A 71,675-nucleotide genomic window follows, 5' to 3' on the forward strand; every position below is an offset into this window, starting at 1 on the left:
AGAAAGATTTGCATTTGTAATAGAAAATTTCTTTGAAACTAATTTTGAACAAAGGGAAAAAAAAGTGCTGTGATCATTTTTTATCTATTCTTTTAATTTATGCTCTGCCATTAATCAGTTCCATACTGTGAATGCATATGCTACGTTCCATTCAAGGATTACAAAGTATAACACAATGATTCTTGAAGATTCACAACACTTGGTGAGTTGGGTAAGTATTTATGTAAATGTCATACAGATTGGCAAACTGAGTCACAGGGAAGTGGTGTTTGTAATAAAATTCCGCTAAGTTTGGATGCATCTTTTTTTTCTTTTTACCTATTGAGTTGAAAAACTTACAACTTCTATTTTTCAGATGTGTTGAGTGTGCATACAGATCTAAAGAAGTCAATGAAAACTGGATTACAAGAGCAGCAAGTGGGGTGATCCAAGTAACTGACCATGTTTTCATGTACAAAATTTTAACTTACGGTTGCACAGCTATTCTTCTTCCAAATTAAGGTGAATCTATAGCACAAGCAAAGCTAATGAGACCTCCTGAAAGGGGCTGAAAGGATAGAGTCCCAGTCTAAGGAACACATTGCAATATTCTCTCCAGTCTCACTGGAGGAACTGAGCATCTCATGATGGAAATGTAATATTTAGTTCTCTGTATGTAACAAATACGATGCCTTAAAAAGTAGTTTGCAGATTGTGTCCAGGCTCCAAGCACTGTATCCTTAAAAATGTATTGATTGATGAAGTAGACAAATTCATTGCCTGATATTCCATGATTGTCCTTATGATACATTTATGCCCTGAAGTTGTAACTGTTAGAAATGATGGTTTCCAAGGATATGCAGGAAAGCAGACTGCCTGCCTAGTGTAGATATCAGGGAGGATCCCTGTGTAGAGTTGAATTGCTTTCTGAATGCCTACTAAATCCTAATTGCTTGTGACACAACTGGGTTTTGCCAGGTTAGTGTAAGATTTTGACTGTAGGGCCAGAAGAGAATAATATAATTCAATAAGTAATTAAAAAAAAAAAAAATTTCCTATATCATCATGGAAAACAGGCATAAAGAGCAAGAAAAGAATGTGAAGTACATGCAGGCTTGGAAGAAGAGATGATAATTTTCAGCCTTTGTGCTGGAAAAAACAGAAATATTTTTGAATCTTTCTAACAACATTGCTTTCAAGTTTAAACAAAACTATGTGTTGATGGGTTCAGTGATTTGGAGGGAAATCAGTATTTTATATGGTTCTTTCAGCACTTTGTATTACTTTTCTGACACCCTGGGAAGTGTATTAGACTGGGACAAGACCTTCCCTAGACTTTGCCTGAAGTGCAGAGAGTCACCTGGGCAGTGAAAGCACCAGTTCCTGATCAGCAGAGGATTACCGTCTCTTCTTCAAAGCCTGCACAGCTTTGGAAAGATTTAAAGCCCTAAGTCTCCAAGATTGCTTACGGTCAGAAAAAATTTAGAAAATTAAAACTGAGGGCAAAATAATTGCCTGCAATGTATGATTTGCTTAGTATTGGTGCATGTGGGACTTTGAAGGCTGGGAACCATTCATTGAGAGGGTTAATGTGAGCAGAAAAAGCTGACAGAAGATGCACTGGGGGATTTTAGTTGATCTTCATGGATATTATGCTTTCCAGTGATTGTGCCTAGGGTATTTACATCTCTTAGATTCTTTCTTAATCAAATGAGGAACCTCTCTGTTTAGTGACATCTGTGTGCACATGTTGCAGGAACCTTGCAAGAGCTGAAGCTTTGGACTGGCAGTACCAATAATGAAAGGTCTTCAGACTTGCAGTATGCACATCATAATTACAGTAATTTCTGTCTTGTGCCTGAAAGTTCACAGGAATTTTCTGAGGACTCTCCAGGAAAGGATCAAAAATTTCCTGTTTATTGAAGCCTACAGAATTGTGCTCCTAGTTCCCAGATACTAATGGTGACCCAGCAACGTAGGCACACCTTTGCAGTGTGTCTGACAACAGAAGTTAAATCTGTTCCTCCCCACCTCTGATAACACAGGCTTGCATTTCATTAATGCAATCTCATGGCATAGCAGAAGTGCCCAATTTAGCTAACCTCTGCCCAATCCTAAACATTCACTGACCAGTTTGGTTCTTTGGATGACAAGATCTGTACCTGTCCCAATACAGAACTGAAATCTCTGCTCAGAAAAAATTGTGTTGTCATACTAAAGAAACTTGCTCCAGAAGAGGATCGTACCTTCCAACGATGGAAGTGAACCTGCCAATAATCACGCATTTGTGCCACAAAACCAGTGTTGCCAAACCTTACAATTTTATCATGAGATTTATGCTATTTAATGGATTTCTTAAAGTTCTCCGCGTCCAGAGATTTCAAGAAAAATTCAGCTTTTATTAAAGGAAAAGAAAGGGGGAAAAAAAAAAAGTACTCCAAAGTCTTATGGTTGTGGGAAAAAAGCTTGTAGGTATGAAGAGAGTGTAGCCTAAAGCTTAGAAATCAGAAAGCATACTGATATTACTTGACATTTTAAGTCTCTTGAGAATAAAAGATTTTTGTTTGCTAGTATTTGAAAATCCCATTGATTTTACCAGGGCCCAGGTTTCTCACATTTCTTTTTGGTCTTATGCAATTGCTAAAAAATTCTTAAAGTTGTTTTTTTGGCTATTTTTCTTTTTTAGAAAGAAGTATGAAATCTAGCATTGAGCAGCACAAATACAGAATCAAAATGACATGCAGCACAAAGCCCGCCTTGCTATCTTCCTGAAAAATATACGCCTTTGGCATTGCAGAGTTTTTTTATGGAGAATTTTACTATCGCAAGCAGCAGCAGTAGCACATTTTGAATTTAGGTCAACAGATATTTGTCAAAGTCCTTAACTATTACAGGAATGCTCTCGTAAACCAATTCATCTTGTGTCTCATCATTTACTACAGTACTCCTTCACAGTACTAGTTGTGGGTGATTTTGAGCTGGTTTTTGTGCTAAGAGGTTTCTTCTTATTTCTGTAGCAAACTGCTGTCCTGAAACATATCCTATTTGTCATGATTCTTAAATGGCAGTTTCTTAAATCAAGAGATTTGATACAGCAAATCCTACTATCTTCCTGCGATTGTCTTTTAATTGGGTTTGAAAGTGATGGAAATCCAGTGTGAACACATTAGGCTAAAGCATGGCTTGGCTTGCTTTGGTATAAAAGGGAGTAAGATTGTCTTTCCATGTTATGGACCAGTAACCTCTAGTTTGTTGAAGGAAACAGAAGTGTTTACTTACTATCGTAGGAAGTGGATTCCCAGGGATTGACAAATGCCTTGACTGTCCCTGGGAATTTGACAAAGACAAAATAGCTAACAGCACAGGAAGAATTGTAATTTGCTCCTGGGAAAAATGAGCAGCATTTAATTTCTCACCCATGAGTAAATGGGAGCATGACATTCTGCTTTAGAAAACACCTTTCCTGGTTATCAGTTAAAAGAAAATAGACTCAGAGCCAAGATTTTATGATATAAACATTTTTTTTTGCTTAAGAAAACTTAATTTCAAACTAGAATATTTGCTGAATTTTAAAACCAAAATGTTATCATTATAAAAATTGGAATTTTTTTAAGATTTTTTTTTTTCGCCAAAGCACTTTGAATCAGAGATTACATTAACATCAAATGTAACTGTATTCAAAACTCCACTTCCGTGAACTATTTTGTGGGTTAGTCAGTGATAATGTTGTTAACCATATGGAGATGTATTTTCACTTGTGGTCAATAAGCACTATGGTATCTGTAGGAGGAGTCTGTACCCATGTTATCTAGCATGAAAGGGACTGCACAGTGCTTCAGGGCTTAAATTATACAGGGAAGAACAGTTCTGGTTTGACCGAAATAAGCTTGTATTAAAAACCCCATAACCAGCCTTTAACTGTTTTCCTTTTAATTGGTAAAATTTTCCTATGTGAGAATGTTGTTTATAGAAGTAAAACCTTGATGCACTTACAGAGGAAATTGTATTGCAATATGCATCACAAATTCTTGACCAATGCTAATCATACAGAGATATTTCAAGAAAAAAAAATGCACAGTGAGTCTGTTCTTCCTCCAGAAAGTAATTTCCAAAATAATAAAGCAGAATAAACCCAAACAATAACTGGCAAACACAGGCTTAGGTAGCTGCTGGAACTTTGTGGTTTGTGCTCTAACATGCAATATTCCACTACGTCTATGTTCTACTTTTTATCTACCAACAGTGCATCCCAGTGGGATAAACCACACACGGACAGCCAAGTGGAAGAATGGAGAGCCCACACAATCAGGGCTTTGAACCAGAATGCGGGTACTTAACAGAAACAACCTTTGGGCAGGTATTTTCCACTTGTCAGAACAAATTGGTAATGAATTACAAACTGATTTCATTAGGATCGTCCTTTCAGTTGCTTTCAGGTGTGGTGGTTTCCAGGGCTGAGGGCCTGAGAGAACATTTTAATACACAGCAGCTGTTGACATTGCTGGTTGTTCTTTCCCCCCATTCATTCTAGCTTACAAAAAGACCAGATGATGCTAATGCTTAGCGTTTGCAAAGGTTCACAAGCTGCCTGCTATACTCTTACTAGGTAGGCAGTTAACATTCACCCTTTACGTGTGAGGAAACTTAAGCAAAAGATCTGTGCTACCCGCTGTGTCTGTAATGCCACAGACTGTGGTGGGAGGACAGAGGTGGGACTACCTTTCTGACAAATACTGCCTTCACAGGCTGGTGGATGTGCCCTATCAGCCTCGCATCCTCAGTGTGCTTGTACCTCCTGCACAGTGGATAGCTGTGTCCCTGCCACAGGGTATAGTATATGCTCCAAGAGAAAGATGTTTTTTAACCTGGGTAAGCACAGCCATATGTAACAGCATGGGTAGACTCCTCCAGAGTGTGGATCTGGGACAAAATCGAGGAGCTGCCTTTTGACTACAGGTTTACAGGCTCATCAGTCATCTTACATACCACTCACTCAGGAATCCCACACCTAATTGATCTTGAGAAAGGTTAAATACCCATGGGAGGTTGAAGGAGGAAAAAAAAATCAGCTTGTTTATTTAAATAGAGAAAAAAAAGATAGTTTGCAGTTAATAAGCTACAGTGAGAAGTAGAATATTTATCAGGTAAAGACAGAAAAAGTAGGTAATCCTGAACATTAGTATTTTGGATAAAGAAGAGGGAAAGGGCTATGTCTAGGGGCGTAGTATGAAGCTCAGTTAGTCTATGATGGCAGAGAAAAATAGTGAAGACTTACACGCTCTATCTGATTTAAGGGATCACGTTCTCACACAGGGAGTCAGTGAGCTGTAGAAATGCTTCATTTCAGCAAGGCAGGTTGCTCTGTAGCATGGATTTACTAAGCAGCCTTAGTAGGGTTGACAGCAAGCTGAAGAGCTCCATGGAAAATATGTATGTATGACTAGAGGGGTGGTCTTCATGTGGCCCTGGCTGCGTCAGCATGGTTTTGTCTTCCTCTGTCCCTAGTGTGCGTGTGTGACAGGCAAGGTGATCTGTGGTGGTGGTCTGTCTAGGTGACGCTCTTTTGGGATGAGTGCCTTGGTCTGGGGGAAGCTGTCTTTAATCCACTGTGCGGATGTGGCTCCCATTAACTGTTTTTGGATCTCCTGTACTGGAGGAGGCTCTGCCCCAAATTGCTCTCAGTGAGGGAGCAAGAGCCTGGTGTGGGGCCAAGGGACGGTGCCCCACTGCGAGCAGAGTTCAGACATCACTTTCTGTCTGTAGCAAACTCAGAGGTACTGACGGGAAGGAGTATGACAAGTAGTTCTACTTGGAGAGAAAAGGTGGCCAGAGGAGGGCCTGTGCGTAAGCAAAGCTGGGCAGCACAGAGCGAGCAGAAATAAGGAGACGGAACAGTACAATAAGCCTGTGTACAATAACCAAGGCAGGAGGCTGAAGACGGCCGCTTTCCCTCACTTCCCCTCGCTACCCTGGCACTTTCCCCCAGCGCCTCGGGTACAGGGCCCGGACGTGCCTCCTCCGAGCAACTGCCTGACCGCGGCCGCACGCCTCGGGGAAATCCCTCTCTGGTCATCAGGAAAACTTGGCGCAGAGCACCAACTGGTGTCGGAGAGATTGGACGTCCTTCACCGTGCGATAACGGGGCAGATGATTTGTCTCGATAGATCCTCAGGGGACTCGCATCCCGACTGGCACCAGGGACCCGCCCGCCGGGGGCGGGGCGCCGCCATGACGGAGCGGCGGAGGCGGTGGCGCTCTGTGTGCCTGCCCCAACATGGCCGCCTCTAGCCAGGTAACGTGCTGCTCCGGCCGGGCTCGGGGCTGCAGCGCCCATCCCGTCCCGCCCGACTCCCGGCGGGGCGCTGGGAGAGGGGGAGCAGGCAGAGCACCGCGGGGGCGGCGGGAGCGCGGGCGGCCCTTGTCGTGGGCTTCCCTCTCCGCCACGTGCGGGAGAGCTGAGCCCGCGGCGGCCTGGTGTGGGGGGGGGCAAGACCAGGTCAACCCTAGCGGCTGCCTCGCAGCTTTTACCCCCCACCCCCGCGTTAGTGAGGGCAAAACAGCATGCGCACATATCTGCTGTTATTCCTATTATCGTTGTTATTTTTAACGCGTGCCTGGAGCCCGTGAATTTGAGGGGTGTTGGTTGGAGGTTTTAAGTGCTGGCTGTCAGCGGCAGAGATGCCCTGGGGATAACTGCAGGGATGTACTGGTATCTTCAGGTGTATTTGGCCAATGCTGGTACTCTTAAATTTCCCACCAGGACTCCTGACTTTTATTTTTTTCCACGAGTTTTGATGTGTGTGTGTATACAGCGTCTCTATACATTTCTGTTTACGTGTCTGCGGTACAAGACCAAGCCAAAGCCGCATAGTGAACTGCCAAACTTCGTAGCTGAGCCTGGCGCTCCCTCTGCTGACAGCTGCCGTTTAGCTCCACTCCAGTAACGACGCACTTGCATTTTCAGAAATGGCTTCTACAGCAAATAAGGTTCCCCCGTTACATTAAAGCTTGACATTAACCTTTGCAGTCATTTTACTGCATGCTTTTTCTTCTATAGTCACGTTGGCTTTTGTAAAGGGGGTGTGAGATGCTACCAAATAAAGTTTTTCACTTCGATACGGTTGAGTGTGTTTCCTTAACTCAGAAATCAAGGCAGACTGTTGGTTTCTGTGCCTGGAGAATTGAGCCTCGGGTAATGGTGCAACAGACAAGGCAGAGAGTTTAGGTCTGGTTCAGACAGAGACCAGGGGAAGGTTCTACTGTCTCAGCAATGCAGGTAATACTGTTTGAGATACCTTCAGGGGCAGGAGGCACCTGGGTGAAGCTGACAAGCATGATACAGCAGGTAGGGAAGGTCTTCAGCTTCTTGAGCAGCAGGTGAAAGGCCTGGCAGTGTGGGGTAGGGCATCTCTGCCAGCTTTAAATGTCGTTGTTTAGGCAGCTGAATCACATCTCATCTCTCCCTTGTTCTGCTCTTTAGTTCAGAGGTTATCAAAGGATGGAAAGTAGTCTTTCAACTTCAGTTTCTGTGCTCGTTTGCCAAATATTGGGCCACGACTTCTTGGCTTTTGCCTGGAGAATGTGGAGGTAGGCCTGACTAAACTCAGAGCTTCTTTCCCCTGAGATCAGATGGAGTTTTCCAGTGCGCAGAGGTGTAGATGTTACGGGAGAGGCCTGAGCCTTTTAGTGTGATATACTTTTCTTCTGGCTGGGTCTATTCTGTAGAGGCTGCATGACAGTGGTCTAACTGGTATGGGTCATATACATAGCCTCCATGCTTTTCCTTCTGAACCAAATTTGCATGGTTCCCATCCCATATTTTTACTCTCTTCCTGTAACCCCACCTCACCAAATCAAAGATGTGTGTCTCCTATACTTTCCTGTGAAGTAGTTTGAGACTGCTTGTCCTCCTCTGCAAATGATGAGAACCTGTGCATGGACGGTCTGTAAAGCCATTGGCCGCTGTTCACCTGTGTATGGCAAATAAAGTTGGGCAGGCCAAGCCTTTTGAACCAAATCTGTTAAGTGGACAGTTTAGTCCTGGTAAGCTTGCTGAACAAGCCTGCAAATCAGATTAATTCTGGTAAGGGTGTAATCCATTAGATGCACTTAGGGGAATGTACTCGATATGAACTTTTCATGCCTCTCTTCATGAGACTTTTTTTTTCCCCTCTCAGGTACCTTTACTTCTTTTTTTTTTTTTTCTTTTTTCTGCCTCACTGTGCTTTTTTGGCTAAGCAAGTTTGAGATTTCTTGATCATTTTTTAGCCAATGAAGGTTAAGTGGACTGTTGCTCTCTGTGTGTTTAACCTGGTTGGAGATAGAATCCTCAATAAGAAAATTATTTTGAACTATTTGTCTTTAGAAGCAAGTGTGGTTTTGTGAAAGAATGAATTGCAGACTGTGTGCTGGGCTGCCATCAAGAAGGGAAAATGATTATTTAGGAGAGTAAGAGATTTGGGAAGGGAGAAAATCAGAGTCAAAAATCTACAAAAAGCCCTTAGTGAGCACTGTTGCTTTGAAGGGAAATGGGAGACAGTTGCTAACAAATCTGTAATAATAATAATTTTGCAGAAGGGAAGATTGGCTCTATAACCCCCTTGATCTCTTCAGCCTCTATATTTCTGAAGTCACACGAAATAATTAGTTCAGTAGTCTCCTCCTTTTTATGAAACTGTGCCCTGTTAGAGTTTTGTCATAGTGAGATTTCCTTATACATTTTGCCTCAGTTACATGTTAGCATGGTTATACTTGAATTAGCTCTGAGTAAGAGACCCTAGGAACTGGCAAGAGTCTAGTGGTGGTAGAATGGATCTTAGTGCTGAATAATTAGGGTTGTTGTTTTTTGTCAGGCTATGTGATCTATATGTGGTCAGGATATGTGTAAAAAAAATTGAATAATGCTTTTTGGCAGGTCAAAAAAGCTGACCAGGAGGTCAGGGTTCAAACTGTTATGGCAATGCATGTACCATCTCAAAGTTGGTAAGCTTTGTCATAGTCTTAAGTGAGGTCTGGACTCTTCCCTTGGGTTTGAAGGAAGTGGGAAGGGAGAAAGGAAAAGAAAGTAGGCTCAGAGGGATGTAGGAAGGTACTGCATGATCTCAATATAGTGGTAGACCAGAAGTGGCAAAAGATGCAACAAAACCTGGAGAAGGCTGGTGACCCTTAAGTAACTCACTGGTAGGTAAAGCTGTATTGCCACTAAATTCAGTAGTTAATCTATGTACACAGTTTTCTATTCCTTCTCATGACAGGAATGTGAGCTGTGTGAAGTTTGGCCTTGGTAGAGGGGCTAAATGAGTTGTGGAGCATCCTGGTTGCTAGTTCTTGGACATCTACGCATTGAACACACTTTTCTACTCTCAAAAAAAAGCAATTTTTGCTAAATGTCATATTCACTTAAAAGTGGCAATTAGGAAAAAGGAGCCAAATGGGAGCAGTTCACCTCCAACTCAAACATTTGGTGAGGCATGAATAACTTAGAAGCTAAGACGATACAAATCTCATGACAGTTCCATGGAGAGACTGTAGAGAGAAGGAAATTAACTGAAACTACTGTGTGAAAACAGGAGGGGAAGGCAGGTTAAAAACTGCAAATGGAGGTAGTGATATTGTGAATAAAGGAGTGAAGAGGAAGAGGAAAAACTGGAAAATGAAATCTAGCATTGTGGCAGTCTTTATAAAACTATTTTTGGGAGGGTTCCTCTTAATGAAAGAGAGTTTAATAACAAAACTTCAGAGATGGGGAAAACCTCAGTCTGAGGAAGAACGTCCTTTGCAGACTCAGTTTTGTCAGCTCCAAATAATTCATAAAATCTGAAATTATTGAAAGTCCTATTACCATCGTAGAAATGACATATGAGATGGGGAGGCTATCTCTCTAGGGCAGACTGAAGTATTTAATTTTTCAGGCAGGACACTTACTGTGTGTTATTATTTCTTCTTCCCAGATCACCAGCATGGAAGTTCAAACCATGGAAGATCATTTGAAAGTCCATAAAATGAAGAAGAAGGTATTGAGGAAGCAGGTCAGAGCTCAGCATACATTGATGAGACATGAGGGCATTGAGTGCATCTCCCATGCCACGCAGGTGACTGGCAGTTTTGATTTTGTTGGTAGTGTGAAAATGCTGCTTCTTTCTGTTCTAGTCTCACATACACTTTGTCTAAAATGAAGTTCTCCTCCAAAATGCGCTTCCTCAGATTGAGGATTTTCTGTGCCTTTTTGATTTCAAAGCAGAGTTGTACTTCAGCAGTTTAGCGTCTGTGGAGAGACTTTTATGGCTTTTGGATAAGTTTGTTTTTTTCTTTTTAATCTGAAGCAGTAGTTCCTTGGGTTGGGGAAGAGGAGAAAGCCTGGGAAACATTACCATGTTGAAGTAGATAAACTTAAGTTTTCTTTTTCTGTGTGATTTTTCTTGTCTGGCTTTTAGCTTTTGTATCTTTCTTTCCTCTATATTTCTCTATCAAGTATGATTTGTCTTGTTTAAACTCCCTGTTAAAAACACGTCTGTCTTAGAAATCTTTCCCACGTTGCTTTCTTCACCTAAATTGATTTAGGCTGTGGTTCTGTGGGAGTTGAACTGAGTGACTGACTTGCAGCTGTTGAAAAGGGGACAAGTTTCTCTTCCCTTACACAAAGGGGGACAGGATAGGAGGGAATTCTGTTTTCTTATGTTGCTCAATGAACTTTATCGTAAGCCACTTTATTCCCTAATCTAACAAAACTACTCGGCTTTTTGATTTGTCATTTTCTGCCACAGTAGAGAGTTACAGCAGATCAGAGGGTGACCTCACAGGTACTGGTATAGCAGAAAGTGATGAACTGGCAGAGAGGAAAGGGAAGTTAGAGAGTTCATAGTTTCCCTCCATCAGTTGTGAGGAGATGCTAATGGCTTGTAACACTGTAGAGCAGTACCATTTACTCTACCCTTGTTCATCTTGATCCTGCCAATTCTCTGCATTCAAATATGGAAGTATCAGTTAGATATTTATACTTTGTTGTAACAAAATTTGGCTTAGTCTTCACTCAGATTTCACACCATGTGGGCATATGCTAAAATGACCCAGCAATCTTGTGTATATTGTAAGCTCTTTGGAGCAGGGACTGTGTTTTTCTAGTGTTGCTTGGAAATGGGTCCATAATCAGGGACTTGTTCCCCTCTACGCTGCCCTAGATACCAAATTATCCATCTAATCTATCCAAAGAGTAATTTTTGGGTCCAACAAGATGTTCACTGATGATGGAATATTTGAATAAGTGATGTATGAAACAAAATCATAGTGCTATTGATAAACCTGTGTCAAGAACACAGAAAATGCTTTCAGGCTTTGTGCAAGAGTCTGATTACATTGAAATCGCTCAGTCAGGAGAACATGATGAGTTGCCATACAAACTGCTGTTGCGTAGTGACAATCTTTGTAGATGAAGTGGCTATAGCCAGTGAAAGCACTGTTTTGAGTCTGAGTTTCCTCTACACACATAGGTTTCCCCATTAATAACACTTTAGAAAATAAAAATAACTAATAATGTGGTCAGCTTGGAAACATATGATCGGTAATGGACAGTCTGGTGCAGCACTAAGAGCAAGTGTTAACAGAGCCATCACAATAGGCATAATCACAGCAGTACCTCAGGCGTGCTCACTATATACAATTCTTTTTTTAATAATCCTCTTCAGTTTTAAATCTAATTTTCTGACTTTTAGAGAATTGAAATGCTATAATTTGAAACAATTGAACACTTTAGCAACTGCCTTCAGAAAAGGTCATAGAACATTTATAGGCTTTAAGGAAAAGATTGTCTGAAAGCTTTCTGGAAGGGTATTACATAGTGTCGGAGTAAATTGTTGCTGGCTGTTTGGAGTCACTATAGCTCAATCAAAACTTCAAGACTGCATCCTCATTTGGCCTTAAAAAGGGACTTAAACTTCTTTCAACCACCATGAGTAGATTGGATATCCAGTTATGGCATATAGCTATTTAGATGTCAAAAGAACTTGTTAATTTGTTTTGAAAAGGCCTATGTATTTTCAAATTATATTGCTTGAATAGTAGTCCTTTGAAAAGTTCTGTTTTGTTGTTTCTTGTAATATTTGGCAAACCAGCAACAGTCCTCGCAAACTGCATACTGCTTGATAATTTTGGACATAAATCGTTATGAAAGTGTAGAATTAAGCAGTTAGGCATTGTGCATGAAGTAATCTGTGTTAACTATGGATGGGACATAAATCCCTTTTGTTTATAAAAACGAGGGAGAATTTTCAGAGTACTTGAGCAGAGCTAGACGCTTTGTTTCTGGTTTTTTTTGGAGAACCTGATGTATGGAGGACTTGAAGTGGGACCAGGAATACCAATCTCTCTATGCTTGGAGAGACTCCTTGGCAAAGATGAGAAAACCTTTCTTTAAAAAAGAATCACAGTTTCCAAAGGTTTTTCTCTTTGTTTTTGTTAACAGGTCTCTGGAAAAATTCCATTTTAGAAACCTCCAAAATTATGTGTGCCAGTGTCACTATTTACCTGCAGCACATTGACGCACGCATGGTGGTTCGAAGCTTAAGTGCTCTTGTAACAGTAACTATATGCATTAACTGAGGAGGTGTCTCTGGTAGAGGTCGTAAGCCTTTCTGCCAGAATATATGCTGGGCAAACAAAGGTTGTCTTAGCCTCATATACCAAGCTCATTGAAGTGTACATATCTTGTGTGGAATACATAAAAGAATGCTCATGGGCTTCCTTAATTTTTCTTTATAGAGCTGCTCTCTTGATAGAGTGTTGGTTTTAGATGAACTAATAGTAATCCCTGATTCTCCATTTTTTCAAATTCTTCTTCAATTAGAGCCTGGTTATTGCCAATGCTGGTCTGGGTAATGGGATGAGTAGACACCAACTGCTGAGGATAGTAGAAGAGTATGGATTGGTGGAAACACTCTTAATGCCACCGAATAAACCATATTCATTTGTGAAATATGGGACAACAGAAGAAGCCAAGAAAGCCTTTGATGCCCTTAATGGAAAAGAAGTAACACTGGAAGACTTCAGCCAAAACGTTGTTCTATACATTAATTTTGTGGAAAAAGGTATAAGTTTTCTGCTTTCCTATATATCCAACTTCCTGCATACTACTTCCCTTTGCTTTTAACTTCCTGGGTTGTAAATATAGCTAAAATCACACTAGTCTTTGTAAGTAGATACAGAGAATGTGTCGTGGTTTTACCCCAGCCGGCAGCTGAGTACCACGCAGCCGCTCGTTCACTCCCCCCCATCGGGATGGGGGAGAGAATTGGAAGAGTTAAAGTGAGAAAACTCGTGGGTTGAGATAAAGACAGTTTAATAGGTAAAGCAAAAGCCGCGTGCACAAGCAAAGCAAGACAAGGAATTCATTCACCACTTCCCATGGACAGGCAGGTGTTCAGCCATCTCCAGGAAAGCAGGGCTCCGTCACGCGTAATGGTTACTTGGGAAGACGAACGCCATTGCTCCGAACGCCACCGCCCCCCCCCCCCCCCTCTTCCTCCAAGCTCCTTATAAACTGGGCATGACGTCATACAGTATGGAATACCCCTTTGGTCAGTTTGGGTCACCTGTCCTGTCTGTGTCTCCTCCCAACTTCTTGTCCACCCCCAGCCATCCCGCTGGCAGGGCAGTGCAAGAAGCAGAAAAGGCCTTGGCCTCGTGTAAACACTGCTCAACAATAAGTCCATAAAACAAAAACATCTCTATATTATCAATGCTGTCTCCACCACAAATCCAAAATGTATCCCCACACTAGCTACTATGAAGAAAAATCAATCCTCTCAGCTGAAACCAGGACAGAATGAAAGGCAGAATCTGAGATTCAGAACATAAAATAATCTTTGCTTCTTGTATTTCATGGTAGGATACTCTAATTTGAACTCCTTTACTTGGAGGCAAAAGGAAAAAGGACTTTAGGTAGTTTTCAGACCATTCAATACTGCACATGAAGGTTTTGTGGTTATGGAGCTAAACTGGAACCCAGGAGATCTCTGGACAGTTCATTGGATTTTTTTGTGTGACCTTGGTATTGCGATCTCTATCTCAACTCCAGGAAGGAAAACAGGCACAATGAGATTGCTGGGTTTTTTTCACATTTTCTCCAGGCTTTTTTAATAGCTGACTATAAGCAATTTAGTACAAGAACTGTTGCTCTTTCTATGAGCCTTTATAGTGTCTACTGGAAAAGGTTCCTGGTGTTGATCTGTACATTCTTCCAGCTAATAGCTTTTTTTAAGTTATCAGGATAGCAAACTAAATGTCCCTACATCACCAACATTTTATGTTCACCTGGGCATTGTATTATCCTCCTCCATATTTGATTATAGATTGCTTCTTTGTTCAGAAAATAATCTGGTGATTCAGTAAATCACCAAAGTTCTAGAAAATTAAAATGAAATGCAGGTAGAATCCTGAAGTGATTGGGAAATTCCTTTTACCATTATTTTGACAGGAAAATCACGTGTGGTTTTGCATTTGAATAGTGTGGAGTCTTGTTGGTCTTATGCAGTAAAACTTTTAGAAGTTGCTTTGCATGATACAAAATTTGGGCCTTATCCTGTTTTGTCATGCCAAAAAGAGATCATTTATTCATCCAATAAGACCCCAGTGAGGGCTCTATTATATCATTAAAGTAAGTATTTATGCAGCTATGGTATATTTTCATATATAGTAAGTATCCCTGTAGGGAACAGATGGTTTTATTTTTGCTAAATAGTGATAATATTCTCTTTTTCCATACACCCTAGTTTTCTGGCGGAATGCTGTTCCTACAAGCTTGCCTCCAGGCCTAATGGTCATTGAAAAGATTATTTCTCCAGAGGAAGAAAGGAGGATGTTGGAAAGTATTGACTGGATAGGAGATGAAGATACTCAAAATGGTGGGCAAAACCATAGAAACCCAGACCTTCCATATTTTATGCAATTTTTTCCTACAGTTTCAGTTTACAAGAAATCTACATATTGGTAAATGTATTGCTTGAAATTATTGTGTATTTGTTCTTAGTATTTTCGAAATTGGGTCTTTTATTGCAAGTGATAAACTCCTGAAGTTTGGTGGTCTGAATTGTTATTCTGGTACGGATTTACTTTCTGCATCCAGAAACAACTAAAGTCTATCTTTAGGCGTCTTATGTCAAATACAAGGCTGTTCTGTGAACGTTACCCTTATAATTTGATGTCCATCTGAGGAGCTGTGTCTTCTGTTAAATCAAAAAGAAGTCAGTGAGACACATTCTGGATGCTTTTGTGCTTTCACTTGAGCCCTGTGGAGTTAAATCTTTTAATAAATGAATTGTTCTTGGAATTTACTTCAAGATTTCTGTATAAATTTTGTTCCTTGGAACACAAAGGGTTATATTGACCTTAGCTAGCATGTAACTTGGTGACTGATGAAGGTGAAGGATCGTGCTGTATTATTAATCATGTGCAAGTTCAGAGATCAGGGCAAGAATAACGATGGCTTGAGAAGATTGGTGCTCTCTGCTTCTTGCATGTACAAAACCACCATCAGTTTGACTTCAAACAGCAGTGAATGTGATCTTGATGCAAATACAAAAGGTAATAAGGCAGAAGAAGTGTGTGCCATGAAGAACAAGGGCCACATACAATGTTTCAACTGTTAATTAAAGAATGTTTTGATTTAACAGATGAGATGGAATAGGGGAACACAGCAAATTGCTTATACTGTTTTATGTAGTCTAATCTTACTTGTGTGTTTTTGCAGCCCAGAAGACTTTAAAACATAGAAGAGTAAAACATTTTGGATATGAGTTTTGCTATGATAACAACAATGTTGATAAAGACAAACCTTTACCTGGAGGTGAGAACTTACCTATTAAATAATATTTATTTCTCACTGCTGTTGGAACCATTATCTAAAGCCTTTAAGCCTCACTTAGATATGGATGTGAGATTCTAATAAAAGGAGAGCCTTCACTGTATCTTAAGCACACATTGAACAGTGCTTTTGAATGGGATCCTTTCCAAATTACTGTGAGTGCATGAAGCTTGTTTTCCAATCACTTGCAGCCAAGGGTTGCTGCCCTTTGAGGTCCAATCAAATAAGGCTTTTGGGATTGTAACTGTCATACTATTTTTTTTAGCTTTTATTTCATAAAACAATTATATGTTACCAATTACTTATTCATTTGTTTAGGGGTTGTGATGTATATTGCTGTGTATATTTATCATGACTAGCTTGAGGCTTGCTGGATGCACACCAAAATAAAATTTCCTTTGGACTGAAAGCAATTTTGAAAAGGTTTGAATAACTCTTATTTGGAGTTGAGAGCTGTGAGTCAGAGCAAAGCAAGTGAGTCATCTTATAGTCTTAGATTTAAAAATAGTAAAATAGGGGAGTTAAATTCCTATAAAACTTGAAGATGTTTAAGGTGATGCCTGTGGCTGTAGCTTCTAACAGAAGGATTGTGGTTACATTGTGGTTTTAACAGTGAAGCTATACAATCATAAAAGCATTGATATTTCAATTATTTTCTAGTCTCGCAGCTAGAATATTTTATGTGTGAGAAAAGCATAAGCACTTAATTGTGGGAGAACAATTAAAAAATAAAAATCAATAGATACATTAAAGGGCTGTTATTAACATGTTTGTGGGTGTTACCTCCAACAGAATTTTACAGTGAAGTCTTCAGGTGGAATAGCAAACCAAAGATTCATTGTACTGTAACTTTCATTCCTGTTTCAAGACCAGTTTAACTTCAGCAGAATTTTTGGTGATATTTAATTCAGTAACAGATTTTTAGGGGGTAAATTGTTTAGAGAGCTTTCTGCTTCTGACTTCCTGTGTAACAATGTTGCTTCTCGACTGCAACTTTTGTATTGTAGTTGGTGGAAACTTTGCATCTGACTTGATATGCTTTTATTTATGTGCAGAGATAGTGCAGTTTGCATTTGTAAGGAGTAGGCCTGATCCACTTTTGAATGCGGAGGCCTTGGAGGAATGGCCTTTCGAATTGCAAGATGTTATAAATCTATTGAATTTGTAAATCAAGGCCCCAATTCTGATCTGTGCATGTCACAGCAGATGCAGAGTGATTGTTATTAAAGATGCCCATCTCTGAAGCTGTTTCTATGTGTTTTGCCCAGTTATTATATTTATTGTAAAAAGAAAGGATGAAAATGTAAAAAACTATCCTGTCTTGCTTACAGTTTTGTTTCTGTAACTAGGTCTTCCTGAAATTTGTGACCTGTTCTTGGAGAAGTGCTTGAAGCAGGGATATATAAAACACAAACCTGACCAACTGACTATAAATCAGTATGAACCTGGACAAGGTAAGTTTATTAGTCCTTCAAAAATTTTGAGCTCTTTACCTTACATTGTGGTTTAACCCTGGCAGGCAACTAAGCACCACACAGCCACTGGCTCACTCCACCTCATTGATCACCTCCACAGGGGAAAGAATTGGAACAATAAAAGTGAGAAAATTAATGGATTGAGATAAAGACAGGTTAATAAGTTAAAAAGGAAAGAAAAGAACAACAAAACAAAGAAAAACAAGTGATGCAAAAAAAAGCCCCAAACAATTGTTCACTACCAGCCGACTGATGCCCAGCCAGTCCCTGAGCAATGGCATCTCCGATAAACTTCACCTCTAGTTTTATTGCTGAACACAACATCACATGGTATGGAATATCCCTTTGGTCAGCTGTCTTGGCTGTGTCCCCTCTCAACTTCTTGTGCACCCCCAGCTGACTTGCTGGTAGGGAAGCATGAGAACCAAAAAGGACCTTGATGCTTTGTAAGTACTGTTCAGCAATAACTAAAATGCCCCTGTGTTATCAACACTGTTTTCATCACAAATCCAAAACATAGCCATACAAGCTACTGTGAAGAAAATTAAGTCTATCCCAGCCAAACCAGTACAACTTAACAGAAAATCAGAAGAGAATAGCATCTAAATGTGATGTGGTATAGGGACAGGATTTAAGCACCCACTTAGTGTATTTTTGTGACCACAGATGCTTTGAATCAAAACTAAAGCCTTCATACTGGTTTCTGAACCTGGGAGCTTCTGTTGAGAAGTACATTTTTTTGATACCACTGTTACAGAAATTGATGGTGTTTCAGAGTCCAAGGCCATAACTATGGAAACTAAAATGAAAAAGATACAGGAATAAATAGTCATTTTTGGTTTTGTACTCAAGTGATTGTTTTCACTCCAAACTCTTCTTGCTCCCTGTACTGTGCATACAATCTTCAGGAAGCAGCTCTTACTGTTAGTACATATGATATAATGTTAATATATATAGTATATGTACTCATAAGTATGATACAAGCAGTCTTCCCTTATCTGAGGAATAAGAAATTACTGTCTTTCTTTCCCGAACTGGAGACATCTGAAGAGACATTTGCTTCTAATCACACCTCTAGGGAATAGTAATTCACGTGCTGTGCTTTTTGCTAAGATCAGTTATCAAGGCTAAGTATTTGGCTTCCTTTCTACAGCGGATATCTTATTTGTCCTTAGGAAGAAAGGACAACAGCTTTTCTTTCAGAATTAATGTCTGACAGCTAATACAGTGTCTGCCAAACAGGGGCTTGAAAAGGTGATTCTGTTGGTTTATGTATCTGACAGTGTGTTAAATTGATACAGTCTTGTGTTTCTGGCTGGGACATCAGAGGAGGTGTTAGAATTGTAGATTTCTATCAAGAATAGAAGCAGTTTAAAAAAAAAGGGGGGGGGCAAAATACAGTTTCTTATGTGCAAATTGTTAGGATATGAATGAGCCAGAGGGAGTCAGATTAATACCTTTAGTATCTGTGTTCCAAACCAGATTGTCATTGGAAGTTACACTTGAGATTTTAAAAAGTGACTGATGACTTTGGGTATCTCAGCTGTAGGGACTATGCTTAAGACACATTAAATGAATTCCTTTTTGAGGACACTTTTCTTGAGGGTTGTAATGATCTTTAAAGTTGTAGATTTACACTTGAAAGTTACCATCCAGCAGGTACGTAGGTCAATGTGGTCTTGATTGAATTGTCTGGGTGATGCTGAAGGGAGCAGTTGATGTTCTCCTGTTGCACAGTGAATTGCATTGACTTCAGTGTGGATTTGAAGGCAGTTTCAGTGCTTTATACTGAGGCAAACTTAGGAGTGAACACAAACAGATATGTGTCCTTGGTTTTCAAGTCTCACTGATTTCCTATCAGATTAAATGTTGGCCTCATAAAACATATACAAACAAAAACATCAAAACAAACAATATTACTTTCACTGAGACTAACAGAATTCAGAATATTTACATCTGGAGGCAAAATCTGGCGCGTAATAAGGATGCTTTATAGGGCTGACTGACACTGTTAGAGAAAAAATGTTTTCAGCTCAGAAATTCTATAGTGTCCAAAATGAATGTGGGTAGAATTTTTATTAAGCAAATATAACTGGTTTGGATCACATAGGAGTTACTCTGTCTGGGCCTGCTGTGGTGTCAAAGGAAGGTGTAGTTGCAGTTCTCCTGAGCTGTATGCTGGCCTTGCTCCACTGCTGGCTACAGTTCCCCACCATGCGGTGAGATCTTGCTGTGGTGTGCACAGTGCTGTTTCAGCACTTGGTGTTAAAATGTGTGGCACGAGCTGTGTGAAATGGCAGTTTCTTTCCAACAGCAGATTTGAAATAAAAATAATAAAAAATTTAGAACTGTCCCTTTGGCAGTTCTTAACTCTGTGTGGTTACTCATACACACACCAACAGATGTACTACCCATGGATTAGCCTAGCAATGGTGTGTGGAGTTCTCCTGGGAACTGCAAAGCAGAGGCAGGGTTTGACCTTGAGATCATAGTGATTTCAGGTGCTCTCTGCAGGAAGGAGAACATTTGGGGTCTTTAGAGGGTGAATGAGGCCTTTGGATGCTCTGAAATGTCTTCTAGATATTTCCACTGAGGATACAGGACACTTGCATTAACTGTGCATCTAATCTGGGCATGTAAATCAGACAATTGTCCTGAATTCTTTTGGAAGGCAACTTGCTCCTTTATGGTAAGTTTTGTTTGTTCAACTGTACAGCCTACTGTACATTTTTTTTATGTGGACATCCATGGCAGTAGAGCCTGCTAACAGAGATAGCACTCATTATTATTATACTGACTTTTTTTGTTTTTTCGTACACAGGAATTCCTCCTCATATTGATACACATTCAGCTTTTGAGGATGAAATAATCTCTCTCAGTTTAGGAGCTGAGGTAAACTTCGTGTTTGTATGTGTTTTGATGATGCTTTACTGAGAAGTTTCATTTTTGTGTTGTTTAATACGAGTTAATTTGATTTTCCATGGTGTCTGCTCACACTCATCTGAGTTTAATATCAAGCGTGTAAGGTAATATGATATGCTAATTAAATAAGTAAGCGCAATAAGATGTTGTCACTGGAAGATTTGCCAGTGCTTTCAGTGTTACCCTATTTTCAAGTCTTAGCATCCAGTTCTCCATCAACCTTCCTTCATTTTGTATTCATCTTAGAAAGCATATCATTCCTGTTTATATTCCTACTTCAATCTTTTCCCTGTGTCATCCCCTGTTCCCTCTGGTCTCATAAGCCTCCTGTTATTTTTATATTGAGTACCTTATAGTAGACTGATCTAGATGTATTAACTGTAGAAGGGCCAGTCAAAGTCTGAACCCTACAGAGCGAGTCGTGGTGCAGACAGAAGTAGACTGATCTCATGAGCTTCCAATGTGCGCAGATGATGTAGATAAAAAGTGGGAAGTGAAATGGAACAACAGTGAAATACCATGAAGTCATGCAACATATCAAGAGTAGGGCTGAAAACAGTCCATATCATCTAGTCTCAGTGCTCTAATTAGTGTCTTTACTCTTACTCTAGTTGGATTCATCTGCTGCATTGGCAAATTTTGTGTTACCTTCTCTGCCTTAAGCACACCTGCAGCAAGTCTTTGCTACTTGGTGTTCCCATCTTCCTACGCATTTCTTGAGTGTACTCTACACATCTGCAAGGCCTGCTTCCATTGCTGTCTTGGGCTTTTTGTGACAGGGGAGTTACATGTGTTGCAGTGTATTCCCATTGTACTGGGTAACTAGAAGCTTAACAAGGCTAAGAACAGGTTATCACAGTAGGTAATAAAGGTTTGACTTTTTAGTCTTTCCAATGAAAAACTATGAATGCTGTATGAGAATTATCTAATCTGCTACTGTTTTTTTTTCTTGCAGTGGTGGGTAGATGACACAGATGTGTGTGCTTAGACAGTTGTGTACCCGTATTACTGATAGCATTCTCCTGTTACAAAGCAACAACTTCGATTATTGCTCTTAGTTTGTCTTACTCTTCAGGCAAAGAGGAACACGGCTGGATATTCTAAGCACTGACATTTTTTGAATCTTTAGTCTGGGCTCTGCCATTGACTTCTTCTTTTCTTGCAAGTTGTGTAATGGATGTGGAGCTCCTGGGTCTAGGGGTGAGTCTAAGGAAGGATAGCTTTTTCATTAACATGTGTGGCAGTGGCACATGTGTGTTCTTGGTTGCTTGAAAATGGGGTGTCAGTGTTGCCAGTCCTCTCAGCATTACCATAGATGTATTTGTCCACCATTCACAAAAACATTCACTCTAGAGTAGGAATGTCTGGGATTAGTTGTGAGGGTGGTATGCACAGTGGTAGTAGAGTTGTTAGTGCTTTTGTTTTGGAATCTCCAAAGGGGAGGGGCTACTTCAGAACTACTGCAGAACCCCACCCTGTTCTCTTGTGTTCAGATGGAATCACATGGGGTTTAAATTGTGTCTGTTGTCTCTTTTTCTGTTGGTGGACACTACTAGGAAAACTCTGGCTCCCTCTACTTCATTCCCTCCCATCAGGTATTTATACACATTGATAAGAACCATCTTATCTGAGCCTGAGCCGTCTTTTGTTCAAGCTGATCAGTCCCAGGTCTCTCAAGATCTTGTGCTTGCTTTCTGTACCATCCCACATGCTCCTGCTTGGTTACCTGTCCTAACTGGTTGTGTTAAGAGTAGGCTGCCTGGCAGAGATGCCTGCTCGGCACTGCGCACACCACTTACAGCTTTTCTCACTGGTTTTCTCTCCTCTCCTTCCTCCTGCATTAGCAGGTGGATGTTGGGGCTCTCATCCCCATAACATCTCTCTCCATTAAAGATACAAATATATAAAAATCTCCTGATTTAAGGATACTCCTTAATCATCTTCATGGCCCTATGCTGGACTTGCTCCAATAAGTCCATGTCTTTCTTGTAGTGGGAAGCCCAGCCCAGTCCAGTCCCAGTACTGGAGACAGTACTCTAGATGCATCCTCACCAGTGCTGAGTAGAGAGGAAGGATCACCTCCCTTAACCTGCTGGCAGTGCTCTTCCTAATGTAACCCAGGAGGCTGTTGGCCTTTTTTTCTGCAAGAATACATTAGTGACTCATGTTCAACTTCTTGTCCACCAGGACCCCAAGGTCCTTTTTGCCAAAGTTGCTTTCTAGCTGATCAGCCCCCAGTGTGTAGTGATGCATGGGGTTATTCCGGACCAGGTGCAGGACTTTGCACTTCCCTTTGTTGAACTTCATGAGGTTCCTTTTGGCACCAGTTCTCCAGCTTGTCCAGGTCTCTCTCAATGGCAGCATGACCATCTAGTGTATCAGCTGCTCCTCACGGTTTTGTGTTGTCTGTAAAATTGCTGAGAGTGCACTCTGCCCCATTGTCCAGGTCATTAATGAAGATGTTAAACAGTGTTAGCACCAGTATTGACCCTGGGGTGCACCACTAGTGACATGTCTCCAACCACATTTTGTGCCACTGCTGTCTTCAGTGATACCTTGCAGCCTAAATCACGTTATTGAGAATCAGTCTTTCTCTCAGTGGCAAATGAGTCTGTCCAGTATGTGGTGGGTTTCCCTTAGCTGCATTCCAAGTGTCCACCAAGTCATTCTATCACTTCCCTTCTCAGCAGGACAGGGAAGGGAGCAAATAAGATGGAAAAAACCCCTTGTGGGTCAAGATAAAAGCAGTTTAATAAAGCAAAAGGCCACACATGGAAGCAAAGGAAAACCAAAAGATTTATTCCTTACTTCCCATCTGCAGGTGGTGTCTGGCCGCTTCCTGGAAAGCAGGGCTTCAAGTATGTGTGGTGGTTGCTTTGGAAGACAAACATTGTAATACCCCCTACTTCCTCCTCCTTTCTCTTAGCTTTTATTGCTGAGCAGATATCATATGGTATGGATGTGGTGGGTTGACCCTTGCTGAGGGCCAGGTGCCCACCAGAGCCGCTCTATCACTCCACTCCTTCTCTAGACAGGGGAGAAAAGGTAGAATGAAAAAAAAACTTATGGGTCGAGATAAGGACAGGGAGAGATCATTCTCTAATTATCATCACGAGCAAACCAGACCGAACTTAGAGAGGGAATTCATCTTATTTATTACTAAGCAAAACAGAGTAGAGGAATGAGAAATAAAACCAAATCTTAAAACACCTCCCCCCACCCCTCCCATCTTCCCGGGCTCAACTTCATTCTCAGCTTCAACCTCCGCCCCCTCTCAGCAGCGCAGGGGGACGGGGAATGGGGGTTACGGTCAGTTCATCACGTGGTGTTTCTGCTGCTTCTTCATCCTCAAGGGGAGGACTCCTCTCATCGTTCCCCTGCTCCAGCGTGGGGTCCCTCTCACGGGAGACAGTCCTTCACGAACTGCTCCAACGTGAGTCTCCTCCACGGGGTGCAGACCTTCGGGAGCAAACTGCTCCAGCGTGGGTCCCCCACGGGGTCACAAGTCCTGCCAGCAAACCTGCTCTGGCCTGGGCTCCTCTCTCCACAGATCCACAGGTCCGCCCAGGAGCTTGCTCCAGCGTGGGCTTCCCATGGGGTCACAGCCTCCTTCAGGTGCCTCCACCTGCTCCAGCGTGGGGTCCTCCATGGGCTGCAGGTGGAATCGCTACACCCCCTCATCCTCCCTCCATGGGCTGCAGGGGGACAGCCTGCCTCACCATGGTCTTCACCACGGGCTGCAGGGGAATCTCTGCTCCGGCGCCTGGAGCACCTCCTGCCCCTCCTTCTGCACTGGCCTTGGTGTCTGCAGATGTTCTTACATCTTCTCACTCCTCTCTCTGGCTGCAAAAGCGCTCTCTAACTGTTTTTTTTCTCTTTCTTAAATATGTTATCACAGAGGTGCTGATGGGCTTGGCCTTGGCCAGCGGTGGGTCCGTCTAGGAGCTGGCTGGCGTTGGCTCTATCAGACACAGGGGAAGCTTCTAGCAGCTTCTAACAGAAGCCACCCCTGTAACCCCCCCCCCCCCCACTACCAAAACCTTGCCACGCAAAACCAACACAATGGAATATCCCTTTGGTCACTTGGGGTCAGCTGTCCTGGCTGTGTCCCCTCCCAAGATCTTGCCCACCCCCAGCCTACTGCTGCAGGGGGGAAGAAATGTTGGAGAGACAGCCTTGCTGTCTGCTCAGCAGTAGCCAAAATACTGCTGTGTTATCAACACCTTGCTTGCTACCGACACACAGCACAGCACTGTGAGGGCTGCTATGGGGAAAATTAACTCCATCTCAGCCAGACCCAATACGCAGTAACAAAGCACTGTATGCTATTCTGGTTTTGTTTTTGCAAACTTGATTTATCTTGATAAAAGGAATAGTTATTGGCATGTGGCATATGTGTTCATTTTAAATATGAACAATCAATCTTGAGAAGAAAAAAAGGGTGTGATTCTTTACAACTCTGCATTTGTCTTGCATCAGATAACCTACAACAATCCAAGCTCCTATGCTTTTGTGAAATGAGGTAGAAATGTAGGTATGAGTTTCTCTTTCCTACCTCAGTCACATGGAACAGCTTTGTCAAGAGGCACAGAGAAATCAAGTGGCTCAATTTTGTTCTAGTTGGTGTAATAGGTTGTGTTTTGGGGAGTTTGCAAGACAGGTTAAACTTAATTTGAAGGAGAAATAGCTCACTATTACTTTGTACATCTGCCTAGCTTATAAAAAACACGAAATAGTTTGAGGGCAAAGCAGTGAGATGTGATGTGTCTTGTCCCATAAAACTCCAGGAAAAGTGAGGGTCTCAGGCTAATCACTTGTCTATTTTTGACCCATTTCTTTGGCATCTCCTGGGAAACTGCAGAAAAAAGTGAGACTTCCAGAATGCCCTATGGGCTTGTAATGGCATTTTATAAATCACCACATTCACCCTTTCTTTATAGGAGCTGATAAACTGAAAATATTAATGAATATCAGTTTCAGTGTTGCGTTATTGAATACAACTTTCTTTAATTTAGAAGTTGTTATAGTAGGAGACAAAAGGCAATGGGGTAAAATCAGTTCAGAGTGATTTTTATTAAACTTAATGGCAAACCATATGTCTCATGTCTGTTAATTTGAACAAAGTACTGCAAAACAGGGAACAGTCCTTTCTGTTAGGAATTTACTGTATTTACTTGAGTTAGGTGTTATTTTCAGTGTCTCCATTTGGTGTCTCTAAAGATACGTAATTTCACAGTATTCCATCTCAGGAGCCTGGCCAAGTTTGCAGCTGTCTCAAAAAAAAATCCTAGTTAAAGCCTGCGTCAAATTTCCTTTTGTAGGTTTGCAGCGGGAGCTTGATCAATATTGAGATGTCTGTTTTTCCAGTTTTCTTATTTTGCCATTTTACATGCTGTCATGTAAGCCTTGATTCATTAGAATTTTAGAAATACAGAGGTAAGATTTCTATAATGAGCTAAGTAGTGCTGTGAGCATATCCAACCCATAAAAGAATTTTCCCTTCCTGGCTGCAGAGCTTATCCCAATAAACAGCTAGTGACACACTGCGCTCGATTTCTCCTCATCAGCTCTGCCCCGTTCTGTCCGAGACTGCCATGGGATACCTGCTGTCCAATGCCGAAGGGCTAAGCACAGTCATAGTTTTCCTGACAGGTGTGTTGTGTTAGCACCGTACTATGATTTATGTTGTTCTGTCCCTCTTTCCTAACATCCAGCCCTGATGTGGAAGCCCCAGGCTTGTCATTCTCTTCTCCTTAGGTTCTGCTTTTCTTCCTTGAGTGCCTTACTCTGCTTCCTGTCCTTATGCCTTGGCCTAGCAGAAGGCTGGTGTGAACCCTGAGAGCTGCTGTGATGCTGTGGCTAAGCACCTGACCTAACGTCTGTGAGAGGGAAACTTCAGGGGTCTGAGTCAGATTTGTGGCTCAGGGTTAGAGGGGCCATCTGTGGATCCTTGACCTCTGCCTAACTTCTGTTCAGCTGAACACATATTCATCGTGTCTTAGCCTGCAGATATTAAGTGCTTTGATTTATGAAGAAAAGCTGTGACTCTCTTAAGCCTTGAAAGCAGAGCAATGTTACAGAGGAGAAACGCCACCAGACCTTTTGAAATACGTATGACCGATGGTCATCCCAGAACCGATAGAATGAGGTACCCTGCTACAACTCATCTCTCGGGCTGATTATGGACCATTTTCCCCTTCACTTTTGCTTCTTATCTGTTGATCTATTGCTAATCTGTCTTGGTTAACAAACAGAAAGCTGTAGCTGCTATAGCAGCAGCTGTTTCTGTAATAGCTGCTTGAGAGATTTTATCAGAAGCCTTTAGAAAGTCTAGATTGTACCCAGCCTTTGACAGTTAGTACCTGTTTCATGTCTTGTATGGGCTCTAACAAGGTGGGCAGGCACTGGATATTGTTGTATTAACTTTGTGGTCCCGCTCTTAATTTGCCTATTTTGGTTACTTGCTGATTCAGTTTCATTTACTATTTACATTAATATTGCTGTATTTTTCTTCCAAGGGAAGGCAGAAACCATCTTACTATTTAATGAATTACTCTGGTAGTGGCTATACCCAAGTTTTTCCTCTGTCCATGCTAGCAGCATGATTGTAGTAGATGAAATAGTAGTAATAGTGATTAATATTTAAAAAGAGATTAGATTGGCAGAACCAAAATGTCTCTTGACCACAATAGAAGACATTAATTTTAATCATTACAACCTAATGCTGAGTTCAGAAGTTCGTTCAAGTGAGTCTGGTGGGATTCCTGAAGCTCGATGGTGTGCTCTTCAGATCTGTAAGACAGGTTTCTTGAGCTGTACCTTTCTTGCAGTCAGAGATTTTTATCAGTTCTTGAAGAATAGTGATTTGCAATGATTTCTGTATCATTTAGCTGGAAACCTAAAGGGACTATATTTATAATTGTATACAAATTTAGTTGGTTTGTTCCATTTAAAGTGGTATTTCATTTTTGAAAATTACTGAAGAGCTTCTCCATGTGAAAGGTGTCCTGAGCACCACAAGTTAAATGCATCAGGCTTCTCTCTTCCGTTTGCATTTACTCTGTATAAATGTATGTTTCTTTCTGTCCATGTCTTACCATAATGTACTGTCATTGAGCTTGAATCAAATACAAGACCCATCAAAATCAAGGGAGAACTTTTATTGATGTAATTGAACATAGAATTGTGCCCTCTGAGATAAGCAAAGCCTGCAGCCCTTCTTGGGAGTGTTTATAACAGTATTACTGTCTTTTTTGGGAGAGGTGAATATTCAGTACACAGTCTTTTGAGTTTTTATTTCTGTGCTGGATGTCTCTTCCCCATTTGCATGCAGGAGTCTGTTCACAGATATTTACATGTCCTGCTGATGTTTCCCCCTGATCAGTTATTTTAACCTTTGTAAGGATCTTGAAAGCCCAGCTTTCATGTAAGTTGTTCAGAGGGCACTTGTCCTGCAATACCTAATTGTCTCCTTCCACAGCCTTGGTTGTTTATAGGCTAACTCCTATTTTAGCCAAAGGTTAACAACAGCAAGACACCCAGCACAGCTCGTGCAGACAAGCTTTGTTTCTCGGGTGTTGTAGGAATCTGCTAACCAATCTTGATTAGCACTGAGATGCTACAGGAAGAGCATTCGGACAGAATTGTCCTCAGAACAATGATTCTTGCATTATTTTTCTAGAAGCCAGGTGGCAGTAATGTGTTGAGAAACAAGACAGCAGCATCGAGGTCTTACCTTTTCCACTACCTCCTCAGCTCCTTGGGAGGAACAAAATCAGAGCTAAGCTATGACAGAGCCTGTCTTTTAAAGTTTTGTATGTAAAAATATTTTTTCCCCTGTCATCTTGGTGAGACAGTACAGTTTCCAGGTGTGTCTTTGTATGAGTTGTCCCTGTGGTGAGTCTCCAAGGTCTGGCATTTACTACTAGTGGGCCAATACTGGGCAAATAGCTCTGCAAAGCTTTGTCTCCTGTCTCCCTTTTGTTGGGTTCATACCAGCCTGCCTTTCTCTCCATCCAAGAAAGAAACTTGTCACCTACCATGCCTTTCCATAAAGCTGTTCTCCACTATACAAGGCCTAATAAGTCCTAAATTGGCTAGAATCCTACTTCACTGCTGAGGAAGGGCAGCCTGTAGTTTGATTGCTGTAGGATTTCTTATCTGCAGAATATGTTGTGGCTTGCTGAGATATTTCTCCTGGGTCTGCCAGAGTAGGAAGTTGCTGTACTCCATTCTGTGTGATAGTTTTATGGTTTTTTGCGTGTGGTCCATTAGTTTGGCTGCAGAGCTGTGGCCCCTGCTTCCTACCACTTTGCTTTCATCCCACCCAGTTGGTTGCTCTTTTTAGCATCCTGTGTTTCAGTTGTTGGTGTTGAGAAAGGGATGTAGCAAGAATGCTCATCTCCTGAACTCCTCTGGGCAGTTGCATCAGCAGCGCATCAGAGATGAGTGTGGAAAAGAGAGAAAAAAGAAATTGCAATTATAAGGAATTTGAAAATGAAATCCACTGAGTATCACATGGAAAAATACAGAGAGATGCTATGAAAACAGTCGTATAGTTCCAGTTAGTTTTCTCACAGTCACACTGGAATCCTATTGCGAGTGAAACACTTTCTAAAATATTTGAAGTCTGCAGTAGGGCTTAGGATTTTCTGACTGTGGTCAGAGCTGCTAAATAATGAAGGAAAACTTCTGCATAATTCCTTTGCCAATTTGATTTAACAGAACCTGTTGTCTCCAGGCTATTTGCTGTTTCTGTAGTGTGCTTATTTTGTATGCTGAGGCAGCATCATTTCATTTCCAATTCTCAGACGTCTGGCTGTTATGGCTTTACTGTGACACACAAATACTGATTTTTTTTTCAGTGGAACCAAATGTACTCTCTAAAAAGTGTCTTGCTATTGCTAGAGATTTCTAATTGGTTTTTATGTGGAAGTATATATATAGATAGATAAGAATCTTGGAAAAATATTATGATGCACGATATTGCTCTTTTTAAACTAAAACCTTTTTTCCGCTTTTGTTCCACTTCTATCCCCCCCCCCCCCGCCCCCCACCATGTACCCTTCACCGTGATACATGAACTACTTTTCATTGGTGGTGGAATGAATTAACTGTTTAAATATGAAATTGATATTTATTCCTGTGAAAAATGTAATTATTGTAATAGAGGAAAACTAACAGAGCATTTACACTTCAATTAATATTTTTACAGAAATTTTTACAGAAATTATTTTTGAGTCAGATTTTGGATTGTCATTCTTGAAATATGGTTCAATTTTTTATAGAAATCTCTGTATTGTTGTTTGGGTAGTCACTAATTTCTTTATTTCTTTTAAGAATCTTTAATTTCTGCGAGAGGTTTGTCAGTGGAAGCTATTTCTATTCCCCATGTTATTTTTAGAAGATCAGTACTTGATGCATGAAATGGAATCCTGGTGTCTGCCACAAATTAACAGCAAACAAGCTGAACTCTGGGGCATTAAAAAGTCGTTATCTTTAGCTGTTGTGTTTCAGCCGTACTTCAGTTCTGGAATTCAATAAAGAAATCTAATTTCATTAGCCAGTGATGTCATCTCTATTGTCATAGGAGCCTATTTTAAGACTGTGGCAAATTTCATGCAGAAATGACTAGTAGTCAGTCAGTAATAATGACAAGTGGTCTATAAGTAAAGAAACAAGCTTTATTTGTTAAACTCCTGCTGTGATGTATTGTCTCTCTTGGCTTTGAACTGGATTTTATAATACCAGTAAGTGTAGCAAGTAGGGTTTGAAGCCTGTCTGCATTTAGACTATCTTTATAAATCTGAGCATTTTGCATGCTCCAGTGATCTGGTTTTGTTTTTCTTTCCAGCTATGTTGAGTGTTTCAGGAGGAGTTACTTCACAGAACTCTTGTTTCAGTAGAGTTGACTGGAAATTTTGGTTGAGGAACTGGCAATTGAGAGCAGTTAAAAGAGTGCTGGAGCCAGAGCTGTCAAACCTGTGATGCTGATACACTCGACAGAAAGATTTTGAATCAAGGCAGGGAGGGGTGTGTGCCCTTACTGGAGAAGAAAGTGGGTAGGCAGCCACTACTGCAGTGGCAGGTGCAGGTGCAGTGCAGGTGAAGCTCTGGTCTGTTTGCTGGGGCAGCAGAAGAATGGTTGGAAGGAACCAAGGTTGATGGTGCAGCTGAGAGCAGGGAAAACCAGACACTTTACAGTTCCTTGTGAGATGTTCTTGTTCCTCCTCCTCCTCCTCCTCCTCCGTTACTGCATACATCTCTCTGCAGTGCACGTTCACGCAAACCATTGATAACTCAGGGCCAGATGCTGAGGCCCTGGTAGAACCCTTTTGTGTAACTTTTGGCTGCATTATGTGAAGATTGGGCTAATGAAGCCAAAGATGAAGGCAATGAGAAAAGAAAGAGATAATGTTGCTTGTGATGAAAATCAGCCGTGTTGGAATACTGCCTGTCCAAACATGAAAATGTGATTTCCTTTTTGATTGTTTTATCTGCTTTAAAATAATACATATGTCAGATGTGTGGTACTTCCATGGAGTGAAACATAGCAATTGTGTGAACTGGTAAAACAATTTTCTTCACATGATTTTAAAGAAGTCTTTCCGTGTCATGCTGTGTTTTGAATTATACTTTATGGCCCTAGGACACAGCATTAACCAAGAAGATGACTTTTGGTTTGGTTTTTTTTTGTTGTTGGATTTTGTGGGGTTTGAGTTATATGCTTTTGTCTGCTAAGGAGTGATTTTTCTTTGTGTCTTGAAGCCATTTCTGTAAATTCATGCCTGGATCTTTGTTCCTTAGTAGATTTCCCTTTTACAGTGAAGTAGAGGATTAAGAAACAGGCCATATGGTAGTTTCTATAGCAATAGATTAAAAACTGTGTCTTGTGAGGTATGATGCAAGAATTAGTTTGGGAAGGCACAGCTTGCATGTCTTGTATTCTGGCAATTCTCTGTTATCATAATGATCTCTGGGACAGGTGTCAGATGGAGTTGTGAGAAGGGCTAGTTGGCCTTTGTGTGAAGCTCAGGCTGGGTAAACTCATTTCATCCTTTTGAATACAGATATTGAGCACTGGACTATTTCCACACTACTTTCTCAGTATGTAGGGGGCACTATTATAGTGATAATGGTGCAGAAAGAGATTTTAATTAAGGCAGAACTGTTTTAAACAGAGTTGAGGCATCTGCTGAATCCATACTTGGGTGCCCTACTTAATAACTTGTTGTCAGTGGTATTCAGTCCAGGATTAAGACACATTTTAGTGTTTACAGGTAGGTGTGTACATGTGCGCTGCATGCCTGAGCTGCTCTGTAATCAATGGGGATTGGGTCAGTCCAGTCTTGAGGGTGACTGAGCTCAGACTTAACTGGACATCTAGTGTTTGGTTTCATAGGTTTTAGTTCTCTAATAGGATTTTTAAAAATCTATGCCCAAATGTAGATGTCTTAATCTTGAACTGAATGACTATTCCCACCCTATGACTTAAAATTAGGTTGGATTCCTGTACTACAGCATTACAAGCAGAAAGCTGAGACCTGCAGAGGAGAGTGAGGTGTGATGAACAACCCCGATGTTTGTAGAGAGTGAGGAAAGACTATACAGGGTGATGAACGTGCAGTCTGTCTTACCCATGCCCCAAAATACCCTGAACCTTTAAGGACTTGGACTGTTACACAACAGTGGTGGCACATTAGTATGTGGTATGAGTGTACTACCCGGAACGTAAGTATTTTGGGTCCTCTTTCCTGGAAATGACTCTTTCGTTACTGTAGGTGTTTCTTATTCCACGTTTGGCAGTATTACTCAGCCAAGGCCTTGTTTGTCCTGTATCAATTATTACTTATGTTACGTGGAGGCCCTATTCACGGTCCCTTACACCGCTTCTGTCGTAGAAAACTTGCAATTAAAGGTCATAACGATCAATGACAGAGTGATAAATGTGCACGTAGGGTGGCATGAGAGTAAGATTATGGGTGAATAGAGTCCTGCTACACGCATTTGCAACCTCGGTAACATGAAAATTGCTGATTATAGTGTGTTTCCACAGGTATTTGTAAATGATCTATGATTTTAAAAAGGTGATAAGTTCTTTCTGAACCCTGAAGTGTTTCCTTTTCTACTTAGATATTGAAAATCTCTTGAGAACTTGCAAGATTTTAATGTGTGAAAGAATTACAGATATGCACACCACCACAAATGCGAATGTGCATACCAGAATCCTGTAAGTGTCCTCGTGCTTGCATATAAAGTTGTACTCATTACAGAACAGCTGCACCTGTGTTAGAAGGACTTGTTCAGTGGTATCTTGGTAGACATTTGATACAGCATTAAACATGTAAATAAGGATTATTTGCTTTCAGGACATAGAGTTATACATTAAGTACAAGTCTGAGGAGGTGTATTTGAGGATGCAGAACTGCTTTCTTGTGACATCTGGGCATTACATCTTGAACAGATTGAGCCCTCCAAGGATTGGAATGTATAAGAGTACTCTTGTACCCTTACATTGACCTGTACTCCATTAGAGAGCAAGTGATACAAAATCTTGGAAAGCTCCTTTTCTTTGGAAAGGAAAATGAGTGATTTCATATGTTTGGGGCACATTCTGCCCTGGTGTAGGTGGAAGCAATTCCCTGTATGTCAGTGTAGTAGCACCCATGGATGTGAGGGAAGATTTATGACTGAAAGAATGGAAAATATTGCAGAGGAGGCTAAGTCAATAAAAGAAATTAAATGAAGACTAACAGCATTAGCCTCTTGCTTTCTGTGTCCTAAAAGAGTTTAAGCTAAGAGCTCGGGAGGCGATTTATTAAAGGATGAAAATGGAATGTTAGTGAGATTGAATAAACTGGATATTGTTGAGAGCTTGACTGAGTCTTTGTCTCTGGATTTACAAAAGGACATCAAGGTCATATGCTGGGGTTGGATAGCATTTTACAGAAAGGAGAAATTCATACTGATGGTGGCAGAGAGGGGGAAGCAGTGGTAAGGCAACTATTGCCTTTTATTGTAGGAATTGAAAGTCTTTTCTGTAGGAGTCTTAATATTCAACATTGAGTTTTAACACAGGTGATCTGAGAAGGTGCAAAGGCCATAGGTAATGTCCTGACATACAAGAGAAACTTGGTATTTTTAGTTAGGAGGAATTGGCGTATTTAATGGATAGTCTTTAATGGATGAGGTTTGTGTTGTTGTTCTAGTCTGACTGTTCAATCAGCAAGGTTAAACAGTAACCCTGGTATTACAAAGAGGCTTTTGAAACAAAAAAAAAGTCAGCTTGAGAACATGTAGGAGTGAAGCATAAAAATTTGTAGCAGCAGGGAGAGACCTTGGAGTGGGAACAGCACCAGTCAAAAATTGGTGTGATGCTGCCAGAAGTACCACCAGCATCCCAACCTCTGCCGAGGCTGGGCAGAGCAGCTGCCCAGTAGGACACCACAAGGAGCTGGCATCCAGCTAGTGGGGTGACAGCACAGGGTGCTGCAGTGGCGTGCCCGTGTGTGAGCCTCGGGGGGGCCTTTGTCACTGGGGGGTGTGTATGTGTGTAGCACCCACATCTCACAGGAGGGGTGTGAGAATAGGGAAGCCCCCATTGCCAGGAGAAGGGTGAGTGCTGGTGGCCCACATGGCCTATGAGGAGGTGGTGTGCATGTAACTGTGCACCCTGTGGGATTAGTTATGAAGGCTATTTTGAAATTTGTAGGTGTTTATTAACATTTCATAGGTATCTAGTGCTGTGGTTCATCTGTTATTTTGGTGATGCTCTTGTTCAATGTCTAGCTCACTGGTTGCTTGTTATTTAGGTGTTGTTAATAAATCAGTAAACTACTCTGACCCTGAAATGATTTAAACCACAGGAGTTGAGCAGTTTTTCCAGTTACATTCTCGAAATATGGAGCTAAGTCTTTCCAAAGCATAATGGAAGTGTGGTTTTAGGCTTAGTTCATATGACTAAAGGCAGGGTGGATGAGACTACACTGTGTTTGGTTTCCTCCAGCTAATCTACTTCCCTCACCATCCCTTTTCCCCTCACTTGTGCTGTCTCCTAAGGAATACAGCACTTTCTTATTTTTGTGCTGTAAAACTGCAGGCTGGGGTGAATTGCAACATAGTGCTCCTAACACTTCAAACACCTTGAACTGTAAATAATAATCACACTCTTGGGCATACCTCCAAGCAGCGTGGACCTGAGGCAGTGTGGGTCATTTGACCTCAGGGCTGGAGCTTGTCTCTAATCATCTTTTGTTTAAAAATGTAGGTGTACGCAGAGCGGCTGAATTTCAGCATTGCAGTTACTCTTCAGTGGAAATGATCAGTGGTGAGGCACAGCAGAGGAGTTCATGGCATATCTCAGCTCTCCTGGTTGGTGTTGTACTGGTTGAAACACTTCTGATGACTTGGAGTTGGTGAACCTCAAGAGGTGCATCCCCTGGTACAAAAGGAGAGTAGTGTATATTCCAGCTAGCTGTGACAAGGCCTGTAGAGGATTTGAAGCTCCTTCATCCAACAGGAGTTAGCTTGGAAATTGCAGTAATTTTCCTCTTCTTGTGCACTACTCGAATCGTGTAAACAGAGTACAGACAACAAGAGAATCTGTATTATCAAGTCAGTGGCATACGTAATAGCTAGGAGAGATACTGCTATGCGATTCAATTGAAACACTCTCTTCCTTGGGGTTATAAAGACAGGCATCATAAGGTCATACCTCAGAGAGAAAAGAATTAAGTACTGTCCATACATTGAAATAGTTTTTAAGCCTTTGTAAGCTAGACTTCAGTTAAGAGGAGGAAATATATAGGTACTTAAAATGACACAGAAAATTCAGGACTATAGTAATGCATTGCATGGATGGAAAATTGAATACAATTTTTGAAGAAAAAAACCTAGTAAGTATAGTAAGCATCTGACCAGCATCACAATAGTGCCTAAGTAGATAAGGATGCTTAGCAAGAGATGGTATAATTTGGTGTAAATCTGATATGGGGGAGGCCTGTGCATGTGTTGAGAGATTTTTGAGGTAGGCAGTACTGAAGTATTTAATCATCACGATTGTCAGTTTTGCACTCGTTTTCTGAAGTATGGCTAGAGACCGTGATATAGGATGTAAATATCAGCATAGGTTACATAAGATAAATGTCCTATGACGTGGATTATTCAGAGGAGATAATCCCATTCTATTTCCCCTTAAGATTCATCATTTTTCTAAATTCCAAATTTTGGAATTTAGCATGGGTTTTGCAGTGAAAGGTACTGTGTATTACTAATTGATTGCCTCAGTCCTGTGTAAGCCAGCATGCTCTTCTCTCTGCATAGACCCCCACTGTGTTGTTCAAGCTCCATGTGTGGGTTTTAAACCTCTCAGCTGTCTTTGAAGTAGACACTCTTTTTTCATCTGTTTTACATGTGGGAAACTGCTATGTAGGCTGATAATGTGTCTTTGCTCTCTGAAAATTCAGTAAATAATGTCAGAGGCTCGAGAAGCATTCCACATTGTACTTTTTTTAGCTTTAGAGTATGTTTCGTCTAAGGTAGTCTATTAACATCAAATACAAATTACATTAGAGACAAAGCTTAGAAAAACAGTGTTGTCGTTCCACACTGTAGCAGTGACATTCTTACTGACATTGTTCTTATAGCCCTGTTGCATTATTTCTGTTTTGCCTTTGGATCGTTACTTATTTGATAGACTAGTCATTCACCTCCGTCCTCCTGCTCTTTTATGAAGTGCAATACCATTGCACTGAAAGGTGGTGCAGAGTTCTCATTCCCTGAGAAGTTAAGAAAAACACACTTTCTTCCCTTTTTCTTTTATGCTGGATTCTTTTCAGGTTTTTGCATTTTGCTGTATTTTATACCACAGGAACAATGTTCATGATGTGGGTGTCGCTTTGCTGTGATGTTTAGCCATCCTGGAAAGCTGCTGACTGCTTGATGTGCTCCCTTATCATGAAAAGTCTCTCTTAAGTAACCTAGCATCATGACAAGATATTTAAATCCACAAGTAGGTATTATTGGCTGTTTATTTATTTTAAGTTTTTTGGTATATTTAGAGATACACTTTTTCCATAGTAAAAAGAAAGAAGGTAAAAGTTGTATAAGATCAAAGCATCCACTATTTTTATTTTTGAATGTAGTCCCTGGATGATGCACCATGGGCTAGCTGGAAATTTGATCTTTATTGACTCTGCTACCTAAGAGAAAAAATAGGTAAAAACGAAAATAGTAATTGGAAATAGCTCCTGTGGAGCAAAGCTGTCATGAAGCAGATTGATTCAGCAGTGGCAGAGTTGCTTTATTGATTGTGAGTCCTTAGTAAATTAAAAAGAGGACCAAATGTGTTAATCTTTTGTGTGTGTGTGTGACAGCGACAATTTAGAATGTTCTGCCAGGATAAAGACACATATAGGAGTGTGGGAATGTTGTCTACTTCAGTCAGTAATAGGCTTTTCAGAGATAAGAACAGAGTTCTTCAAAAACCCTTCTGGGTTAAATGTTCTTTACTGTACTGTAAACAAAGGATAGAAGTACTCTTGCTTGGTTTTTTTAAGCATTCAGATGCAGTTATTCTAGATAAAGGAATGAAGCACAATTCCTTCATATGTTCACAGTGGGTTCCTTAAATTTGATTCTCTGTCTGAATTGCAATGTCAAATATGTTGTTAATAGAAAAAGTGCAAAACTTTAATATATTCTAGCTGAGGATCTCGGTCTGCTTCATAAACAAAAGTCAGTTTTGGATTTGGATTTTTGACTCTTCCAATTGCTGCTAATTACTTAATGTCATTGCTCTTTTGCAAGTAAATTAATCCTTTGTTTATATATTCCTCCCCAAATCATCACTGCTTGTCATAAGGATGAAATTCGTTTAGAAGGGGAGCAGCCACACAGCATGAGATGGTAATATAGAAGCTTTTCCTCCAAGGAAAAGTAGGGAGCAGGGACAGAGCTGGGATCCTGTGTTAGTGAGGACGGTGCTTGCCAGATGTTACATACTATAGGTGATTTCTCGCTTTTCTGCCTCAAATTCTGTGCCATCAGAAATTAGTTTCACATTATGTCTTGTTGGCTTAGCATAGCTGAAATTCAGCCAGGAGGACATGCTCTCCCCTTTTACTACCTGCTATTTTCTTTCCACTTCTGCCTGAAAATCTGGCTACCAGGGATAGATTTGTGGCCTTTCATTCCCAGCATGCTATCTGTTATAGAGCACTCTGAACCTCTGCTATTTTGGATGCACAGTTGTTAGCAGGACAGGGTTTGAGGAGCTTCTTCTGCTAAGAGACTCTAGAGCGCCATGCAGTTGTGGGAAAAGGAACTGGAGATACATGAGGTGAAGCAGCGGAGAAGGCAGGGAGCTGGAGGTACTGTTCCCAGTGCTTCATACAGAGTTCCCAGCCTGGCATGCAGAGAAGTGGAAGGGAACGAGGTCCTATTCCAGGGCCTGGAGGGAGATGGGAACTGGAAGTGTAGGAGACCCCATAGAGCTGGCAATCGTTGACTCTTGGAGAAAGTGCTACTCTTGAACATCATCTGCAAGAACAGGGCTTTGTAGCTCCTACCGACACAGAAATAGGGACAGGTGGGTAACTGAGCTTCCAGGAAGGAATCTGGACAGTCTCATGTGCAGTTTATTCTGCCATACTTCTGAAGAACCCAGTCTCTATCTTGTCTCCTTGCACCTGTCCCCCAACAGCAATGAGCCAGAGAGGCAAAAGACAAACTGAGATACCATCTCACCCATTTCATCCAACCACTTCACTCCCCACTTCTTTTCATGCTTTTCTTTTCCTTACTTGCTGGTCCTGATTAGTCATTCTCTGGTTTCTTTGCCTTGCAAGATAGCTACGTCTTTTTACAGAGGCTTGCACCTAGTCGTGCTTTATGGGACAGCCTCCCCGTCAAATTTGTGAAGCCACTGTGTTTTCCCCTTCCTCACCTCGTGCTGCTTTGAGGGTACCTAGAAGAAATTGCTAAGTGCAAGTGAAGGAGTGTATTAGCAAGTGACTGCCATTCACCTATTTGTATATCTACTGAAGTGTTTCATAATCATTAATCAGAGCTTATAGGTAGGCTTTATTCCTGTTCCACTCTATCTCTCTTCCCCTTTCAGCCCCACTGTTTTTCACCCTCGTCATTTCTGGCCTTAAATTTAGATAGCTCAACGGGAGAAGCTGTGTCACTCTGTGGGTAGTATTACAGCGTAAATAATTTTTTTTCCTAAAAATGTAAATGTCATTGCAGTTTTCTCCAGTGTGCACAACATTAAATAGTAAATGTTGTAAGTGGTAAAAAGTCTTGCTTATTCAGTCTCTGTCTTGCTGGTTTTTGTACTGAATGACTTATTGTTGCACCACTGTTTTCTTTGTTAAACGCATCTGTATGCAGAAGCAGAACTGTTTAATTTGTTTCGATCTGGCATACTGTAGAAAGTCTGCTTTTAAATTGCATATTTAGGAGGTTACAAATCAGGTGGCAGCACTTTCATGGTGCTAATTCTCCAGTGTAGCTGGAACTGCTGACTTGAATAGCTTTTTGACCGCTTTTCTTTTTTGGTAAGTCTTCTGTAACTTGTTTGGATTGCTTAAATGACCTGCTCCTTATTTTCCACAGCAAGAGTTTCTGTCATTTGGGAAGTGTAAAAGGATAACATTCCTAGCCCAAGCAGAAGCAAAATGTAGCATTGCCATCTGGGCTGTGAAATTGGAATAAAGCTGAAAGCGTTACCTCAGTATATTGCCATGGCTAGAAGCCAGGTGGCAAATAATGAAAGGATGGTCTGGTAGTTGGCACGTTAGTCAGGATCTTTGGAGACTGCGTGTGCTTGTTGTGCTGCAAACCTCCAAGAATGTGGGCAGGTTGGAAATTATTTCTCTCACATAATACTGGTTGTCTAAATGATGTGCATCTACTCTGAGTTAATTGTCTCATCTCAATCTGCTGTGAATAGATAGGCATTTCCAGAGGGCATAGGGTCATTCCACATCACTTAGCTCTGCATTTTAGACTAGGATGAATCATTCTGTGGAGATACTTGTCTTTCTCTGCATAGACTTCACAAAGAGAGACTAGCTGACTGCCTTAGCCCAGGTACCTAACTCAGATCCCTGAGTTACAGCAAATGAGCCCTCTCCTCTTAGGCAGTTTCCTTTAGTTCAGAGGTCGTAATCCTTTTGTACCTCACAGGTACACGCAGAGATTAAATGCTGCCACCATGTTTTCACAAAGAAAGCTATTACTGTGAAAAAGAAAGTAAATAAATGTATTTTTTTAGTATTTTAATTACTTATGTGTACACATATATTTGTGACTCCCTCAGATTTTTGAACACATGGTGAAAGGGAGAGATCGTAAGGACAGACACCTAGAGGCTTTTGCATCCCTAGGAAATATGTAGCTGTTCCGTGGCAATATTATGATGAACAAAGCTAGGATTTGAGATTGCCTGGCATGTATGTGAAGCTCTCTGTCCTGCTCATTTATGGTGTCTGGTTTTGTTTGGTTTTAGATTGTGATGGATTTCAAACACCCTGATGGCCATACAGTGGCAATTATGCTGCCCCGATGCAGTTTATTGGTGATGGCTGGAGAATCCAGATACTTGTGGACACATGGGTGTGTGTAAGAGTCCCTGCATTGCTGATAATAGAAAAAAAGTTGTTGTTTGTTTGCTTTGTTAATGACATTCCGTATTTAAAATTGCTCTGAAAGAAATCAAGTCAAGTTGTATAATTATTACACAAATTCACTCCTCTGCTTGGATGCTGCTCAGGTGAAATTGAAAAAATTGGGGGTTTTAGGAAGCTAATTGCCAGTCCCTGAGCTGCAGTTTCCTGCTGCTGTTACAAGTGAAGTTTCACTGGGAAATCGCTCTCACTTACATCTGCAGTGAGAAAGTCCTCAATGACTCTGAGCTGGCAAAGAATTGATTGTAGTGCAATTAGCTTCACCATTTCCTTTCTTTCTTTTCAGCCCACAGCTTTTCCCGTTGGATTACATATGCCAAAGGCTTTAGAGAAGGGCTGGTTTAAGAGCGTGACTTCCCTTGCACAGAGGGCATGAGGGTGACAAAGGGGACTCTTCCTGAGCTCTTCCCAGCTGCATTAGGGACATTTGAACTACTGATAAGGCTGAATTGTACTGAGCAGGTTTGGGATCCTGGAAAAGAGATTTCTTGAAATGTGTCTTGAGGCTTTGCTTATTGTAGAGTTTAAATACATGCTTTTTAAATGGTGCACCACTGGGAGATACTTACAGTAGGAGTGCTGAAATTGGCAAAAAGGCTAAAACCTTGGTGAGCTCTGAGAGAGGCAGTAGTGCACTTCAGGAGAATGTGGAAACCCTCATTAGACAGAAATGCCCATGGTAAATGTTTCTTCGTTTGTTTGACCCAAGCCACACTGGTTACAGCAGTCAATTGGAGACTAATTACATTCTGTGTAAATTAAACATCAAGTCCTTTTATTGGCAGAAGATTTTCTGCCTTTTCATTTTACTGGTTAATTTGTATTATGAGAAAGGGTGAATGTGAACTCCCCAATGACCTTTACACTGTTCATTTTTATAGAGCACTTATACCACCTGTATGTTCCCTCACTAAATTAAATAGTTGTAAAAAGCAGCTGGTACTTCTGACATGCATCATTATAGAAGCCCAGGACAGTGGAGTCCTTTTTTTAAGTCCCTTTTTAAAGCTTCTTATTCTGTCCTGTCAAGTACTGTCAGTCATCTTTTGGAAAGGTTATCTCCAACTCTTGAGAAAGTACTGCACTTGCCATGTCAGTGGTGTTGCTGGCTGTGGGGCAGTCCCCAGCCCTGGGCATCAGGCAGCTCCATGGGACCGGGCTGAGGCCAGGCTGGGACATCAGCCTGGGGGTCAAGGCCAGGATCAGTGGGGCAGTGGCTGTGCACAGACACAGCTGGGGACATCTCTGGGGCTGTAGCTGGGGCAAGACAATGGGACGGCCTCCATTTAAAAGCAGCTCCCAGGGGAAGGAGGGATGGCCCTTGCTGAGGCCTCTGGCTGTCTTCATGGCAGCTTTCTCCAAGGCCACCAGCTCTGCTCTTTCCAAGCTGGCCCTGGGCAGCTAAACTCTCAGGAGGGGGAAGGATGCATGCAAGGCATTTGCAGTACTTGCCAGCAGGCATTCAGGTTGGGGTAGTGTACCTGCCTACTAAGAACTGGAATCAGATTATTATTTCACTCAGTTGTACCTTCAAGGGATGGTTGTCTTTTGAGAACCAATGACATTTCAAATGAAGTTTCCAGATCTTTCTACTCATGTATAAGTTATTCCTGTCACAGTGCTTGTCCGCTTTTCCCAAAAATAGTTTTTCTGTATATTTTTAAAAGCAGTAGTGAGTCAAGATACTCAAATGGAGTAAGCTTTCCATGCCAGTGGAGCATGCTATTGTAATCAACAAGATTAATCATCCAGTGAGCAAGTGTAGTTAATTCACTTGCATACATAATGTCAGGATGTATTTAAGATCATTTGTGATGCCTTTTATCTACTCCTCAGAAGTCAAAAGGTTCGGTTTTGGAATTATTCTGGAAATGTTTTCAATGTGTATATTTGGATGTCCAGGGAATTAGAGATTTTGTTCTGACCCTGTTAAGAAAGTGCACAGGAAAAGGATTTTTCTTCTGTTCTCTCTGAAAGAGAAACCTATGGTTAAGAGATAAGCTATACAGTGTCATCAAGGAGAGCAAAAGATGTGTGCTCTTTTTGTCTCATAGGTGAAAGTAAAATTATGGCTTTTCTGATGAGGATCATTTGTGATGTTTTTTCTGATGAGGTTTATTCTTGGTTGGATAACCTGGCAAAACACCATTCCTGACACCTGCAATAGTAAAACAAGCAAGAGGATGTGCATCATTTTATTTTTGACATTGGGAATCCTGTTTTTAACTCAGCGTTTATCTAGAGTTCTTGCTTGTAGTATAGGCAAGATGAAATCATAGAATCATAGAATGGTTTGGGTTGGAAGGAACCTTAAAGATCATCTAGTTCCAACCCCCCTGCTGTGGGCAGGGACACCCTCCACTAGATCACGTTGCCCAAAGCCTCATCCAGCCTGGTCTTGAACACTTCCATGGATGGGGCCTCCACAACCTCCCTGGGCAATCATGTAGGTTGAAACTAGAACCTTGAAAAAGAAGACTTATTTCTGATAATATTAGCTGCTATGCTTAGCTTATTGCTGCAGGTACAGAAGAAAATCAAACAGAAAATCTGCACACTGAGGATTTTTAACTCTCCTCTCCAGGAGTCTTGGGCATCCTCAGCTGATTATTTCATCATGGCTTCATTATCTGCCATGAACAAGAAATTCTTTATTAGATTCCAGCCCTTCCATGGCTGCCTTTGGGAGATTTCCATTCTTGGGGCTGCTCCATGTCTCCTTTTTGCAACATCTAGATGGAACATCAATGTGCTGCTTCCTGATTTCCAAACAGAAAAGACCTGCACTCTTTTTTCCTGTGACTGGATTAGGCATCAGCTTCCCTACAGTGGGAATGTTGGCATACAGCAAAGTACGGGAGTGCTGATCAGGCTGCAGGCTGCCTTCTTGGCATTTGCATCACTCTTGGTTAAGTACAGGCACTGGTCAACAGTTTCATGTGACCTGCAAAAAAGTTCCAGTAGAAATTTGAGATGAGACTGAATAGTAAGACACTTCCCCCCCCCCCCCCCCCCCCCCCCCCCCTTTTGGCTCAACCTGTTGAGGGTTAAACTCAACTAACCAATATAGAAGTCAGTTTTATACTGAGAGTTTGTCCTGCTGGAAGTCAAGTACTTTGAAGTCAGCAGCTCTGAAGGGACTTCACTGAGAGGCCAGTTCCTTAGAGATGTTGGTTTTTGTTTTTTTTTTCTTGAGGAAATTTCTGCATTAATCTTGATGACTAAGTTCAGGAAGTGTTTCAGTGTGACAGTTTACAGCTTTGAAGTGCTAAGCTATTTCCCTGAAGAGTTTCCATTTTGTTCTAAGAGTACCTACTTTTTCCCATGTGCAAGTGATGGGAAACTACATGTGGGTGCAGCTGTTTCTCTTCTCTCATGTTGAGTTTTGCATTTTCCTTCCTCATTTTTCTCTTCTCAACTTTGAGAGAGATCCATTTGTAGAGCTATTAAAAAGTCTTGGGTTTGAAACTTTTGTCACCCTAAGAAAGTTCTAAATCACTTTCATTTTATGAATTTTGTCCTTGCAAAAATGTTTTAGTGTTCCATTAAGGTCAGTGCCAAATCCAGAAGTAGCTCAAGAAGCTCTGCTCCCAGTTTGCTTGATTGCTGTAGATCTTTCTTGACCAAAATCTGTCAGAGTTTCTCCCTTTAGGCATTTTAGCAAATCTCCCAAGTGGTACATTTTTTGCATCTTCTGCTGTCAATAAATGGAGAAACAATTCTTTTGCAAAGCAGAATTCAATGGAGATGCCCATGTGTAACAAGAAGCTTCCATCTACTAATGTAGAGCTCAGCCAATTCTGTGCTTTTATACCCATAGCCACCATTTTTAGTAGTGTATTTTATCTTTAACATGCTTTTTTATATAAAATAAATATATAAAAAAATCTAAGTCCTAGAACAATAAACAATCAAACTTTATGGAAGGAAAACAAGGGAGGAAAAGGAAACGTAGTTACTTGCAATTAAATAACACTTTAATTAACATCATTAGTTTATGTGTCAGCACTTCTTTTTTCCTATGAAATTGATTAAGTTGAAAACTGAGAAGCAGCAGTACATTAAGTAGCATGTTGTAATCACACTTGTCATAGTATTTAAGAAGTGCCTTCTTATAAAGATGGATTGTTTTTTTCTAATGCAAATTATTCTTTTATTTTGTGTTACTTTGTTTTAGGATTACACCCCGAAAATATGATGTCGTTCAAGCATCTGAGCTTGGGCAGAAAGTTGGAACAATCACTGCTGATGTTGGAGATTTAACACTAAATCGAAGGGAAACCAGGACATCATTTACATTCAGGAAAGTGAGGAGAAGCCCTTGTAATTGCAGTAAGTGTCTTGAGGTGATCTTCAAATCAAAATTGTTATTTATCACCAATATGTAAGCAAGGGGTTTTTTTCTTTTTTTTTTTTGGGGGGGGGGGGGCGGCATTGGGGTTTTTTTTAGGGTTTTTTGAGCAAACAGGTTTATCCATTTGGATAAATCCCGTAGTTTTGGCAGTCCTCATAGCCATTCCTGAATGGCTCAGGGTTAGGCATACCATATGGCTTGAATTGGTTGCGTCCATTTGGCTGCTGTACTTCCTCTGTACAGGATGGCACTTGGCTTGCTGTAGAGCCAGGGAAGTAATCTGGAGTCTTGCATTTCATTAGGACCTCAAGTGCTGAAATAATGTACAAGAATAGGAGTAGCTGCTATTCTTCAGGTTCACATCAGGTTTTGTTGTTGTTTTTTTTTTTTGAAGGGGACTGTAATTTTGCGAAAATAAGTACATTAGAGAAGAAGCAGTTAGATCCACAGTGGCAGAGCCATGTAAGTGCCTTAAGGCAGTACAGATAATAATGGATAGGTGGCTCAACAGTTATATGGAATTAAAGTCCATTTGTGCCCTCAGAACAGAATTTCAGAACTGAATTGCAGTGATGTCATGATCTTTGATATTGGGGCACTGTCTCAGTTTTTAAAATTAATTAGCAGGATATAGCAGGATGAATGATCACTGTAAATGGCCTCTCGTACACGTAGGCAGCTTGCTTGTTTTAAGGTAGATTTGCTAAATAAGTTTAATCAGCAAAGAATGACTTAAAAAATTTGTTTCTGTATCTGTTGCTATATCTAGTTTACCCATCTGTCTGTGACAGCCAGAAAGGACAGCAAAGACAGGTACAACCTTCATTTCCCCACAATGAGATGGAGGCCTCAAAGCTGGAGCAAGAATACGTACACAAAGTGTACGAAGAGATTGCCACACACTTCAGCAGTACCAGGCATAGCCCGTGGCCCCGAATTGTAGAGTTTCTCAGGTCACTACCAAAAGGGTCAATAGTGGCTGACGTTGGTTGTGGTAATGGCAAATACCTAGGCATCAACGAAGATTTGTACATGGTAAGTAGTAGCTACTGTCATTTGTTTTCGTTGGTACTAATGTTTATTCCATCATGCAGTCTGTAGCATGCTGGAGCTTCAGTTGTGGGAAGAGTGCCAAGAATAGAAAGCTGTTTCCTGATCCAGGATTACCAGTTGTGTCAGGTTTCCACATCTATTCACTCTGTGCATTACCCTTTTCTTTTTTCGAAGCCGCTTTGCTTTGCAAGTCAAAATATATTAATTAAAAAAATAGTAATGAATGCAGTGGATTGAGAAACTGTAGTGGATGCTTTAGCCTTTTTTCTTGTTGTTGAATAAGCTTATTAAAAGGGCAAGTGGTTGGGCAGTTTAAATGCTTCCAACAAGTTTTTCACTTGGCTGGTGGGAGGGGAATGCAATGTACATGTCCCTGAAATCTCCATGGGCAGTACTACTTTTCAAATACACTCTTCAGTTCCCTTTGGTCTGGTGGTGTGGCTCATTTGTGAATGAAGTCATGCTTGGCTGTCCCACCTCTGACTCTGTGCATAGGCCCAGTAAATATGCCAACATAAAATTCCTGGGGGAGTCTCAACTTCAACACAGATTTCTGGCCTTTCTCTCACTCCCTTTTCTTCACAGTTTCTTAGACAGTTCTGACATCATTCTTGCTGATACTCTCATCACTTTTCCTGTCTCACAGTCTGTACTTAGCCTAGTTTTACTTCTCTCCCTCCTATGAAACACATACAGGAACCAAGAGATCACTTTTATTGCAAATATTTCAAAGATTTTTTTGCAAGGGTCAATCTTGTTGTTGTTTTTACCCCAAAGAAATCTTTCTGAAGGGTGTGCATTATGCTATCTGCTCTCCCCTGTTCAGAGTTGTCTGATTCTTTCATGTCCTTGTACTGTGAAACACTTTGAAATCCATCAGGCGTGAAAACTTCTATGTAAGGCAAAACATTCATTATTAATAATAAAAGTCAGACTTGTTTGTCTGTTTCAGGAATTTCTGGCCTGCTATTTATATTCAGCTATTAAACATAAGTTGTTATTTACAGCCCTGTCTGTATTAGTAATGGATTTATTTCTGTTACTGTTCTTATAAGTTAGAACAAAATCAACTGATTTATAAGTAGGCATGTTTATGCCTGACTGCTGTAGCCTGAAAATAATTGTTAATGTTCAGTACATTTCAGTCTTTCAGTCCTGACTTCTGTAAGAAAAATCAGCAAACCTGACTAGGGAAGGAGAAAAGTGAATCAGGGTACCATGAAGGTCACCTGGTCCTAGAATGTTGTGTAGGTTTGTGGTAGACTTTGAAGATGAAATCTCTGCAAGATGCTGTGTTGAGAAATTGCCAGCACCAGTCTATTTTCTGGAGCCCACAGTTAACCAACTAATGGAAGGAAGGATCACGTATCTGCTGGCAGTCATATGAAAGCCAGCCCCTCTCCTCTGCTACTTTAGGAGTTCGCTCCTTTCATGTGTGCTTGCAGGAGAAATCCAAAACGTGGAAAAAAACAGTGAAAGGGAGGGAACTTTTCAAGAAGCAGTTGAGACAGTTGAAAAACAGAATCTGGGAATTGCTTCACTCACTTGGCCTCCCTGGACATTTTATTTTCTACTGCAGACTAGTTCTTCTTGGTTGGAGCTAGGTTCTAGACTTTGCACTTGCTTATTTTCATCCGCAAGCCAGCACAGAGTCTCAGATGGATGGAAGTTCCTCCGTATTTCTACTATATTTGTATGTCAGCCAAAGTGTAGTTGAAGAAAAACTGATGTATACCGTGTTTGCATGTTACTTTTTTTTTAAACTTCTGACAAGGTATCTCAAAACCACGAAAAGAACTAAATTATTGTAGGTGATAGGAACAGTGTGGTGTTACACTGGCTTGGAGACCAAGGAAAGTAGGACTGTTGGGTGTCATTCAGTACTGATGAAAGGTTGTCAGTGGATGGCACTTGATCACCTAGCATGGCTATGAGTAGTGGCTGCTAATGAGGACAGTAAGATGATCCAAGGGGACCTGATGGTTTGGGAGCAGGTTAAACTGCAGCAGTCTGTTTTCCACTGAGAAGGCAAAATACTTTGGGCACATTTGATGCCATTTATCAGATGGAGCTTAGAGTCACAAAATGCTAGAAAGCCAAGCACTGCGCAGCACTCATGGATTGGGTCAAATTCTCCTAAGAGACATTAAGATCACTTTGTTCATAGGTAATACAAACCCTTGTTCTTCAACCTGAAGGTCAATGCCAGTAGACGAGACTTAGCAAGACATTCTTCTTATGGTCAGCTGTTTAGAGGGTGAACTGTCTTGATGCTTAGGGTTTTTTTGTGCATCTTCCTCTGAAGTAACTGTCAATGGCTATTATTTGAAGCAAGGTACTACTTTAAATACTTTGCTTTTTCTGTGACTGCAGAAGTGACTGACATAATTTCTTTATTTTGTGGATTCTGATTTATGGGAAATCAGTACTCTTTTATCCCTTAATGGGAAATCAGTACTCGTATATCCCTTAATGGGATTTTTACCTCTATTCTCTTGCCCTACTGTTCTATAAGAAGTACTGTAGAACAAGTGTTAGCAATGTATCAGTATTATTACCAGTAGCCCATCTCCTCGCTATGGTGACTGTGTTGGATAAGTCAGCCTGTTCAATTGTTCTTTTTATGTGAGAGAGAAAGGAGCAGTCCTTTCCACTTTTTGTTGTCCTCCTGGGTTCTTATTTGGGCTCAACAGAAAGGTCTGATTATACAGTGCTGTTTCTCATATTGCGTTACTGCCATTTACCGGGGGTCGGGTATGGATCTAAGGGTGAGGAGTTAAAGAATAAGCTTGTGGTTCAGTTGTGTTGTTGGGATAAGGATAGTGCTCTCTAGGTGCAGGGCGTCGGTTTCCTCCGCCATTTACTCGACTTGAGGGCACAAAATCCAGCCATAAACTTAGTAAATTGCTGCAGCCTTTCCTGCACAGCAATCGCTGTGGCTCTTGTAACTTTTTGTGCACAGTGTACTGGAGCTCTTAGCTTACATCCCGTTGGAAAAGAAGCAGTAAAGCAGTGCTGTGAAAGCAGGAGTTATTTAGGGGTTGGGTAGAGCACTGTCAGTACAGCCATGTAGCTTGGTGTGTTTTGACTCAGAAATACTGAAAACCCAAGGCAAGCACTTTCTGAAGGCAAGTGACATGCTCTAAAGTTTGCTGTACGTTTTTAGATAGGATACTTTAAGTAGCAGAGCTAATGGTAGATCAAAGCTAAGGTCGTTCTCCTGATGGTTTTAATCTTCAAGCACTGTCTGAAACTGTCTCCGCTGTGGCCTGTGCTATTGTATTTGCTTCAGTTTCTTTGGATGATTACATATAGCTTTATCCACTTGAGTATGGTTGTGTGACAATGCAATGCATGAGAGTCCAGCTATGCTTGAGGAAAATGACAGTGCTATAATGGCTGCATTATTCTGACACAATGAAAGTGCAGCAATTTCATGAAAACAAATTCAGATTAAAAATGTTTACGTGAGAAATGGAATCTAAGTCTGATGTAGTTAGGACAAAGACTGGAGAAAGATTGAATTTAATAAAGTTTCAGATTACTTTTTCTGTCTCGCCTAGCTTTTTATTTATGTTTGAATGCAGAAGAGATAAATTGTTTTAGAGTTTGGTTTTGTGGGTTATTTTTGTTTTGGTTTGATTTTCACAATCCCTCCCCACCCAATTATTTTAACAGTTTATATTTAAGTGCTTTCAAGCTTAATATGCGTATCTGTAAGCAGGGCTTTTATTTTTACAGAATGCTATGTTTCAGCCTTACCCATCACCACAAGGGTTTCATTCCAGAGCCAGTTGACATCACTGCACTGTATTTCATCAATTTTTATGAGCTTTAGCTCTGTCTCCCAGTTTCTGGTGTTCAGGTAGGTGTGGTGATATGTAAATCCCCACAGGAACATTCAGCATCCTCACAGGGCTAGGGTGTGAGTGAAACATTGAAGCATTTCAATTTTGTGGTTTACAGTTTTAATTGAACTGATAAACTGGTGGGAAATCCAGTAACAAACAACTGAAGATGTCATTGAGTAGATATTTTTTCTTTATATATAAAGAAATTGCTCTCCTTGCCAGAATACTGATGCTAGGAAGAAAAACGATGGCAATGTAGGAGCCCAAATGCTTTACTGTAATGCAGACATTCCTATTTCTGTAGTGTGTGTTATTAAGGGTAATCAGTAACGTTTGTATTGTAAGACACTCTTTTGCTCCGAGATGTGCAGCTCTTGTTTTCTGCATTACTGTCCCAAATTGGGATCTGCTGGAGCTGTATAAAAGGTTGATTTTGCCAGGGTGAGGGCAAGAGAGAGGGTGCAGATTTGCTGTGTTATGGTTGCATAATGTTAGGTGGGTTTTAGTTATGCTGGGTCCATGTTGATCTGCTGAGAACAGATTCTTGTCTGAAGGATTTAGTAGTGGGTGAAAGCAGGAAGGACAAAACTAACTTGCAAAAGTATATTTGGAGCCAGTTCACTCTATTTTAATCATCAGAGGGCAAGACAGGAACCTTTCCTGCCCTTTTCTCTCAGTGGGTTGGAATCATTAAAATGATGGGAGGTGTGGGATGAAGAGAGCTCAGAAGGAACTCAGCAACAGCAGCACAAAACTGGAATGAACACTGAACTGTTTGACTCGGTTCTGATGCTTTGTCACTGAGAAATGAACTTCACATTTTAGACATAGCACTTTGTTTCCACAGACACCCTGACTGTACGCAGTGGAAAACCAAAACACTACGTGAAGGGAATGCTAAGGCCTGACTCCGACCAACTGGAGCAAGGAAATTTGTCTGTTTTGCTGTGGCTTTGCTGGTGTCTCTTTTTCTGTGTGTCTGTGTGTTTGCTGGAACGTAATTTGGTTCCTTGAGGCTCTCATGCTATCAGTTATGGCTGAGGTGTTTCTCCAGGGAGCCACATAATTCCATTTGGCAGCTGGATTTCAGAATTAGATGTTGTTTTCTTCATCAGTTTCTAATGTGCTGAATCAATCAGGTTTCCAGATACTTAAATGAACTAATTCTACCAGGTAGAGTTAGTTATAATGAGATAACACAGAAAGAAAATATATAATGGTGGGCAACATCAACTTGTCTTTACCTATCTTTAAGCTTGCAAGAAGATTTCTCTCTTGCAGATTTGCAGCGCCATTACAAAACAAGCTATTTATTTAGTGTCTTGTGCCCTCTAATGATCTATTCCAAACCACTGCATTAAGTAGATTTTATACAACTTAGTTTAGCTACTCCTGGCTGAAATGGTGGAGGTGAAGGTGCCTGGGAACATAAAGGAGCGGGATGGGATATCTGCCTGTGTTATCCCGTTCCCAGAAGCCAGTACAGAGCTGCTGCACACTCTGGCAAATTTATGGGTGTTACATTTGTTTCTCCCTTCCCTTATCCTCTTTTATCTTAGTCTTTTTTGATACTTCCATTAGTCTAAAGGTTTGCATTACCCAGCATGCCCTAAAAAGCGGATGCTGTATGCCAGAATGACAGCGTGCTTTTGCCTCTTCCATAAGTTTTGTGTCTGAGATTCTAGTTGTGGAGTTACAGGCCTCCATACTAATACAGATTTCCTGGCTTAAAACAAGAGTTGGATGCAGTTAGTGTTTATCCAGATACAATGAAAATCGGTGCCTGAAATCCCTGTTAAAAATGTAAGTGGGTTCTGAGCCCCAGTACATAGGTGTCAGTGGCCACTCTGGAGCTCCTGTGAGTCATTGTGCACATCACCAAAAGCAGTGGAGAGAGCAGTGAAGGTACCTGGTGGAAAGGCAGGGATGTGGTCATGGCTGCCTGGAGAAAAATCTGAGAAACTTGAGAAGCCAGCCTCCTTTGGAGAAATACTAAAAGGTGTAGAGCACTTGCCGAGACGTGGACTTGCTAAGAGGTGGGTTCAGCTGAGTAGTCAGCCATGCTATTTGAGATCTATGTGAGAAATTGGAGGGTTGAGCAAGGAATTTGATTCAGAAAACTGGAAAACAAGTATAAGAAATGATTGAGAACACTCACAGATAATAAGTATACAACTTGGCTCACCAAGAGATGTACTAATTCTGTTGGTTTTGGACACTGAGCTAGTACTAATATGTCTACCTTTCTCCACTCTTCTAGAAAAGATGTCAGCAAGGACAGTATCCTGTGCTGAGCATCAAAATTAGAGATATAAGCTGGCAAAAATGAAAGCATTCCAGTTATATCTTGAGAATTGTTTTTAAAATGTTTTGATTCATGTTTAATTAGAGAAAAATAAACCTGTTCTAAATTAAAACATTCCTTTGAACTGTTTTCTGTAAATGAAGCTTTATCACATCAAAGCTTTTGTGTGCTTCAAAATGTAGAAGTCGGTTAGTAACAGAATTGGGAAAAGTTGAGTTTGGGGTCTCTGCCCCTTGCTGTAAATATTTTCTATACTCATAAAAATCATGGGCTCATTTTCTAGCTGTAAGCTGGCATTACGCCACTGAAGTTAGCTGCTTTTTGCTAGCTTATTGTTTCCTAAGTGACTGAAACCAACCTATTTGGATTTTTAATAAATGCGTGTTTCTTGTAAGCTAGAAAATGCAGGAATGTGGTGATTATAATTCTTCTAAAATACCATGCAGAGATAATTCTAGTAAGGATGCTAAATTTGCTTAGCTTCAGCACCAGGCGTATCTGTGGTAACTCCCTGTGTTCAGCATTTATGCATATATGCATAGCACCTATTATAATGTTTATATTTAAAACCACGTAAAGTTTTAGCCTAATACACCTATTTTAGAGCAGCTGTGCATTCAGAGCGATCTGTTTAAGGTCTCCATTTTCATTGTGAAACAATCTTTTTGCTTTGGGTATGGACTCGCTTTAATAAGTCTGACAATATAAGTAAGCCTGACTTCGTAATTATTTGATATAATTTAGATGCAAATGAGGACTTCACATTCTGGCAGTCATGCCTTTGTTCTCATTCTCAGTTCGTTGGATTTCATCAACATACACTGTAGTCCTTCTCAAGGTCATTTTGGGAGGGGAGGATTGAGTTCCGTTATCCAGTCCGTTTTCACTATGGACACGCAGGGCCGAAGTAATTCTTTCTGGGAAGCCTTGTTGTCAGTGGAAGTTGGGAGTATTCTTCCCCCTCCTTCTGCCAGAAGTGAATTTGGTTATTTGAGTTTTATTAAATACCACACGCTGATGTCTTAATTGCAAAAGTAGTGGAAGGCACTGGTAATGAGGCATGGAATCTCTAACGTGCAGGTTGTCAGCTAAATCCATGCCATGATGAGAGTAATTTAAAGACACTCCAGTTGGCTTCCAGTGTGAAATGATGGGGATTTATGTTTACTTCCAAGTAAACAAGTTTCCTTTTTTTTTAATTCATAAATAACACTATTCACTCAGTGCTTCAGTAAACACAGAGACAAGGCCAAGGAATAAATGGGAAAAAAGCAATGCTGGGATTGATTGGTTTTTTTTCAGGTCTGTTTAGAACTAATTGGCAGGACAAGATGTACATATTCATAGTACTGTTTTTGTGGAGGATTATCTTGGGTTGTCAGGTTGGCATTTTCACAGCTGTTTCATTTACTTTGGACCAAAAGTCAGGGACCTGACAAGAAAGCAGCTCACCTGGAAGCTTTCAGGACACAACTGGAACAGAATCCTGGTTTTCTTCAAAGCTGTGATGATAGATGGAAAACTAAAATGATTTGAACCAATAAAATGAAAAGTTATGATGGAAAATAAATATATTGTCATTAATCATTGCAAAAGAGATTTTTAATTTTAGTAGTACTGTTGTGTCTGTTGGGTGGATTAACCGGAGCAAGTTGTTTGCGATTCTTCTTGCATCAAGGATGGTTTAGTGTTCTTTCTGTGTCAAATGCAATAAATGCTGTCAGCGGTAATTATTTAGAATTCTGAATCTGTTCTCTGCTATCTACTTGTTGCTGATCATTGAAAACAAAAATAAATTTAATATTCTCAAGCAAGCTGAGTTTGATATATGGCTTGGTAGCAGGGCTTTGGTTTGAGTATTCAGTGTGCGCAGCAGACATGAAAGTGAGGGCGGTGCATGCCTTGCGTTTGTTCTTTCAGAAGGGTCTTGATCAGTTTGGATTTATATTTTTTATGCAAGCATGTAAAAAAACTTCTTCTAGATGCTTTTTCTTACTGTCTTTGACTCAGACACTGGGCAAGGTTCAAAGTAGACCAAAAAAACCCCCACAACCAAACCCAAAACATTTTGAGGTATCCTGAAATGATTCCTAGGGGTCACTTAAGGTGGAACCTTAGACAATGGTTGTGCTTAAATTTTTGTGGATTGTGATACTGAGAGTGAAGCCGGCTGTACCTGAGCACTTCCTTACTCTGAGATGATGAAACCTGGGTGATTAGTGAAGCTGTGCGATGTACTTCAGTGATGCCACCAAAGTCACCAGATTGTCATTTACACTTGTGATTCAGCTTTTGTGAGCTCAGTATTTGGCCGCTTCAGATGTTGTCAGGTTACAAATGGCAATTGAAAGGAAAAGAAAATACTGAGGTGGGGTGAGATCACCTCTCATTCTGCTGGTTTAAAGATAGGTTAAAAGCTGTTTTTGAGGAAGTTAGGTTGAAACCTGTTCTGTCTTAAGCTGGTTCAAAATTAGGGTGCTATAATGAGCTAATACCCAGTCTGCCATCTTTGTTTTCAGTAAGCATCAGGGTTTTTTGTCCTTTTTGTCTATACCTGGGAACCATATATTCCTCTTACTCGAGGCTATTTTCTCACACTCGCTCTCATTTTTATTTTAAACTGTGTTACCTCAGTAGGAGACTGTGATGACTCTATTACTGTAAGCATCAAGCGAAAATCATTTTCCAGTCTTGTAATTATCCTCTTATAGAAAGCTTAATGAAACACTTTCTATTACAGGTTGGCTGTGATCGCAGCAAAAACCTGGTGGATATTTGTGGAGAAAAAAATTTCCAGGCTTTTGTCTGTGATGCCCTGTCAGTGCCAATCCGCAGTGGTTCTTGTGACGCCTGCATCTCTATTGCTGTAATCCACCACTTCTCAACAACAGTAAGTCACCCCCCTCTGTGCTCCACTCTACTGCTGTATCGCTGGGCAGAGCTACTAATGTTATAAAAAAACTGCTAGTTTGGGCTCACGGAAGCAAAAGGGAAGCACAAAATGGGGGGAAATCAAAGGTTTGCACTTGGTGTAAGCAGTTGTCAGAGCAGAGATAAGCTGTTGTGCTGCTGCTGCTTAGAATTTCTCTACATTCTCCCTCTGCTTGTCAGGTTTCCTTGCTTCTACTGGCACTTTGATCTAGGTGTTTGTGTTTCATTTTCATCTGGTTATAATTAAAGACACGGGAGAAGGGGGCTCTGCTTTGGGGGTCAAGAGATATGTTACTTCCTGGCTCAGATCTTGAGCAGATGCCCTGATTTGCAAAGAACAGCAGGGACACTACTCACTAATCTGCTGCATACCTGGCTGTGTAAGCTTCTCCTGGCAGGAACTGCGCCATTGTAACAAGTTTTTAGACCATGGAGCCATAATCTGAGATGGGGCCCAGTGGTCTCTCCATACCAGAAATACAGCAAAGGGTTCCAAATGCAATATAGAAAAGTAGGAAGAAGTTTGTTTTGGAGAAGGTTGATGTATCTTTGTTTAGATGGTCAGAGGACCTATGTTTAAACTGGAAACTTAGGGTGTGTATTATCAGGTGTGGTAGATCTGAATCTTGAATTTTAGATATTGAACAGCCTTCTTGAAGAGGCCCGTGTCATTTCCAGCTGGGCTGATACGTCTAAGAAATCCTGCTTAGCACAGGACCATTTTCAAATGGAAAGAGAATTGTGTTCAGGAAAAAGTCTTGACTTGTACATAGTGATGGACTATTACGAATGAAAATGAATAGTGGAAAAAAATCCCCTGATTTTTATTGTATCTTGGGGGCGACAGTAAGGAGGAATAGCTGCCATTCCATTCTCCTCTTTTTTTTTATGTACTAGCTTCACATATTTTGCTTTTACTTTATAGGAGAGGAGACTGGCTACTATCCGTGAACTAGCCCGGCTTCTAAGACCTGGTGGCATGGCACTCATTTATGTCTGGGCAATGGAACAAGAATACAAAAACCAGAAGTCTAAGTACCTTAAGGAAAAGAATGCTAGTAAAGACAAGGATGAGGAAATCAATACTGGCATGGCCCAGAGACCGCTTTGTGATCAAATGCCTGATAGCAGCAGCCAAGACTCAGCATGTTCTGACCGACTCCCTGATGACTCAAAGGATGAAGACTGTGATGCAGAGTCAGTGGCAGACTCCAGACTGCCTGTTCACACTAACCGAACCTCCTTTCACTCCCAAGATTTGCTGGTTCCCTGGCACCTGAAAGGTAGCACTAAAAAGAAAGGGGAAAGTGGTGATACAGTGTCATTTCCAGCTGGCTCTAAGGAACAGAAAGAACTCAGCCCTGTTTTCCACCGTTATTACCATGTGTTCTGTGAAGGGGAACTGGAAGCAGCATGTAGATCCCTGGATGGTGTGCGGGTTCAGAAGAGTTACTATGATCAAGGAAACTGGTGTGTGGTTCTACAAAAGTTGTAGCCTGTGGTGTTTCCTCCACTACCTGTGGTGGTTTGTTTGTTTGTTTTTTACACCGTGAAAGATATTTTTAATGCAGGCTGCGGCTTTTACCTCTTTTAAAATAGCAGAATAAAGATTATATATTGAGATAACAACAGTAACTAGCACTGTGTGCGTATGTTAACAAAATAATGGCCAAACTCAGACACTACATCTGGAGAGTATTTATTTTACTTTTCTGAATTACAGCAAAGAGGATTAGGTGGGAAAATACTGGACATGGAAATCAGGAAGGCCAATATTGAGCCTTTAAAGACAAAGAGCCTGGTTCTCCCTTCACTTACAGCAGTTTATGCTGGTGTAGCTGTGGTGGCCTCCCTACAGCCCAAAGGTAATTGGAACAGAGCTCTGGGCAGGAAAGGCAAAGCTGTTTGCTGTGTAAAACTGTGGGTCAGGGAGGAGGGAAGTAATGGCATGTGAAGTTTAGCTGAAGAGTCAAAATGTTGCCTAAAGTTCAGTAGAGGGTCCTGCTTATTTTCGTGTCTGTTGGGGTCACAGATCTCTTTTCAGCTTGGAATTTACTCTCTCTTCTTAGTCATGGTACTAATGATTTCCTCAAGCAGAACTGGAAAGCTGGTGGGATACCACAGCCCTTTTTCTCCTTCTTGACCCTCAAGCACCCACAATTCATGCTGTAATTCCCCAGCCTGGTCTGGTGGTGTTGGAAAGCTCCTCTGAGGGGTGAGGTTGCCCAGCTGGAGTACCCTGACCAGCTCTGCTAATGCCTGCCTCCCTGTGGGGCAGGGCTCTGTGCCTGCAGCACCAGGGCTCGTGCTGGGGTGCCAGCTCAGATGCCTCTAGAAAAAAACAGGAAAAAGATTGAAGTGAGGGCAATATTGGTGCAAATTTTCTGCAGGGTAGTTTCAACCCTTAAGTGTTGGCAGTGGAACAATTTTTATTTATTGTATTTCAGAAGAACAAAGGACTGGAGTAGAGGGGAACTGATGCTGGGCTGGCTGACTCACAGCAGCCATTGCTGCCCCTGCCGGCAGTGACTAGCACAACTGAACACAGCTCTTGTGCTATCAAAGGAGCGTGCCACCTGCAAGGCACTTCCAGAATTAAAATATGAGGGACTGGCTTGTGCACAGTGAGTGCCCATTGGTGCCTCTGAATACCAGTACTGCTCGGCTATGTCCTCATTGCTCTTGTCATTGATTGTAGCCTGTAGTTATAGCAAGATCTCTGGTATAGGCAGGTCATTGCTGATGTAACTAATGGCATCTAAACCAAGATGCCTGTCCTGAATCACCAGGACCTGGAGGACAGCTGTGTGCCCTTGGCCTACTCCTGCCTGGCTCAGACTTGTAGGTTAAAGGGCAGACTGCTGGCAGACTGCTCCCAGTCATCTTTTCTCCTAGGCTCTGCCATTTTCCCCCATCATATAATGGAGGAAATCTGAGGGGAATGACAGTGGTAAGAGGAGCTTGCTGCCACCACAATTCATCTGGCCTGTGCCTTGCTTACCGTCTGCTTCCAAAGAGCCCTTGGGGAAGGAGATCCCATTCCTTAGCCGCATCTGTCCATGTAGCAGCAGCCTTGTCCAGGTGGATTGGTTTGGGCCGTAGGGAGGCAGAGGGCATGTCCGTGGCAGATGGACCTTCTTGGGCCTGTTCAGGAGTTGGTTTGCGCACATTCAGTAAATACCACCTAGCTGGGAAGTGTTGGACTTCCCATATGTGTGCAGTTTGGTTCTTCTGGTATGCGGCACAGCTGGTGAGCTAATCTAGGAGGACCCTTCCTTTCTGTTTGATAACAGCTGTGGGTCAGGCATTAGGCATTGCTGATCAATGTGAGCAGGCCCTGGTGTCGTCATGAGAGACATGGTATTGGAAGGTGAAGAACTAACAGTCACTATTGATTGTGCAGTTTCTATCATGGGAGCAACTCACTGTTTGAACAGTGCTCCAGGTGTGCAGGCATGCAGGAGACAGCAGTTGTCACTCCAAGCCTTGATTTACGCAAGAAAGTCCCAAGATGGGAAGCAGAAACTGAGTCCAAAGAGTGAGTTAAACTGGTTGATGCCATAGGCAGAGATAGAAATGTGATCCATTCCCTGACTGCATTGCAGGACCAGGCGACCCCTCTAATCTTAAAACATTTACACTGTCGCAAACCATTCCTTTCCCAGCTCCAGACAACTGCCTCTTCCCTGCCCTTGCCTGGAGCAGGACTTCCCCATGCTGTAGAGCAAGAGGGTCTAATCGTGGCTCTTGCAGTCAGTATGGAGGTTCCCGTACACTAAAGTGTAGCCTGTGAGCAGTTTGGCAGTGATCGCATGCATTTGATATTCAGTAGGGCTGGTACCTGTTCTCTGGCTCTGCTTTTTGTTTTGCTCTCCTTTATCCCTTGTTTGTCTCTTACCAATCATTGTTTTTACGGTTTCCTATTTTCCTTCTCTTCCTTTCACCTAGAGGGGAACTTGCTTGTCCTTGCTTCTGCTCCCAGCTGACATGCTATGTGCAGAGGGCAGCCCTGGGAAGAGATGCAAGAGGGTGCTATGCTGATAGTTACTATGAGTAAATGGCAACACTGAGGAATATATATTCAAGCTAAGAAAACTTAAGGAAATGTGGCCAATCAGCTGTGAGACCTGGGTTGTTATTTTACTTTTACTTGGCATTACATACTGCTGAGAAACCTGCCTACCGGTTAAGACTGCATTGTGTTTTGCAGGGTGCCCCAGTGTGCACTCTCCCCTCTGGGACACTTCGCACAAAGCTGCACTTCTCACTGGGGGCCGGTTTTCAGAATGGCCCTGCATGACAGAGTTTTCATCAAGGGCCCTGAGCTGGCTTTGTTACTGGGACGCCGTGTCTGGGTGCAGCAGTGCACTCTGTTCCCCGGTGGGCTGTGGGACCACAGCTAGCCCGGGTGGCTCCCTGGCACAGTGCTGCATGGCGTAGGTCTGTCACTGGTGACAGAGGGCAGGGACAGCCTCTGTTGGGTGTCTGTGCAGTGACTAACTCAATAAATGGGACTGCCTGTTTTTTCTGATTACTGTGGATTGTATTCATGTAGAAGAAAGTAGGAGGACCGCATTTCTTACGCTCTTTATCTGTGTGGCCATGTGTTTGTTGGTGCCGGCATTCCTGCTGAGCAGACAACAGCTGCTCTTCCCTTAGCCTGTAGGTGCATTTTCCATAAGGATATACAATGTGCTGGCAAGAAATACAAACACTGCTTGAAACAGTCCAAAGTGCTGCTGTATCTTGACCTGGTGTGACAAATTAGGAATCGGGCCTGTGGTACTGCTCGATTACTCAACATATTCTTGTTCTGACCAGGGAGAGCACAGAGGTGCTGGCTCTGAGCTGGGCATGGGGTTAAGCGCTGTTCTAGCCTACGGCTTGAATGTACCCAGTAGACATAAACCCTGAACAGTCAGATGTGGACTTCATGTAATGAAGTCATCTATTCTCAGGCCCTGTGGCTCCCCCAGAGCTCTACTGCTTCTCTGGCAGAGGCAGCATTAGGCAGTGTCTGGTGTGGCATTAAGCATTTCCTGATTGCCAAGGCTGATTAACATAATTTCTTGACTGCTGCATAAATGAAGGGGTCAGGTTCCCTCTTTCACCAGTTCTACAGTAAAGCACCTGGGATGTCTGAGGAAGGGTCAGGCTTTGCTGTCAGTCTTTGAATACCATCGGTATTCCTGCTGCAAGATAGTCCTTTTAGCTAAGTCACAGCAGCATTTCCCAGCAGCACTCCCCATCCGTTTCACCCTGACCCAGAGTAGAAAGTGTTGTTCTCCCCATCCCAGGCAGGCCAGCGGTGATGGGTCTCAGCTGGTCTTGGTTTTGGAAGGGGGTTCTGGCATGGAGAACACTGGCTTGGGCAACAGTGATGTGTGTGTTGAACATGCAGTACATAACTCATTACCAAAGGGGATTTTCCTGACATTCTTGAGGGCTGTGAGCTGGAGGCTGGTCCCAGGAGCATAGCAGCTTTTCAAAGACATTAGAAGAGTTGAAAGAACTCTGACATCCTCTGAGGCCTGGAAACATTATGAAATATTTCTTTGATTAAAATCAGGCAGTCTTTTTAGATGCTTGGAGAGGAATCAAGTGGTGAAGGAGAAAAGGACAAGGGAGGACGGCAGGTAGATGTTAACAAAACGTGTTGCAGAGGTTTATCGAGCAGCTCATTACAACACAGAATTACGTGCCACCACAGCTGCCCTCTGCAGTACTCACTTGCCCCGTTTTACCTCCTGGAAGTGTAACGAGCTGAATCTCTTTAAGGTTAATAGTTGGATTTAAATGTTACAGGCTTCACAGTGCAGTGATTTTCATAATAATTATGTTCCTTTTTTGGCCTTATTAAAATAACAAATGTGCTTAAATGGTTATTCATTTGCAGTCTAGAAGACAAAGGAAAAGCAGAGCTCCATGTGGGTATGACCTGTGCTGTGAATGCCAATGCCTCTGCCACGGCAGTCCTCCCTGTGTCTCAATCATCCTCAAAGTGCCTGGGTGCACCCCAGAGTAGGGAAGTGGCAATTCCTGCTCTGGCCCAAATCCAACTGTTAGTCTAGCTGGGAGTGCTCAACTTAAGCTTGGCAGGGCGAGGCTTAGGACAGCAGATGGCAAGGGATAACACGCTCACTGTGTTGCTTTGTGGACTGAGAGCCCCAAAAAACTGCATTGGGACTGCAGCTTCTTTTCAGACAGCTTCAAAGACTGGCCTTGACAGAGTGAGCAGAAGATGAGTTCGTGTACAGCTCAAGGCTGTATGAAGTCAGCGTAGAGGAGAATGCAGTGGGAAAGGCAATTTTCCCTGTTTTGGAACTTCTCCAACAATTTTAATATGATGGAAGAATTCTTGATAGATTTATATGTCAGTCCTTGATCAAAGCATCAAAATCTACTTGAGAACCTAGTTCTGGTGAAGCTTCCAAATGATCGTTCTAAGAGAATATTTAGGTCTTTACTGAGCAACAGAAGTCTCAAGTTTGCTACTTGCCTGCTTTTTGGTTTTTTGTTGTTTTTTTTTTCCTGTTTAGTGTTTGTTTGCTTTTTTAGAACTGTTTCTCTATTTTTAGTGGAGTTTGTCAGGATCTTTATTTCTTTGTGCACAACAACTTCCAATGTGATTTTATTGAAATCTGTGATGAAAAAATTGTGGATGTGTTTAGTGAAAATGCCATTTCCACGTGCAAGAAACAATACAAAAAACTTCAAACTTTCATTTTAAGTAAATTCCTTATTTACCAACCATGAAAATAAAAAGCCAATACATAAAAATGCCCCGTACTCTCCTGTATGGCAAGCCACGCTTCAGTCATTGGACTGGCTGGTTTTTTCCCATTTTATGTGAATCTGGGAAGGGTCTCAGTGTGCAGCCCACAAATTTCCCTTGTTACTGGGGTCCATATTTTTGCAAACTCGAAAGATGGGGTTTGATTAAATTTTCTTTGTCTTCTGTATGGTTAATAGTATGTACTGTCTTGTACATACCCTTTTTCCTCTCCTTTGCAGTGATGCCTACAAACTACCAGAGCAGTGTGCTATCACTAGCTACTGCCGGTCCCACGGCTGGGTGATTTCTTGCTGCCATCCTCTGTATCCCTGTTTCCTTCTGCTTTATTTTGAACATTCTTTCATGCATGTGCTTTTTGTGTTGTGCAGCACAAGTGCAGCTGGCTCCTCCTCTGCAGCTGTGTTTCACGTAGGGTTTGGTTCTTTAGGCATGTTCCTCACCACCAAAGGCAGACTGAGATGTGTCTTCTCTTAAGCTGCAGATCCCATCCCTCAGCTGTGCGGGAAACTCCGTTTGAGATGGCTGCATGGAGAAAAATCACAAGGTGCTTGATTTGTAGGAGGAAAGAAGCCTAAGACAGTTGAGATTGCCCCAGTGCAAGGTTCTTCCATAGACCCATGCAGATCTCTACCGAGTGTCCAGATGGCAGGAGATGGTATTTGACCCCCTCCCAAGCTTTTGCTTTGCCTAATCTCTCCTTATTTTTTACAAGTATATTGACATGTTTATAATAAGCTTTTTTTTTAAGAAGTGACAGCTGAATTACAAACCATCAAGACAGAGAATTCACACATCTCTGTGTTAGCAAACAGCATTCCAGTTTCTTTCTTCTGGAAAAGCTATTGCATGGTAGGAAATGTTGAAGCAGGATGAGGACTTAGGAAGATGTGCAGTTCAGGACAATCTGTCAGGTATTCAGCCTTTAATTCTGCAGACCACCAGTCTGCTCTTAGCAGACAAAGCAATTAATCTGTATAAGAGATGTAGATATTTAGGTCAAGGTCTTGTCTCCCAATTTATGTACTCAGAGTGGTTTGAGAGGTACAGGAACAAAATGTCTAGAGCTGAGGATAATTCATCCTTGTCTCAAACACATTGCAGACTTGTTCAAAGGGGCAGTATTTTAGTGAGGATTTGACAAACAGAACAGTAGTCTGATGCTGAGAGAAGCCAGTGGTAATTCAGGCTGAAAATGAAAGATCTCCTGGCTGGAATGACTCTACTTATACTGCACCTGTATGACGGGTGCAAATCGGGCCTGGCTACTGCTACGGGGTGCATCTCTCTAGCCTGAACAGAGCCAGGTCTCTCGCATCTGTCCATGCTATGACTGAGCTTTTCTGGATCAAACCATGAATCAAGGTATCTCTGAGCTTCAAGGAGGCTGAAGACACCTGCTTTGGTATCGGGTTATTTTTCTTACGGGGACAGCAATGGCCTTAGCTCTCTGTGGCTCAGGTGATTCATAGGAAGTCAGATTCCCCTAAAATTATTCTGTGCCAGACTTGTAGGTTGCTGGGCTCAAGAGCTGAATTTACAATCCTGTGTATCCTTCTGTGCTTCCTCCAACCCAGAGGCACGGTTTCCACACAAGTGGCAGTAAATAGGCAGAGCGTACTTCCAGACGTAGATGAGTGTTTGCTCTGCTGTCTCCTGGCATGTGTTTCTACACCATCGCACACGTTGAAAACAGAAGTGGGCCACACTTCACAGGAGGGGCTTGGTCCCGTGGAGCTGTGATGAGGATGCCCTGAGAAAGGGCCACCTCCTGAGGCTTGGGCACAGCTTTGAAATATAGATAGGAGGTAGGTGAAGAGCTGCTTAGTGATGGGAATACAGAAAGCAGGACTGCAAGTACCTCGTACAAACACTCAGGCCTACAAGGCTATTGTGTAGGAAGTTTTCTCATTGCAATTTTAGATGTGCATAATTTCGGATCTGTCTCAGTCTTCCCTATTCCTATGTTGCTAGGAATTGAGGTGCAACATGCACTTGCTAACAGGACAGCCTGTTCTTTTCGGGGTCAGGTGTCCTCAGAGCAGCTTTTTGTTTTGTATCAGAGTCAGAGGTGGTCAAGTAAAAGGCCGCAGGAAGCACATTTGGGTTCTGGAGTGGCTGTGAAATAAAGGTTTTAGAAGAAAGAGCACATCATATTTCAAAATTGACAGAAGGCGAGGGCATGGGTTTGAGGGCTCTGTGGAGTTGCTTTGCTTTTATGTTTTCTTTTTAAGCACCGGTGAAGGGAGGAACATGCACGGAGCGCTGCACTCTACTGAGCTTGCTGGGGAGCTGCCTGGTCTGCACGGTGCTGTGGGGAAGATCACCGTGCTGGCGTGTGCACAGATGAAAATACAGAAACATAGTTGTTATTCTTGTGATGGTTCTGTCTCTGCTTGGAGTCAGGTGGTTAATATTGCTAAATGCATTAATTCACAAGGATAAAGCAAGCAACTTCTGGTTTTACCTGGATTGTTCTAATTTCCTATGGATGTAAATACCTGTGATAGCCCTTGGTGCAGGGAATTTCACCCAGTACTTTGTTGAAGTGCTTAGGGATGGCTTGGATGCCACCAGGCTGGACCTGTGTGCCTCTAAGTTCCTCCTACGCTGAGGAGATTGATTTGTGGTGGGGCTGGAAGCCAGCTCTCCACTGGCCCTAAAATCACTGAGCCATGAAGCAGCGCTGTGTTAGTGCAGCCAGCACGTACACAAGGTGGACCAGCTTCCTGGGAAGGCGCAGGATCTCCCTCAGCCAGGCAGCTGCCGCACTAATCCTTGTGCTAAATCAGGCAGGTAGGTTTGAGACCCAGCCTGGCACCACCTTCTGCCCAAGACTGCCACCCACAGTGGGCTGCCAGACCCCTTCTGCCTGATTTAACCCCAGGAGAGGGAAAACAGGGAGAGAGATGTCCTGTATGGCATTAAGTGAAATGTCTGTGTCTCCCAAGTGCAGGGTCAAGACACTGTCTGAATTTAGCCCTCTGATGTCCCTTTAGGAAGTGTGGCCATTTGCCATGGGCCACCACGGTTGTGCTGCAACTCTGGGGGCAGCTGGTTGAGGACCTGGTCTTGGCCAGGAACACATGGTAGTTCAGATAATAGCGCTACAGACTTTGCAGAGGTTTCTTGACCCCCATGGTATGTTGAATTATGTGAGAAGCAGAAGGAAAAACACAGTTCTTTTGGCAACAGATCTTTTCACTGCTATAGCATGTTTTCAGAATTTAGGTCAAAGTACTCCAAAATGTCCTCTGGCAGGAAAAGGTTGCATGGTTTTCTGCTCTGCAGAAACACATACCTTACTGTGCAGACAGAACCAGCCTGCTGTGCTGGACAAACACATCCCTCTCATTCCCTATTCCTGATCTGAGACTGAATTGTGTTCAAAGTCAGATCGAAAGGGGCTTTGAGCAACCTCGTCTAGTGAAAGATGTCCCTGCCCATGGCAGGGGATTGGACTAGATGATCTTTGAAAGTCCCTTCCAACCCCAACCTTTCTATGATTAGATTCTCCCATTATGATTTGATTCCTTGTTTTGCTCCCGAGGCAACTCTGGTATTCCTGTCCCACTCCAGCAGGAAAGCTGGAGCAAAATTGCTTTCCCTCCATTTTATCCTGTTTGTGTGGGTCTGGTCTGTTCACCAACCAATGGCCATCAGTTACTGCCTCCTTTAAACAGACACAGTGGTGCTGCTTTGCATAAAGAGTAAAGCCACCAGGACAATGGTTGAACATACAACCAGGTTATAAAAAGATATTAGAATTCATATGGTGTGTTTCCCAGACCCTTCCTGCTATTACCAGAACAAATGAGAAAAGACCTCGATGTTTACCCCATCTAATACAGAGTAAGGTTTTTGCAGACTAAGGTGAAAACAAACTTTCAGTGGGTGTTTGTGTGAATGTCTTTTTTCTGAAGTGGTTAGAGATAACATCCCTGGCAACTTTTGATGTAGCATCTTGTAAACACATCTGGTAAAAGTTACTGCCACATCTGGATGCTGTCACCCGAACTAGATTTGGCACTTTGCATTGCAGCTACCTGCTTTAGCAGTGCCCCGGGTCTCAGTGCAGTTTCAGGGAGATTAAAAAAGAAATGAGATGGCTTAGCTATGTGCTTAGGTTTTGACTTAGGCATGTAGTTGTAGATCCTTTTTTAACATTCTTCAGGCTGCTGCTGCTCTCTTTCTTGTACTAATCCCACTGGGGGGATGTTTTATTTTTTAAAAACATCTTTGAATAGAGACTGGGAGAATAAGGAATGGCCATCTGCTAGTCTGATTTAGTTTCTGAAATGCAGTAGAGGATTATGTTGCTGCAACTTGTGGGTGAAAGAGGAAAAAGAAGATAGTTTTATGCTATATTACTCTTCTGCCCTCTCCACCCCCTTTCTTTGTTCTTAAAAGGCTGTTTTAATCAAACAATTGCAAGGTTGCTACAAAGCCATGATCTCCAAATGTCACTGTCTTGTGGGCTGGAAAAATGAGTAAAAGTAATTTGTTGCAGGCAATACTGTACTTTGCTTTTCCTCCCTGTTCAGCTTAGACTGCAGCGACCACGGGGTTTTGTGCCTCCAAACTGGTCTGCGTGATCTTGTGGCCACCTTGTTCTGCCTGCAAAGCTGTGGCTGGGGGAGTCAGTGCTAAATTGTGCTGGTTAGCAGGAGTTTTGGTAATGCAAATGTGCAGCCTCCCCCTCTGAACTCCCCCACGTCCCTGTCCTATGGAAACTGATAGGACAGCCAAGCATTCTCCTCTTCTGCTGAAACTCTGGACTATTTATACAGCTAGGTTTTGGGATCTCTCATGTCAGAACACTTCAACACAGCTTCGGTGGGAGTTGGATATCTCTGCCACTTAACACAGGAAAGGCTACATATTTCTGCCAGTGACATGTCCTGATGCTGTCCAGAACGTGGACTAAGTATATGTCCACCACCAGCACCTCTCCTACGTGCCTGGACAGCTGAGTGTAGAGAAGTCATGGCTCTTTTGGTCAAAAAAGAGGAGATTTCTTTTCAGCAGCTTGACGATGATAGCTGATGTAGCATTATCATCTGCCCGTAGCAGGGGGGTTGGAACTAGATGATCTTTAAGGTTCCTTCCAACCCAAACCATTCTATGATTCTATGATTATCCCTCACAACTGGCCCTCCCCTTAGAGCCCTGGTACGTTGGAAGGCTGTTTCCTATGTAATACAGTAACCTTTGTTGGGTGTCAATTGATCAGCTGTCTATGGGGGACCCTAGAGAAAGCAAAGAAAGGTGGGGAAGGGGGGCACTGGTTGATAGACCCTACAGAAAAAGTAATTTGAAAGAGGAACCAGTGGAGACATTTCACCTGCTGCTAGTAGTGAGGATCATTTACTGGGAGAATATGAAAGGGCAAAATAGGCCCAGGTAGGCATAATGATGACAAGAAGGTGAAGAGTGAGCAAGTGTGTTTAAAGAAGGTAGCTTCAGAGTCTCCCTCAAAAATTGATGAGCAGTGGAGTTGCTGAGGTGGAAAGATTTAAAATGTTGTCCTAAGCATGATGGACGTTTTGTGCTTGAAAAGCTGCAAGTCAGAGATTGGAAAGGAGGAAGCTGTTGGCCAGGGCGTGAAGAGCAATGCTGAATATATGTTACCAGTCTCTTCTTGTCCAACGTGGTGTAACAAAGTGGGGGAGTTAGGCATCAAAAAGGAGATGAAAACTCTAAGTCAGAGACAGGAATGAAACTTGTGTAGCTGGGAAGATAGAAATAGCAAAACAATGCAAATGTCTGATGGGGTGGTGGTACAAAGTGCCCAAGGGTCAGGCATAGGGTCATAGAAAGAATTGGGTTGGAAGGAACCTCTGGAGCCATGTAGTCCAACCTACTGCTTAAACCACGCTTAAATTCAAAGTTAGAGCAAGATGCTCAGGGCTTTGTCCAAATAAATTATTTTTTTTCAAAGATTTTTTTCAAAAGTTGTGATCCCATAACTTCTTTGGGCGTTTCCCCACTAACCTTGATGCAGGCTAAGGAGGTCTTTTTGGTAGCACTATCAGTAAAGACTTCCTCCATGGAGGCCTTTGTGTTATCAGTTCCTGAAGTAATCCGTGCAGCTCAGAGGAAGCACATTCTGTTACGCTGCTATATATCCTAAAGGGCGGCTAGCGCTGAGCGTTGTGAAAGTGTTCCTGCTCCCTTGTTTGAAGACTAGAATGGAGTGTAATAACTTGATGTTATTTGTCTACATTGAAGTCACCCTTAACTCAAACAGCATTAAGGCAAAAACAAATGTTAAGTGTTTGTTATAAAATCTAAACAATGTAGGTGCTAATGTCAGAAGGAAGAAACCATGTTTCATGTACTTTCCCAAATTCAGAACTGAAAGATAAACTGAAAGATTTCTGTCCTCTTATCTTAGAAGTGTTTACCTCACCATGGGGTAGCCCTGGAACACTTGAGTTCTGATTTTTCCTTTTGTGGAAAGAACCACGAAGAACAGTGCTAACTTTTGACTTGTATCAGGAATAGTGTGGCCAACAGGACTAGGGAAGTGATTGTCCACCTGTACTTGGCTCTGGTGAGGCCGCACCTCGAGTACTGTGTTCAGTTTTGGGCCCCTCACTACAAGAAGGACATTGAGGTGCTGGAGCATGTCCAAAGAAGAGCAACAAAGCTGGTGAAGGGTCTGGAGAACAAGTCATATGAGGAGCGGCTGAGGGAACTGGGGTTGTTTAGCCTGGAGAAAAGGAGGCTGACCTTATCACTCTCTACAACTACCTGAAAGGAGGTTTTTGTTCCTCTATCTTCATGCCTTGAGAAATGGTGATGTCCTGTACTTATGCCAGGACTAGGCATCTCCTTCCCTTGACAGAATCATTATGAATATGAAACTTTCACATGTACTGAACCTTCTGGTCCATATAAATACAAATACAGATGTGCTTCATACGTACAAATAAGATTAAAGTGTGCATCTTGCTACTGGCTTTTGACTGAGCTGATTTCCATCACATCCGTGTTGATAGTAGATACAAGGTAACTAACTCACATTTCAGTCTTTGAGAGATACAAGGCAGTGTAGGAAGTCAGGAAGTTGCTTTAATGTACTAAGAGATGGAAAAGCAGATTATAAGAACAGGTTATAGTGAAGATCTTGGTGAATAGAAGCCACAACTTCATATCAATAGAGCATGACAGCAGAAAGTGGAGACTAATAGTGATCAGTTAAATGGCATGATCCCAGTGGGAACAATTAAAGTAAACATCTAGCAGAGATATTAAATATAGGCTAGAAAATCAGCAGTCGGTCTGAGTGATAGCAAGCTGCTGGTGTGCATACAGGATGAAGAGAACTTCTGAAAACAATACAGAAAGTCAGCTGTGTAGGTAAGTCTCTCCTGAGCAGAGCTCAGACGTTCTCCATATAAAGTGAACGCAAACAAGCACATTTGGGAAACCGTGTGCCAGGAATTGATGTCATACAGCTGTCAGTGCATACAGTAAATGTTCTGAATGGATTGAGAGCAGCCCTGAGGGGAAGGACATGGGGATGTTGGTGGACAAGAAGCTCAACAGGAGCCGGCAGTGGACGCTTGCAGCCCAGAAAGCCAGCCATATCCTGAGGTGCATCAAAAGAAGCGTGACCAGCAGGTCGAGGGAGGTGATCCTGCCCCTCTACTCTGCTCTCATGAGACCCCACCTGGAGTACTGTGTCTGGCTCTGGACGACATAAGAAGGACATGGACCTGTTGGAGAGAGTCCAGAGGAGGCCCCACAAAGGGCTGGAGCACCTCTCCTGTGAAGACAGGCTGAGAGAGTTGGGCTTGTTCAGCCTGGAGAAGAGAAGGCTCCAGGGACACCTTATAGCAGCCTTCTAGTACCTGAAGGGGGCCTACAAGAAAGCTGGAGAGGGACTTTACAAGGGCATGGAGTGACAGGAGAAAGGGTAATGGCCTTAAGCTGAAAGAGGGCGGATTTAGATCAGATATTAGGAAGAAATTCTTCATTGTGGTGGTGGTGAGGCACTGGAACAGGTTGCCCAGAGACATTGTGGATGCCCCCTCCCTGGAAGTGTTCAAGGCCAGGTTGGATGGGGCTTTGGGCAACCTGGTCTGGTGGAGGGTGTCCCTGCCCATGGCAGAGGGATTGGAACTAGATGATCTTTAACCCAAACCATTCTATGATTCTATGAACTGTATAAAGTATTCCCCTGACAGTATGGGAGACACTGGGTGGCGGGGAGCCATCCCAAACATGTTATGAGAGATTTAGAGTGATAACATTTTCCAGACATTACAAGATTTTCAGATTTACCAGAATCTGGACAAGTTTTAGTCTCAGAATTCAAATTCAGATACGTTATACCTGTAAATAGCACAGAAACAGTTTCCATTTGCAAAGGCAAAACAGTACAGATTTGTCTAGAAATACTAAAGAAGATTAATAGTTACTGTCTCCAGTGTGCTTTGTTTTGTGTATTCTTCTTGCTGCTACAATTAAGGATTTCTTGTCATTATCACTTTCTGTGTGTCACTATGGTTTTCTGTAATTTATCGGGGAGAAAAGAGGGAAAGACATTTCATTCATCATTGCAAATCTCTTTTATGTGTGTTAATGTGCTTTATATGAAGTGATTATACTGACAACAAGCAGCATTCGGACCCTAATTTATTATGCAAATAACTTGCCCTGCATTAACTAATATGTGTCCTCCTGGGGCAGAATCGGAATTGCATGGCTTTGTGCAGACTGCTCTGAAAGGCCATACCTGACATCTCAAGCGGCCACAAATGAATCATTTTCCTTCTCTTACCTGCCTCCGCATCGGATACTTGCTACAGAGATGCTTGTTGAATGCACGCAGCTTGTTCCTGTGCCTGATGGTGCTCTCGTCCACCAGCTAGATACAGATTTCTAGGCTGAGCCACCTCACCTAACTTTAAAAGACATTGATGTCGATGCCTACATCTCAGGTCAACAGCAAAACGCTATGAATGATTATCAGAGACAAATAGGGACTTCATAGTGTTATTTATCTGACTGACTAAATTTTGTACAAAACATTCAATAAGTCTCCTGTCAGAAGGTTACAAAATCAAGACTTCTTAGCCAAGATTTTGAAGTCTCATCTCCACTGACATTCATTTTACCTTTGAGAATGCCAGTTGTTCTTCTTTTGAAGTCTTGTCTTCCCCTTGCTCCTGTGATGCTTTTCCTTCCTGAGTTTCCTGCATTTCTAATCATTTTGTGCATGTCCTTGAGTGAGTTTTCTTTCCTTCCCTCCCTCCCTCCCTCCTGACAGACTCCAGAAGGCTCTGCCCTTGTTCCTCTCTTCTCCTTATCTAGATGTAGTCTCATCTACCAATACAAGATTAATTATCATTGGTATGCAGACAAGCAGCGTGTCAAACTCTCCATTCCAGACTTGTTTCCATATGACAGATTAAAATCACGGTTCTTACCCTTGGCTATCTAGCAGGCACAACTCACTGTAGCTAAACCAAAGTTTGTTAGCCTTTCTCCAGCTGTAGGTTTTTATGGCTTGCTTGCTATATCATTTATTTTCCTTTGGCCTCAGCAATGTAATCTTATCACATTTATATCTGGTTAGATACGTATATCTGGTGTGCTACTGAAGAGGTTATCTCCCACTTTCACTGTCTTGCCATGTTCCTCCACTGACCCTCTCTTTGTCACATTCCATTTTCCATTTTTTTCAAGGTCTTGGGATGTATCATGAATTAATGTTAAGTGAAAGGTAAAGGAGGTCATAAGAAGTCCTGGGAGTGAAGAGAAAAAGAAAAAAAAAGTCTATGCGATGCAACAGCCAGCAATGCCAGCTTTCTGCATCTAGGACTTCTGGGGTGCTCCTGTTCTTGCCTGGTGTCTGTGTCTGAGTCTGTGCATTCAGGGCCCTAGACGAGAGTGACAAGCTCCTCCAGGCTCACCTGATCTCTGCTTTACTTCACACCACTTATGTCCTTGTCCTTTTTCAAGTGCTGAAGGGAACTCCTCAATACTGCTCTCTTTGAGCTTCTTCCTTCACGTCTTCCCAGGAGCTGCTCTTACACTGGGAAAATGCCTGTTATCTCACTTGCTTTCCCAGTACAGAGGGAGAGAGCTCTGCTCTTAGCTTTTAGTGCTCTGATGTACTCACTTATGCGGAAGCAGCTCTCATCCTTTATAGCTGGCAGGGATCCCCCGCCATTAAGGGCTACTGTGCAGGGGCAGCATGCATCAGTTCAGGGTGCTGTGCCGCTTGGCCTGGTGCTCAGGTGTGCACTATCTGCACTTGGCGCAAGAGGTAGGTAAGACTCCAAAAGGTTTTACTGATGCCTTTGAAGTTCTGGTGGAGATGGACCCCACTCTTCCCAAGGTAAGAACCACCCCTGCATCAGTGTTATTCCTTTCTGGGCTGAAATTAGGAGGAAAGAAAAGCCTAGTTTTGAACTGTGAAATAAGCCATTTATTTGCCCTGTGGTCACTCTGA

General features: G+C 41.9%; 1 protein-coding gene across 4 annotated transcripts; it reads left to right on the plus strand.

The window, feature by feature from the left end:
* Window positions 1-6,232: 6,232 nt before the first annotated feature.
* ALKBH8 (alkB homolog 8, tRNA methyltransferase) lies at window positions 6,233-56,045 on the plus strand. Of its 4 annotated transcripts, XM_075742280.1 has the most exons (13): window positions 6,235-6,271; window positions 8,894-8,961; window positions 9,930-10,070; window positions 12,818-13,058; window positions 14,742-14,873; window positions 15,719-15,814; window positions 17,182-17,286; window positions 20,129-20,199; window positions 39,743-39,855; window positions 44,098-44,252; window positions 45,044-45,309; window positions 54,224-54,373; window positions 55,340-56,045. In XM_075742280.1, exons 3-13 carry the CDS (start codon window positions 9,939-9,941, stop codon window positions 55,907-55,909), a joined length of 2,031 nt encoding a protein of 676 aa, XP_075598395.1. In that variant the 5' UTR covers window positions 6,235-6,271; window positions 8,894-8,961; window positions 9,930-9,938; the 3' UTR covers window positions 55,910-56,045. The 4 variants fall into 4 exon arrangements, with proteins under 4 accessions (XP_075598393.1, XP_075598395.1, XP_075598391.1 ...); XM_075742278.1 differs by lacking the exon at window positions 8,894-8,961 and having other exon boundaries at window positions 6,233-6,271; window positions 39,743-39,849; XM_075742276.1 differs by lacking the exon at window positions 8,894-8,961.
* Window positions 56,046-71,675: the final 15,630 nt, after the last annotated feature.

This window comes from Balearica regulorum, chromosome 1 (genome assembly GCF_011004875.1).
Source record: "Balearica regulorum gibbericeps isolate bBalReg1 chromosome 1, bBalReg1.pri, whole genome shotgun sequence".
NCBI classification, from domain to species: Eukaryota; Metazoa; Chordata; class Aves; order Gruiformes; family Gruidae; genus Balearica; species Balearica regulorum.

Excerpts from the sequence above, each read along its gene's own strand:
- ALKBH8 (XM_075742276.1), top strand. Across the intron at positions 10,071-12,817 it reads GCATCTCCCATGCCACGCAG|AGCCTGGTTATTGCCAATGC; the intron begins GTGACTGGCAGT and ends TTCTTCAATTAG. Across the intron at positions 44,253-45,043 it reads GAGAAGCCCTTGTAATTGCA|TTTACCCATCTGTCTGTGAC; the intron begins GTAAGTGTCTTG and ends TGCTATATCTAG.